General features: G+C 44.6%; 1 protein-coding gene across 2 annotated transcripts; it reads right to left on the bottom strand.

The window, feature by feature from the left end:
* Nucleotides 1-25,287: 25,287 nt before the first annotated feature.
* Nucleotides 25,288-66,427, bottom strand: LOC147618035 (4-hydroxy-tetrahydrodipicolinate synthase, chloroplastic-like). 2 transcript variants are annotated; one of them, XM_086775273.1, is made up of 4 exons: nucleotides 66,141-66,427; nucleotides 46,288-46,362; nucleotides 46,095-46,178; nucleotides 25,288-26,425 (listed from the first exon to the last, which is right to left on the bottom strand). In XM_086775273.1, the coding sequence occupies exons 2-4, from the start codon at nucleotides 46,344-46,346 to the stop codon at nucleotides 25,495-25,497; spliced, it is 1,074 nt and encodes a 357-aa protein (XP_086631399.1). In that variant the 5' UTR covers nucleotides 46,347-46,362; nucleotides 66,141-66,427; the 3' UTR covers nucleotides 25,288-25,494. The 2 variants fall into 2 exon arrangements, with proteins under 2 accessions (XP_086631399.1, XP_086631398.1); XM_086775272.1 differs by having other exon boundaries at nucleotides 25,288-26,422; nucleotides 66,141-66,278.
* Nucleotides 66,428-72,089: the final 5,662 nt, after the last annotated feature.

Below are 72,089 nucleotides of genomic sequence, written 5' to 3'. Positions count from 1 at the left end.
AGGTGTATTCACCACCTCCATCTGTTCTCAAACATTTAATCCAATAGCCATATTGCTTTTCTGCAAAAGCTTTGAAATCCATGAACTTTTCCAACACTTCACTCTTTTCTCTCAGAAAGTATATCCATGTCATCCTGCTGAAATCATCTATGAATGTAACATAGTATAAACTGCCTTTGATAGATGGGTTTTGTGCAGGACCCCATACATCACTGTGTACTATCTCAAGTGGCCTGTTACTCATATTTCCTTCTCTAGGAAACCTCAACCTTGCCTGCTTCCCAATCTGACAGGCTTCACAAACATGCATATGTCCATCATATTTGAACCTAGGCAATCCATTGACAATGCCTCTTGTTTGCATGTTCTTTAATCTCTGTATATTGACATGTCCAATCCTCTTATGCCACATATCAATGTCCTGTACCACATTCCTACTCTTTGAGAACATGGCTGATTTTAGCTCAGGAATTCCAGCATCCAGCTTAAACAATCTGCCTTCTTTCTTGCCTTTAGCAATCACTCTACATCCATGTTTGAAATCTTCAACGAAGCATCCATGCTCGTTGAAACGAACCTGTAATCCCTGTTCCACCATTTGACCAACTGAGGCCAAGCTCTTTGTGATAGAAGGCACGTATAACACATCTGACATAGACTTTGTCTGACCATTGTGCATAACCAATGGTACACTTCCAACATGTGTAATGACATGCTGGGTATCATCACCTGTTTCCACATAGCCTTTTACATCCATAGGCTTCATATGCTCAAACCATTCACCATGACATGTCATATGGTTTGATGCTCCTGAGTCCATATACCATGTATCATCATTCTCAGCATTTGTTGTCATAGAACCCACAACATGCTTCATGGTGGCAAACAAATGATTTGCAGTTCCATCATTGCTACTTGATGCATAGTTACCGCCATGTTGTGCATAGTTTCCACCATAATGACCACCACGTTGTGCTCTTCCCCCTCTCAAATCATTCTGTTTGCAGAAACAATCTCTCGCCATATGTCCAAATTTGCCACAATAATGGCATTCCACATCTTGCATAGAATTTTGTTGGCCTTGCCAACGTCCTCGACCACGGGGGTTACCTCTGCCTCGTTGAGGTGCATATCCACGACCATCTCGAGCACCATATGAAGGCTGAAAATTCTGCTGTGGAGGCCTGTCCTGCCATCCACGACCATTACGACCACGTCCACGTGATGCGAATCTCCCCCTACCTCTAAAGCCTCTCTGCGAGTAGAAAGCCTGATTTCTGCCACCACCATCATGGCTAGTAGGTGCATCCAGAAATGAATCACTGAGCTTGATTTCCTCAACCAACAAGAGTGAAACCAACTCATCGAAGTCGGGTAGACCTGTACTCCTCACTGAGATAGATGTATCAAAGGATTTGTATTCCTTGCCAAGACCACGCAAGGTAATATCCACCAAATCATCATCAGGCATGGGGGCATTTATTGTGGCCAATGCATCTGCAAACTTCTTGATTTCTTGCACATAATCATGTATGCTCCTTTTATTCCTTTTGACATTATGTATCTGCTGTCGCAATTGAGACTTGCGAGCACTCGTATCTATATCAAACATCTTGACCAAAGTATCCCATGCATCTTTGGGATTCTCAGCATCCTGTATGTGTATGAGCATAGCATCAGAAATGCATATAGACAAATAATGCAGCACTTTGAATGCTCTCTCTGACCATTGCTTATGAGCAATAAGCTACTGCTGCTGTGTAGGTTGTCGAGGTAGCTTAGGCTCATGCTCAGCACCTGTAATGAGATTCCAAAATCCTTTCCCTTTCAAGAAACTCTTTATCCTGTACTTCCATGCCTGGAAGTTCTTCCTATCTAGCTTTTCACCAACAATCTGAACTGGATTGTCCGACATGTTTGCTCAATGCATACACCTTCTGCACACTTCAAATCTATAAATGAGCCTTCCTCAGCTCAACCACACTCCAATGAATGTTCCAGATACTCCAAGGTAGCCAACAAACTCCAAATTTGATGTAGAAAATCAACCTGTAATCATCCAAGATGAACTGACTCACTCAGTGCGGGATACCCTGAATTGACACGCCTTCCAAGGCTCCAAATCGCAATGTAATGGTGCAATCAAGTATGGGCAACTTGCATTGACACCTAATCAACCTCAATGTTGAGTATCAACACCATCTGACATGTGTACATATCAATTTTTGAAAACCCCTTTCTCTGTTTTTGAAAAAACTAGAAAAAACAGAAAAACCAGTAGAAAATTTACTCTAATTCCTTCAATATTTGTCCAAATTGAGCAACCAGGCATTCATTAGCTTAGCATTAGTGTCCATCAACTCCATGTAAGAGGAATTTATCCAATTGTAAAAGACCAAAGATTAATTGCTCGATTAAAATGCTCTGTTTCTCTGCAACAACAAGTGGACATGTTGAAAGAACGGTAGAGGGAGAGGAGACACACACACAGGAGCAAACCCTAATGTATATTGCAAATCCTAACCATAGAGGGAAGCCATATCCACTCTCACACAAGGCATAATGCACTAATCCATAATCCACACCACACACAATGAGTTCTGTCCACACTCAACTAACCCTAGCTAATGTCCACACACTATGACCAGCTGGACACGCGGTCATTTATGTCTCACACATGTTCCTACCTAATCTACCAGCACATAGCATAGCTGGCTCACACTGACATCGAGCTTGAATCTCAACAAGGAGGTCGTGGACGTGGTCAAGGAGGTGGCCGAATAGGTAATCAGAATTATGGCCAGTAGCAGTAGCAGCAACAACAACAGTCCCAAAATTCACAACAACAACAACAACAATAACACGCAGGTGGAAGAGGCCAATTTAGAGGCAGGGGGAGTCAAAGAGGTTGTGGAAATTGGCAAAGGCAGTATAATGACACACGTGGATGCTATTATTATGGGGTAAGCCTGGACATGTGCAGGCAGAGTGTTATAAGAAGCAGGCTGACATGCAAAATGGAAAATTACAGCAAAACAACTATGCATCCTCCAGCAGAAACAATGAGGATAATGAAAGATTGTTTGTTATGCAGCATGTCATGAATGCCATGTCTGAAAATCTAAAGCATCACATAAAGATGATGTATGGTACATTGATTCAGGTGCTTCAAACCACATGACAAGTCATGGGGAGTGGTTCAAGGAGATGAAAAACCTTGAAAGACAAGGTTTTGTGGAAACAGGGGAGATGACACTGCTCATCCGATTGCCCATGTTGGAGATGTGCCATTGTCTATGCAGGATGGCAGAGTGAAGTACCTTGCAGATGTACTTCATGTTCCAAACATAACAAAGAATCTGGTTTTAGTTGGCCAGATGATTGAGTAGGGTTTGCAGGTTCGGTTTAACCCTGATGGCGGTTGTTATGTTGAAGACTTCAAAGACAAGTGCAGATTGGTTGCAAAAGCCAATAGAGTGGGCAAAATGTTTACATTGAATGTAAACATGCATGAAGTGAGTGCTGCGATGTTTGCAAATGGTTCATGAATTGTTGCAGACACAGACATTTGGCATAAAAACATTGGACATGTGAATGTGCAAAGAATGAAGTCTATGCAGACTAAAGGAATGATAAAGGCTGCCAAAGTTTAAAGTTGAAGGTATGCAGAGAATATGTGAAGCATGCCAATTTGGAAAGCAAACAAAGCATGTATTTCCATGTAACAGATATGTGAGCAGAAATGCACTAGATGTTGTGCATTCAGATGTATGGGGTCCTACAAAGACCATGTCTATGGGAGGCTGCAGGTATTATGTGACATTTATTGATGTACACAAGGAAAGTGTGGGTATACTTCATGAAGGAGAAGAGTAAGGTGTTCACTCATTTTCAGAATTTCAGAGTTATGGTTGAAAAGCAAACAGGGAAATATGTAAAGTGCCTAAGGTCAGATGGAGGGGGAGAGTACTTCTCCAATGAGTTCTCTGAATTTTTGAAGAAGAATGGTATTCAGAGACAATTTACATGCAGATACACTCCGCAGTAAAATGGAGTTGCTGAGCGAAAAAACAGGCACATTGCTAAGATTGCGCGAGCATTGATAGAAGAGAAGAATATGCCGCATAGCTATTGGACTAAGGCTATTTCTACAGCAGTTTACATCATGAACAGGACTCCAACTGCACCCATACATGATGTAACTCCAGAGGAGAGGTTTACTGACATAAAACCTAATTTGACTCATCTAAAAGTCTTTGGATGCATTGCATATGTGCATGTGCCAGATGAGTTGAGAACTAAGCTCGATCCAAAAGCTAAAAATGTGTGTTTATTGGATATTCTCTTGAGCAAAAGGGATACAGGTGTTATAACCCTGCTACACGTGAGTTAAGGGTAAGCAAGGAAGTTGTTTTTAATGAGATGTGCTGCTGAAAAAGAAGCTGTTTGGGCTTATGTGAGTGGAAGTGTGGTTGCACAGAATGCAAGTCAGCCTCACAGTCTTTGAGTGGACCAGGAAAGTCCTTGTCTAGTGGTTCAGTTGATAGACCATGGAGTGGCAGGCTGCGTTATAATACCAGTCATGCAAATGTGATTAGTACATCACATAAAGGAAAAGAGAAAGTGGTTGAGCCCCTTGGTATGCCTGACATTTCTGCAAGGCATTCTCATGTTGATGGAGAGTCTAGTGGCTCATAGATGAGCCTTGATGAGGAGCTTGGGATCCCAGCTATGAGAACACCTGGTGTAAAGAAGCCATGAATGCAAAGCTGCGAAGATCTGGAAGAGTGAAGAATCATGTGTAGAGGTTTACCTATGATGGTTATGTGGCACATCACTATGCATACATGGCAAAGGTTGTGCAGGTTGTAGAGCCCACATGCATTGATGAGGCTATTGGAAATGTGTGTTGGGAGAAAGCTATGGATGAGGAGATGGATGCACTATATGGAAATGAGACTTGGGATTTAGTGCAATTGCCTGAAGGCAAGAAAGCCATTGGATGCAAGTGGGTGTATAAAGTAAAACATAACAGTGATGGAAGCATAAACAGGTATAAGGCTAGATTGGTAGCCAAAGGATATGCGCAGATATATGGCATTGATTATGAGGAAACTTTCACCCCATTTGCCAAGATGGCAACAGTGAGAGTTGTGATAGCAGTGGCTGCGTCAAAGCAATGGTCTTTACATCAGATGGATGTAAAGAATGCATTCTTGCATTGGGATTTGCAAGAAGAGGTGTATATGTTGCAGCCACCTGGTTATGAGGATGTGAGTCACCCCGAGCATGTTTGCAGGTTGAAGAAAGGTATGTGAGGTCTACTTTGCATTGTGGACTTTTTTATGAAACTGGGACAGAGATATGTGTACATAGGTACATAAATGCTGATTGGGTTGGTAGTATCTCAGATAGAAGATCTACTAGTGGATTCATGTTTTCTTTGGGGAGTGCTGCTGTGACTTGGAGCAATAAGAAGCAACCTACGGTTGCTCTATCCAGTACAGAGGCCGAGTACAGAGGAGCTGCTATGGCAACAGGTGAGGTAGCTTGGTTGAGAAAGCTACTTGTAGATTTGGGTCTATCAGTGGATAGACAAGTTGTCATTTTCTATGACAACGTTAGCAGTATACAGTTGGCCAGGAACCCAGTTTTTCATGCTCGTACGAAGCATATAGAGGTCCACTACCATTTTGTCAGAGAGAAGGTCTTGGCAGGAGACCTTGACCTTGTTTATGTCTGCACACACAGGATGAGGTAGCTGACATCTTCACCAAAGCATTGGGTACAGAGAAGCTCCGCAGATTCAAGGCTTCGCTTGGTACACATGAGATGGAGTTGAGCTCAAGGGGGAGTGTTGAGATATCGAGCTCATCTAGTGACGCGGTGGACACTGATGACCCGCCTGGGGGATACGCCCCACACTTACACCACTAGCATGGTTGGTGAGATCATGGGTGATATGTGGCCAGTGGGATGATAGGCTGTGTGACAGCCATTCTAGAGACTGGCATAGTTATAGCGCCAGCTCATTTAGTTGGGTTTGTTGAAATATACAAGTGAATAGGGTGTGTGTGGGAACAAGCTCTTGGATAGAGGCTGTAAAAGAGGAGATGTAATTGTGAAAGAACCTGTGAAAAGGTTAGAAGAATCTACTGGGAGAGAATAATGGGTAGCATGAGGGAATTTAGGAGTGTGGAGATATTCTGGGAGATAATCAGGGAAAAGAGAAGAGGTGGAGAGAATCAGGCAAGAGGTGGAGATATTCTGGGAGTGAATCATGGAGAAATCAATGGGATTTGATGCTTGATGTAAACTCTATAAATTGAGGCATAGCCCTAATGAGAATTTGCTGGTTTTTGAGTATCCATGCCTACATTAATCTATTTGCTAATTATTCACTAATTACGTCTTAATCATTTGCTAATCACTTTGTTAATCATGTTGATTCTAGTGTTTGATCCACCATAGCTCATCATTATGCTCAAATTTCAACATGGTATCACGGCCATGCCTAGAGTCAATTAGATTTATGAGCCCATTAGTTAATTAATTAGGATTAGTATCAAAAAATCAAATTTTTAGTGAGTTTTCACTTCTCCCCTTCACCCCTAGCCAGTGGAGGACATCTAGCACCTTGCACACATAGAGTTAGGGCATGAGCTTTTAACACTAGCTAGCTAACATCTATGGCTTCAAGCCTATGCAAAAAACGCAGCAAACCGCCATCAATATGCGTCGATTTTCGCTGATTGTTGGGCGCCGTTTTTCTGAGGGATTTTTGCCATTACTGCTTCATCAAATCAAATCCTTCTAATTCCTCTTAGCCCAAGGGGTAATCAAGCATACTCTACAAGCTGGTGAAGACAGAAATCAATTTCATCAAGTCTACAGTGAGATCCAAGCTCTTCATCAAATCTGCAGGTGACTTTGGTAAAACAGAGATTAAGCTTTCATTATTTGGTCAAATCTTGTGTTTCTTGGCTTAATCCTCTACTAGACTCATTGCTATTGATGCCTTTGAAAGAATTTGAGCTCATTTGAAGTGGAAGGCACCAGATCTGGACTCCCCGCATACTCTATTTTTTGCACACAAAACAGAGCATTAATTTACTAATCAGTGATTAATCAGTGCTAATCACTATATTTTGGTGCAATTGAGGGTTCAAATTAACCATTAGGTATCTGATACAGATCCCTATAACTTCAGATTGCAAATCGGAGTTGGTTTGATACTCCAACCATCCCGTACAAATTGGGTACCCTTGATTTAATGTAATTTCTGGTAAAATTGTGCTGATAAAATTGTGAAAATCATCATTTTGCATTTAACCCTTGGTTAATGCCTGTAAATCTCACTCAAATTCAAGATTATTCACAGCCAGAGTTGCATTTGGAATGTGCATGAGAATGAATGCTATACGCATTATGTATTGGGCACATTTTATCAGTGTAAAAATGGGAACAGACACTGCCCTTGTCCAGATTAAGGCAAGAGGTAAGACCTCCCGCATAAATTTGGGTTTGCATTGCATAATGATACAAAATAAACATAAAAAGCCCAAAGGAACTGTCAGCAAAACATTGAAACATGTTGCTCACATGGAGCAAAATGACCTGACGGACAATCTCATGGCCCCAGCCATGAAAGAAGAAGAATATCTCTTCCCAAGAAGAGGATCCACACCAAGAAGATCTGAAGGAAGACATGGACACGAAAAGAGAAGCTGCCACAAGAAGAGAAGCTGCCCCGAGAAGACTGAAAGAAGAGAGGGACGCGTGGAGAGAAGCTGCCACAACAAGAAGACTGAAGAGAAGAGAAGATGTGAGGCTCCAAAGAGTGAGGAGCCATGTGAAAATCTCTGAGAGAGAGAGAGAGAGAGAGACCCCACAACCCAATGTAACCTGCCCCAATAAAGTAAAACCACCTCTGAGCCACCGATGATGTAGGCCACGTGGTAGATGTATGTGTGAGCACTTTAGTCAAGGTCACGGGCACTTATAGTAGCCTTGGACACATAGAGAGAGAGAGTGTCAAGGACTATGGAGTTTAGGGACTTGAGGCACTGGTCGCGGACTGTCAAGTAAGAAAGAAACTTGATACAGGGTCCAGGTGTGCTGAGATAACTTGAGGGGAGGAGTAGACACTGGTCACTCGCGGACTACCAAGTAAGGGGAGGCAAACTTGGTATAGGGTCTAGGTGTACTAGGATTATTCACTTGAGGGGAGGTGTTGAAATATACAAGTGAATAGGGTGTGTGTGGGAACAAGCTCTTGGATAGAGGCTGTAAAAGAGGAGATGTAATTGTGAAAGAACCTGTGAAAAGGTTAGAAGAATCTACTGGGAGAGAATAATGGGTAGCATGAGGGAATTTAGGAGTGTGGAGATATTCTGGGAGATAATCAGGGAAAAGAGAAGAGGTGGAGAGAATCAGGCAAGAGGTGGAGATATTCTGGGAGTGAATCATGGAGAAATCAATGGGATTTGATGCTTGATGTAAACTCTATAAATTGAGGCATAGCCCTAATGAGAATTTGCTGGTTTTTGAGTATCCATGCCTACATTAATCTATTTGCTAATTATTCACTAATTACATCTTAATCATTTATTAATCACTTTGTTAATCATGTTGATTCTAGTGTTTGATCCACCATAGCTCATCATTATGCTCAAATTTCAACAGGGTTCACACTTGTATGTATTTGGTTGAGTACCTTTTCATATGTGTATACTCTTATCTTTGTATATGGTGTGTTGAGTGAAGAAGAAGAAGATTTTGGTTCACACTATAGAGAACCCTTGTATGTATATGGTGTGTTGAGTGAAGAGTGTTGAGTGAAGAAGAAGAAGATTTTGGTTCACACTATAGAGAACCCTTGTATGTATTTGGTTGAGTACCTTTTCATATGTGTGTACTCTTATCTTTGTAGATGGTGTGTTGAGTGTTGAGTGAAGAAGAAGAAGATTTTTCAGCCTCTCACCTTGTGTGTTCTCTATTAGGGTTTTGTGAGTGTGTGTGTGCAAGAGCTCAAGCTCTCTTCCCCCCTGCATCTTTTCACTCTCAGCAGCTGCATACATCGGAGCATTGGCAGCTACAGGGACTCTCACAGGAGTTCCTGGAGGATTTTTGGACCAGGCTCTGGGCTAGTCGACAGGCACGCAGAATCTCTAGGCCATCAGATTCATTAGGGACCAGTTCCTTCACCGGATTTCTCATCCGCCTGCTGGACACAGGAGAGGGATCTACGATGGGAGCTCCTCATCAGCAACCTCACCATCTGGTTCACCTGGAGGGCCCGGTGTTTCAGGGCCTTTGAGGGGAGACTGGAGCCACCAGCAAGCAGATATTATTCGGGGGATTTGGCAGGAGTTGATCCACATCCTGTAAGGATAGTATGACCGCATTTGATGGGGCGATCTTGCGGCGCCAGGCCTTTCACACCACTTGGCATAGCGGCCCCTTCTATACTTATTGTATGATATAGCCTCTCAGTTATTTGTACTGATATTTGTACTTTTTTGCACCTAGGAAGAGTCTCCCTAGCTGCCTTGATTAGATCTCTGCTCTGCCTTCTTATGAGCAGGAGAGTTTTTGTAGCCCAGCGCGTCGGGCGTTTTTTTATAACTAATAAAAGGATCTTTTCTTGAAAAAAAAAACTTGTATCTATTAATGCAAGAGTAGCTACTTTGAAAGAAGCCAAGGTTTTAGTAGCCAATTCATCAGCCTTTTGATTATCCTTCCTATTAACATGCACAAATTTACAAAACTCAAAAGCTTCTTTTAACTCCATTGCCCTTTTATGGAGATTAGGACTCCTTTCCTTATATTCTCCTTTCATTTGTCGGATGACCAATTGCGAATCCCCTTTAACCTCTACCTCTTTAATTCCATCTTTTATGCAATCTTCTAATCCCCAAATTAATGCATTGTACTCAGCCACATTATTTGATATAGCCTTTGGAAATTCCCTACCCTTGGCCCATACCTCTTTCCTTCTGGATCAAATAAAACTATCCCCCCAGCCCTACATTGCCTAGAAGGGCTAAAGGCTCCATCAAAATGCATAGTGAAAGTAGTTGGTGGTGTCTCCAAATCTTCATATACTTCTTCCTTTGTTCCTATTCCTTCTTCCTCTTCCTTCCTTGTAAGCAAATCTGCAAGAGAGGCCCTAGTGGTGTTTTTTGTAATAAAAGTGAAAGAGAATTCTTGAAGCTCACAAATCCACTTTGCAAACTTCCCTCCTGCAGGATTGGGTTTGCGGACTAAGAATTGTAAAGAAGGTTGAGAGGTGAGGAAGAAAAAAGGGTGAGGTAACAAGTATGACCTGAACTTCTTTACTACAAAAACAAGAGACAAATCACCTTTCTCCATTCACCATACCTCTCCTCGGCATTAGTGAGTTGTCGGCTTGCATAATACACTGGTTGCATATGCCCTTGCTCTCCCTTTTGCAAGAGTATAGCACCCACTGAATGTGATGAGACACTTGGGTTCACATAAAAGTCCTCCCCCCACCTAGGAGGCTACACAATTGGACTTTGACTCATGCATTCCTTGAGCAAACAAAAAGATTGAATTTGATCGGGCCCCCATTGGAAAGAAACATTCTTCTTTGTCAACAGATTTATAGGATACATCTTCTCAGAGAACATGTCAACAAAGCGTTGGTAACACTTTGTTTTACCCAAAATCCTCCTTACCTCCCTTACATTGGTAGGTGGTGGGAGGGCCACAATTGCTTACACCTTCTCAGGATCCATCTCTATGCCTTCTTCTGACATAGAATACATCTTCTCAGAGAACATGTCCAAAGAGAACCACCTTCCTTTGTGCCAACAAGCAGCATTTTCCAGGATTAAGACACCCTTTTGCATCATCAATACTTTGCAAGGCCAACCTCAACTTTTGCATCAATACTTTGCAAGGCCGACCTCAAATTTTCGAAGTGATTCACGCGGCTTGAATAAATGCAAAAGTCATCCAAAAAGACCCTTTCCATCATGAGGACCGTGACTTGGCGAAGGCCAGCTGCCTGTGAGGTCGTCATCCTTCTATCCCAATCAATGTTGCACCTGTTGTGTCCCATCCAAGCCCTTCTAAAGAGTATTTCCTCATGCATTTTTCCTACATGCATCACATAAGTCAATATTAGGTAATTTGGAAAAAATCTCACATTTTGGGAATCAATTACTCCATATAGTTTTGGACATATCTTAAACATACTAACTCCAAATTTGTTGGAGATCATAGATTTAGATTCTACTCTTCAAGATCTTTCCAATGATATGTCACATGAGGGGGTTTTGACAAACTTTTGGACAAGTTCACCATGCTCCCATTTTTCAAATGGGAATGGGATTTTTCCCAAATTATCTAATATGGTGTTACATAGAACTTCCCTTCCAAGGGATTATTTCCAATGTGGAACAAAAGTGTGAGTGTGCCTAAGCAGTGAACTTCATAAGATGCCACTATTGTGATTGTGGACAGGAGTATCTTTCAGCGAAGGTTCCCCAAGAGAATGCCATGTTTTGTGAGACATCAAATTGTAATTAGCCCCTGTATCTATGAGAGCTAATTTTTTAGTAAAGCTTGTTGGGGTGGTCATTCATAACCACAACCAAGCAAGCTTCACCTCTCATTCTTCCTCTTTGAGGTCGACCACTTGGGCCATGTTGATCATGATTTGTTTTTGCCGAAGCTTGGCTTGCCTCACTTTAGCTTCTTGTTGGCCAGCATGTTTCATATCTTCAAGGTCCTTTTTTTGTTGTTTCTTGTCATGAATAGCCCTTAGGGTGGCTTCAGTGAGTAGGCCATAGTAGCATTTTAATTTGCTACCGTTGAAATAGCCTGCCATTTCAACACTGTCAAGTGTCTCTATGCATACAATGCCTTGTGAGGTTATTTGAGTGACTAGGAAGGGTCCTAAGCCTCTGAGCTTGTGTTTCTCTTTGTGCGTCTTTATGCTGAATAGGAGGACCATGTCGCCCTCGTTCATTTGTTTGTCTTTTAGCTTATCATTGAACTATTGTTTACACCTTAGCTTTTTGACAATCATGCTATATACGGCTAGAAGGCATGTTTCGAGATTTTCAAGCTCGAAAAGGCGATAGCCTAAGACGTTCCCTGTGAGCTTTTCTACAGATGTGTAAGCTGGGGACCAAGAACTTCCATTGGCATGACCACTTCAGTACCATAAGTCAAAGTGAATGGGGTGAAGTTCTATAGGCCCAAAGTGCTGTCGATAACTTTTGTTCCCAATCGTCTCGGTAGCTAGCCTCCATAGTTTTAGTTAGAATGGTACACAAGACCTTGTTTGTGCTTTTAGCTTGGCCATTTGCTTGGGGGTAATAGGGGGAGGACTTTCTACGAGTGACAAGCTCTTATAAGAGGAATTGGATTACTTTGTTAATAAAATGCATTCCATTTTCACTCACAAGCTCTAGGGGGCAACCCAAGCGTATGATGACTAACTTATATAGAAATTTTGCAGTTGATCGCACATCAACAGGTAAGCTGAGCAACCCACTTAGTGCAATAGTCCGTGTGGCAGCAGTTATATATCTGGCTTGAGTGTATCTTGCTATAGACTGATGAGCCTAATGAAATAAATGCCCCACTTTTCAAATGGTTTCAAGGACACTATAGGATTCAGGGGCATGCTATCCTTAAAGTAGGGAATTGCCGCACATTGGCATTCATCGCATCGCTTGACATATTTTGTTGTTGCATCCTCCATTAAGGTGGGCCACCATAACCTAGCCATGAGGACCTTGCGCAAAGTGATATCTGCGGCAAAGTTCCCACTAGCTTGTTTAAGAAGGAAGACATTCATGGACACAACGTCTAAGAATCTTGTCTTTCCCCTACCTACAGAGTTGTCCTCCAATGAGGTGGTAGGGGGCTACTTGTTTGATTAGGCGACGGGCACGGTCTTTATTTAGGAGGGGGTCCACTAGTAAGTCGTTGGCTAGAAAGTGTGCTACCTCCTCAGCCCACGTAGGAATTAAGCATAGTTGGAATAGGGCAGCATTTGGTAAATCATCTTCTACTCCCACAGACGGCTCGCCTTTGGGGATCCTTGACATGTGGTTTGCCAAAACATGCTAAGAGCCTTTCCTCACTCTAATGATGAAGTCAAACTCAAGCAATATAAGAAGCCACCTAGTGATCCTTTCTATCGTACACAGGAAGGCATGTTTACCAAGTATAGAAGAGCTTGATGGTCTACAAAGAAGATGAATTTGGTAAATCATCTTCTACTCCCACAGGCGGCTCGCCTTTGGGGATCCTTGACATGTGGTTTGCCAAAAAATACTAAGAGCCTTTCCTCACTCTAATGATGAAGTCAAACTCAAGCAATATAAGAAGCCACCTAGTGATCCTTCCTATCGTACACAGGAAGGCATGTTTACCATGTATAGAAGAGCTTGATGGTCTACAAAGAAGATGAATTTGGTCTACAAAGAAGAGCTTGATGGTCTACAAAGAAGATGAATTTGGTCACCCAAAGATAATGATGAAACTTCTTATTAACGATGACTGTGGCCAACACACACAACCCTTCTCTTTTGGTTATGTATAATTTCTCTTAACCTCGTTGAGTTGGCGGCGGCTGGCAAAGCTAATGTGGGGAAATCCATCTTGTGTTCACCCGGTTGGTGGGCCAGCATATATCCAATAGCAAAAGTGCAGCCATCGATGTGGACATGAAAGATAATGTCCCAATTGGGGGACCTAAGAGTAGGAGCACTAGCCAAGGCTTTCTTGAGGGTCGTATAAGCATGTTGGCCTTCCTCTATCCACTCAAAAATGATCAAGAGTCCATAAAGAGGTCTAGCTATATCAGCATACATAAAAATGAATCGCCGATAGTAGCCAACATGTCCCATGAATCGCTAGACTCCCTTAAAGTTGGTGGGTGGAGACATGAGCTGCACTTTGCTATCATCTGTGGTGGGGAGATTCCCTGTCTAGAGACAATGTTTCCTGGGATTACTCCATGCCTAACCCAAAATTAACATTCGAGTGGGTTCAATGAGATGTGATACAACCTACATCTTTTTAACACCTTACGTAAACAATCAAGGTGTGCCTTCCAAGAGGAGTTGACACAAAGGTCATCCATAAGGACCTCCAGGAATTTCCAAAGATATTCTTTGTAGGCAGTGCACATTAGACGCTGGAAGGTACCAGGGGCATTGGTCAGCCTGAAGGCATGACATGGCATGCGTAAGTGCCCTATTCGACGAAGGCTGTTTTGTGCTTATCCTTGGGGTCAATCAACACCTGGTTATAGCCTGGTTGTAGCCAGAGAATCCATCAAAGAAGCTGTAGGATTCCTTTCCTACTACTCGTTCTAGCATTCCTACTACTCGTTTAGCACATGATGTTTAGTGAAGGGTAAGGGACAATGATCCCTTATGGTGGCGACATTGACGTTTTTGAGGTATACGCACACTCTTACCTTCATGTTCTTTTTGGGCACTATCAAAATGGGTGATACCCATTCCATATTCTCTATTTCATAGATGAATCCAGCGTCAATCAGTCTTTCAATCTCTTCTCGGACCATTTTGGAATATTTCGGGTTCATAGGATAAGCCCTTTGGTTGACCAGGCTCCATCAACCATCGGGATGGTGTGCTTGACTACTTCGAGAGGTACACCTTTCATATTTTTGTACTTCTAGGCAAAGAAATCCTTGAATTCTGTAAGCAGAGTGATGAGCTCAGTCTCTTCCTTTATAAAGAGGTCTTCTCCAATATATATTGGCCTCGAGTCTTCGCCCTGGCCTGCCAGGTTAATTTCTTTTACCTTGACTGGACCATCATATGAGTTCCCTGGTTGTTCATTATGGGACCTTTGGGCCAAGTCATATTGCATGAATCTGTCGGCCATTTAAAAGGTCTTGAAGTGTTTAGGCATATGTTTGGTCTCTTCTGCCCTAGCGCTTTCTTCTTCTACTAGCCTTTTGGCTTCTTTTTGCGCCAACACTAGCTTCTTATTGTGCATGCTCTGCATGTAGAGCGGCAAAGCTTTTCCAGTTCAGGTTTGAGATCAACGGGTTCCATTGGCTTTGGGGTGGTCATGTGGACTAGAAGGGGTGGTCATGTGGACTAGAAGGGAGCTATTAGCAAACTCCTTTTGCCATATTTTGTTGAATTGGTCATGTACTTCAACTGCGCCAACATACTTTGGCCAGTGGGTGTCTAAATCATCTGGGGAAGACATATCATTCTAGCCCAGGGAATCCATCGGGCTTGTGAATCCTATGGGAGCATGTTTCCCTTGATGGTTCCGCTTTAATGGCCTGTTCAAGTTCCTAGGCGACGACAACGTTAGGTAGGTATGCTGAGCTAAGCATGTATAGAGATGTGATCTCCTAACCGTGTACCATAGCAAACCTTGTTCTCGTGCATCTAGGAAGTATGCCCAGGGTGGCAAGGATATGCATCCAATTCTCAGAGTCTTCTAACTCCAGAAGAGGTGCACATTCCTCACTATCCTTCTCATCATCTAGTGTCTTGTGGCACGTTTGACACAGATGGATTGTTGTGGATCTAGTTGTTGTTACTAAGTCCTTTGTGAAGGGTCTGCCACTCATTGGGTGTACCTTCCACGTGCGTAAGTTGATCTTTACTATTTAATCTTTCCTTATACTCAGTAGGTTAATGCTGGTGCTGGGATTAGCTTCATGAGCCTTCCCCGTTGTTTTAGTTCTCAGCGAGGACAATCTTTATACATATGGTCAATTCCACACCCAACGCATAAGGGGGTTAAGGTGGGAGCCTACAGAGGTACTTGCCATCCCTTTCTTGATAGGGCACTCAACCACTCTGTGAGGTCCTATGCAATGATAACATTGCATAGGTGGTCATTTTGCCATTGTATTCATGTCTTGGGCGTCCCGTGGCATTGGGGTAGCTAAGTACACTAGGTACATTTGGTTGCCCTCCATCACATAGTGGCTTATAATTTGAGAGGGCGGACTCGTTGGCTCAAGAATTTCATTGTTAAGAACTTTGGGAATTTCCCCCTCTTCCCCTTCTTCGAAGATTTCCATCAAGGTGGTTAGCTGACAAACTAGTGTGATTCGCTAGCAATGGGGGTTGATGTGGGAGAACCAGGGGTCGTAAGGGCATTTCAGGTACCCTAAGAATTCCTCTCTAGGCCCCTTCTTGGCTTGGTTGAGGTGCATTTTGTAGAGCAGGTGTTGGCAAAGCCAGCAATTTCCTTGGGTTTGGAGCAGGCAAGGCCTGAGGTAGAGCACGGGCTTGAGTAGCCTTTTTGCTGATAGCAATTTGTAACTTTGTGATTGCCCCATCTTTGGCAATATATGCAAGAGGGTGGGATGGGGTCACAAATGTGGACACTCTGTGCTAGTATGGTTAGCTCGACAAATCGGACACCATGGAGCTTTGAGATCTTCACCGAGCGCGAGAGAAGCAAGTGTTTAAACTTTGCCCTTGACATTCATGCAAATCTTTGATTTTTTGTTCTTCTTTCATCAAGTTTGCACCATAACTTAATCAATAAATTATTCTTAATTAGTTAGGTTTCTTTAAGCATTGTAGGCATCAATAGATAGCTTGAGACTAGCTCTAGCTCTCTATTAAATTGAAAATCTAAAAAATTAGTGGGAAGATACCTAATATTGTAAGAATCTACGAGGAAAACACGATGAAAATCACATTCTATAGGGTTTTCTGAGAAGCGAACGGCTGTTCCTTTCATAGGCCACGGTCGTGGCACTTGTGCCACATCCATTCCATTCTCTCTAGCCAAATCTATGAAAATCTCCAACCTTGAATGTGGTAGTTTGCATTAAAAATAGAATAATTGCATTAAGTGGGCATAAAGTGCATTCAACCAAGTAGGTACAACTACACTATCAGGGAATATTGTAGGTGGCACAGTCAGACTTGTAGCCCTATATTCCCTGAAAAATCTTTGAAATCTGAGAGTGCCAGGGCCGTTCCATTTGTGCCACGCCCCTTCCAAAGCATTCATTTGATTTTCCACGTCCGTGTGCCAGTTTTGCCACGCTTGTGTCATTCCCTTTTGCCCCAGCTCCAGTAAGTGTACAACCGTACCACTTGTGCCGCCACGCCCATACCAATTGTCCTATCTGAAGCGTACACCCGTGGCAAACTTGCCACACCCATACCAATCACCTGTCATGCTCGTACCTTCTCCAATCCAAAAGCACACGCTTGTTCTTTCTTGAAGCCGCGCCCATGTCCTTGAGGAAGTGTACACCCATGCCATCTGCTCCCTAAGAAGTGTACACCCGTTCCCTTCAGAAGCGTATGCCCGTACCATCCCAAAGCGTACGACCATACCATTTCAAAAAAGGGGACTTTTCACACAGGGGGGTTCTACACAGTAGTTCCACATTGAACCATACACCTACGCTCGGGTAAATTGGTGTGAAACAACCCTCTTTTTTATATGAAGTAAACTATCTCAAAGCTCCCTCACTCTCATAAGGTTAAACCCATGGTCAATACCATATGGAGCCAAACGGCACTTGTCTTTGACAGCTAGTAAGAGCGAAAACCATCCCAGCACGGGACAAGAAACTCCTGACCTCGAGACAAGAGAACCCGAATCTCAGTATATGGACATACCACCTATCCCAAAGCAAGATCCTACCTCTCCCACATATTCACAGAGAAGCCTTGCTTTGAGGCTCCGCAACTTTATCCTAGGAAACACATAGTCGGAAGAGCCGCAACCCAGGGCGAGAGGTATGGAACATCAACAAGAAAGTGAGCCCACGTCGTCTATAGATCCTAGAGTGAAAATAGGGCAATACAAAACCTAGGGCTAGGTCCATCTTCCCAAGGACTGGAATCATCATACCAGAGAGAGGGCCTACTTGGCCTAGTCTCATCAGCCCAATCCACCTGTATATCAATAGTACTACCCACCACAAGGAGTATACCCCAGGTACCACATGGACCACAAGGGGAACAACCGAATCCACCCATAAGACAAGGGACTCCAATGGTTTAATATCCTCCTGGCTAGATTAGAGCGGAACAAACCCATAAACATCTCAAAGTTGATCACCCATAGACAAGGGAAACAACCGAATCCACCCATAAGACAAGGGACTCCAATGGTTTAATATCCTCCTGGCTAGATTAGAGCGGAACAAACCCATAAACATCTCAAAGTTGATCACTAGATTTGATGGGACTAGAGACCCCCCATCCACCACATTTGGAGATGTTCAACCAAATCTATGAAGCCTTTGGCCACGTGGAAGATCAAGTTAAGGTGAGTGCCTTTGGTCTCACCCTCGAGAACGGTAAAGCAGGCCAATGGTTTAGGTCCTTGTTGAAAGCTAAGGACAAGGCCACCTTTGAAGCCTTGAAAGAGGCCTTCAAGGTAGGATATTCTAGAGTCTGGTGGAGCAGCTGCACAATGTCAGACAAAGGGATGGTGAAACCATCCGAGATCAACAGAGTCAGATATCTCCACTCCCACTGCAGTGCTAGAGACAAGTTCTCTAATGAGAGATTAATAGGGAGATTTCTAGAAGGTTTGGATGACGTGCCCTTACACAATTCATTATATTTGGTCCATACCTCCTTTGAGCAATGTTGTAGGAGTGCTATGGACTTTGAGGACAACTTCAAGAGAATACATTCCCGAGAACTTCATGAGGGTATACCAGATGCCTCATTCAAGACTACTAGTACAAAGTTTGATGGAAAGAGCAAAGAGTCCACATCTAGACAGCAGGTTCAACAGTTGGCCACTGTAAATGACCCAACATTGGAGAACCAACCAAGGTCAGGATTGGGTCTCGGCCAGCCCCATCTATATCCAAACGGTTGACCTCCATTGCTCCATGGAATCACCATTAACAAACAAAAACAAGCCCATACGCAAGCAAACAATCGATGGATTCGCATTCCAACCGAGCCAAATAAGGACTCTAGCAAATGAACTAAGTGGAGGACCCTAAGCTAAATGCAATCCCCAGCAGCGGTGCCAAAGATGTTAATCCTAACATACTACCTTGCACACGAGAGAGAGAGAGAGAGAGAGAGAGAGAGAGAGAGAGAGAGAGAGAGAGAGAGAGAGAGAGAGAGGAAGAAGAAGAAGAAGAAGAAGAAGAGAAACAACATGCAAGGGTTGAGTTCGGAGAGGTGCACTTAGCCAACCCTAATGAGGATTGAATCCTCGATGTGAAGCCACTAGGGGCTCACTCCACCTCTACTTGTGTCACCAAGTAGAGATTCAATAGCTAAGTAGAGAGCAAGAAGGAGGGAGCTATGGAAAGCTCAACCTTCACTCCATGCCGCCATATGCATGCAAGAGGGACTTGGTAGAGAGAAAAGAGAGGGGAGAGAAGGAGAGAAGCTAGAGCATCACCATCCCTACAAGCACACACCAACAATCAAGCATGCAAGCACCACAATCAAGCATACATCCACAAGCTCATGAGAGAGAAAGAGAGAGAGAGAGAGAGAGAAAGGCAAAACTCAAATGAGACTACTAGGATTGTCCCTTTTCATATTTCATAAAATGTCATATATACAAGAGCTCATAGTTTACAATGGCCGGCCACCCATTTACAATTGGGGGCCCAAAACTAGTCTTCCTAGCTCTATGTACAACTCTTTCCTTGACCGGCATCACACAAGCTGTAAGCTTGGTTATCTCATGTCTCTTTTACATTAAGCGCTTTTGGTGGTTACAAAAGATGAGTTACAAATGAGCGTAGCCACGCTTGAAAAGTAATGTTAACTAGAGTGATTAACAGCAGGGGGAACCTCTTCCACTACTTCCAACATTGTTACCTCAACAATAGTGCACCTCAATACATTGCTAGAGAAGAAAGAGCATATGTAATCATTGCTCTTGGTTTAGGTGTGACGATTATCTTCATCACATCTATGATCGAGCCTCTTGCTGAAGCATAGGCTAAACTAAATGTACTCTTTGGAGCTAGAGCTAAAAACTCTAGCTATCTTAAGAAACATTTTGCCTAGACCCTATTCACTTGATCTACTAGTAGACCCTAAACATAGTTGTCAGGCAAGCACTCTGAATTATCAAGGGGTGTTCATGTATTAAAACATGAATAAGAAAATAGAATCCACCCCTCCCCTCCCCAACCTAGCCACTCCAATAATCATCCAATGGGCCCATATACAAAGGCATAAATTTATAGCACGTTCAAGTTTGCTAGTACACTGAACTTTTGAGGTGCTATAAAGCTTGAATGTATTGGAAAACTTTTCACAAAAGCTCCTTACATAATGTTACACAATGTTCAAGAAACTTTTAATAAGACATCAATCTTTTTTTTAACATTCAACTTTTAAAAAAATGTGTAATTTTAAATAGGTATTTTTTAAATACTTTCATCCCATTTTAGCCATATCTTGAAAATTTTGAAGAGATGTTCTCCTTGTGAAAATTTCAAAATTTGAGTAGCCTCTAGGTTAGAGTGAGCCTCAAACTATGGTTACATGGATCTTTTATTGTGGATGTGTGTGTGCTTAGACACTAAACATAGTGATTAGTTAAACATGCACACCTCTTAGAGGGTGTCTTGTGTGTTGATTCATAAATAAGACTACATAATCATCAGCTTATGGTGGAGCCTGGCTATAAGTACAAGAATACAAGAAGCATGTTCAAATTTTTCCAAAGCATATTCAGTTGGTTAGGTGTTAATGTAGTGGGTGGTGTGGCCATGTCAATAATTACGTCGTCAAATCCCTTTTCACAAGTCCCTTTCATGACACACCATGCTTGGGAATTTTTTTAATAGAGCCTTACATCAATCCTTTTTTCATTTACTTGAAGAGAAAATTATAATCTTGAACCATTTATACTTCTAATCAATTTTAAGTTTATCTTTGAAATTTTGCAGAGATATTTTAAGATTTTGACTATGCTTTAGATTGCTTATTCTCGAATCATGATGACATGGACCATGACTATTAGTCATGCTTGAAGTAGTCCATCTAAAACCATGCTGATGTGGACCGTCATGCTTGTCATGGTCATACATGTAATACAATGGTTAGTTGGGTTGTGAGATTTAGTACATGAAAGCCCTTTATATCACATGCATTCAAGAAATCCTTTATAAACCACTTATTTGTGAATTTTGGCATTCAAAATACACCCCTTGTGTAAATTTAAAGTAGTAAAATTGTCCTCTTTTTTTACTTAACTTGAAAAAAAAATCATCTTTCAAATTAGAAACCCCCTTATGTCTGTAATTTCTTGGGGGTAAACCCATCAAAACAATCACCTTTTCTAATAAACTCATGTGTGCTATCTTACATACTCCTTAGTGGACCCTAAGGGTGTCTAATGTACTAATTCATAAACAAGTCAATAGCTATAACTAGCTATAAAGGCATCAATATGGGGCGTAGGTTCAAAAATCTAATAGTGTAGTTAGCATGTAAAGTGTCAACCCCATAGGCAGGCTTAAGTGTTCCAGATATCCTTTCACAAAATCCTTCTATGACATCATGTAGTGTGTGAGAAAGCCTTACATCAATTGTTTCTGAGAAACTATTTTTATCATGTAGTGTCCAAGAAACTATTTTCATCATGTAGTGTGTGAGAAACTATTTTCATTGTGCCTTACATCAATTCTTTTCACATTTGGTTGAAAGGAAAACTGTGATTTGAATAAGCCTTGTCTTTGAGTTTTTTTTCACATTTTAACCTGTTATGACCATCTTGAAAATTTGCGAAAATATTTTTTCTATGAATTTTTAAATTTTGAGCAGGTTCGAGGTAAGAGTGAAATTCTATTTTATTGAACCGTGGTTATATAGACCTTTGTACTTGTCATGCTCATTGTGAATGTGTGCACCCCAACATTGAACATAGGGAAGATGTTTGTGTATAAATAAATCCCCCCTTCCCCTAGCCAAATGTAAGTGACCTTGCCAAACACCTTTTTACAAAATCCTTTATGTGATGTCATAGGATGTTTTTTAAACTTAGCATGGTGCTTACATCCTATATGTGATGTCACACAATGTTTTTTAATCTCAGTATCAAATAAATCCTTAGTTAACAACAAGGACATTATAATTTTGAACAAGCCTTGTCTTCATCATTTGTCTTCATCATGTAGTATGTGAGAAACTATTTTCATTGTGCCTTACAGCAATCCTTTCACATTTGGTTGAAAGGAAAACTATGATTTGGAATAAGCTTTGTCTTTGAGTTTTTTTCACACTTTTATCCTAGTATGACTACACCTTGGACATTTGCGGAGATACTTTTTCTATGAATTTTCAAATTTCGAGCAGGTTCTAGGTAACAGTGAAATTTTATTTGCTTGAACCATGGTTATATGGGCCATTGTAGTTACTTTTTGTCATGCTCATTGTGAATGTGTGCACCCAAACATTGAACATAGGGAAGATGTTCGTGTATAAATAAATCCCTCCTTCCCCTAGCCAAATGTAAGCGACATGGTCAAACACCTTTTTTACAAAATTCTTTATGTAATGTCATAGGATGTTTTTTAAACTTAGCACAGTGCTTACATCCTATATGTGATGTCACACAATGTTTTTTAAACTCAGTATCAAAACAATTCTTAATGAACGAGGACATTGTAATTTTGAACAAGTGTTAACCCATTCCAATAGGGTTAACAAGAGCTACCACCATTATCTTACATCAAGGAGTCAAGGTAGATACACCAAAAGGTCTACATTCAAGATATGAAGCAATGGTGTCTAAATCTACAACTTAGATGGGCACCTGTAATGGTTCGATGGAATACTTAAGGCGATTCCCGCTTCAAGGGCCTATGGTAGCATGTAGGATGAAGTCCCAAGTGATGTACTTCATGGATATATTATGAGAGTAGTCATTGTAATAACATTAGGCCTCTTATAAGTCTAAAGTGCCCAATCGGCCACAGTTTAAGTGAGAGTGAATACTTATGGCCATGTATATAAGTGAATTTCTCTTATAATACAACATACTCTCCCATTGTGCAATTGAGTCTTGATCTTTCTAATCTTCTTGCTAATATCTCTCCCTAATGCATGCTAGTGAGTGTGTGTGAGTGAAGTGAGGTGAGAGGAGAGACAAGTACCCATAGTGCAACGTTGTGGTGTGACAATGCTCGCAGGAGGTGCAGTGGAATTGCTTCTCAAGGAGTTCTAGAGCTTGGAGACCTCAAGGGTTACGAGCTCAAACATTGAGAATATCCTCACGATAGTTGCGGCTCACCAGTTAATCTCTTACCTGGATGTAGTTCAAGGAGGGTTAGGGTGAGCCATAACATTTTTTGGCACCGCTGCCCCGCCGGGGAGCCATTCCTTGGCTTTTTCCATCATTTTTTCTATAATATATGCATTACCAATTGCCCATTGTCTTGATTAATGGTTTCCCATGAAAAAGATGTGGATTTGATGGTGATTTGTGTGTGATTTGGTGTAGAATAGCTCTCTTTTTTGTTTTTGTAAAGAATGCTTTTTGCTTAATTTGTTGTTTTGTTGTTTTTAATGTTGTTTTTAATGTTCCTAGGGCTTGCACATAGAGTGTATTAGGTTTAGTTTGCATCCATTGCATCAAACAATGCTTAATCCTTCTAAAATTTTCTCAAAACTATTAAAAAACTCTTGAAATCGACTAATTTCTCTTAATTGATTGGTTTTTGTCATTGAGGGTGATTAATCCACTTCAAGAGACAAAAAAATAGAAAATATGTTATTTGGGATCCAAATTGATCATGTAAATAGTCGAAATTAGTATTTTTGAGTGTTTTCAGAAATTCATTACTTTACACATTAGTTAATGCACATAGCTTAAAAACTCCTTGCTCTATCCAATGATGTGCTCAATTGTGTGAATTAATTAATGATTAGGGATTAATTAGAGTCCTTGATTAGTCTAAAAGAAGGAAAGATTAGTGAAAAGATTAATTTTTAATTAATTCTTAATCACTTTTTTACATAACTCATTAGAGCTAATGAGCATTCAATGAGTAGATGCCCATGAGTTGTCAAATTGTCCATTTTGGGGGTCATTTATGAAGAGTATAAGGAGGTGTCATAAAAAGGTTGACTTTTTTTAATTCCCACTTACCTTTTTCGAAAAATGCCCATATCTCTTTAATTTAAAATTCAAAAAATGTCCCCTCCAAACAAGAAAATTTAAATTTTCCACTAGCCTCTACAAAAGAAAATAAAAAAATAAAAAAAAAGGCTCATGCGCGTGAACCATTTTCTGTACTCACGTCTTAGGGATACATGCATTGAAAAAATCAAAAAATGGTTCACGCGTGAACCATTTTCTACACTCACGCCTTAAGGACTCATGTCCGAGGGATCCGCACGCAAAAAAAAAAATATTCGAAAAATGATTCACGCTTGAACCATTTTCTACACTCTCATGCCTTAAGGTCTCACGTCTTAGGAGTCCGTGCCCAAAAAAAATCAAAAATCGATTCACATCCTAAGAAGCTCACGATGCTTATGTCCCATTATTGTACTACTCACTCTTGGAGTTTTGGCTTAACTAGACATGCCATGTGCAAAAACCTTCTGTCTAATCTTCTTTGTAGCCCTCTCTATCTTTTGCACAAGACTTTTGCAAGAACCTCTCGCCTAGCATTGATAAAGTTTTAATTTCATGTTAATGTTTGCGTGGCATATAACATTCCATTGAGTTTGCAAGGATCATGCCCAAGGTGCCATGTTATAGATGATGGTAGAAACACATCAACAAAATTGTCTTGTTCAAGCACATCACAACGTGTCTCAGAACACGCTTGAGAAAGGAAATTAATGCATATTTGAATTGATTGATTCTATGAACCTGACCCTCCGTGTGCCCAAAAGAAAAAAGAAAAAAAAAAAGAGGGAGAGGAAGAAGAATAAGAAGAACAAGAACAAGAACAAAGAAAGAGAAGACGATGAGCATTTTGCAAGTTGTAAACCTTCTACCAAATTCAACAGCTTTACCTATTTAGAGTACTGTGTTGTACCTCTCATCAATCATGTCTTATCATATCTTAAGTCTTTCTTTCATACTCGATTCCTAATGCCAACTTTCTTGTTTGCTTTACTTGAAAGGCAGTATCTTTTCTCACAGCAGGCTCCTGATAGCATCTTGTAAGATTTTCAAGACTCGAGCTGCATGGATGAAACATAGAAACACTCTCGATTCATGTACAAATTCAATGGCGAGCATATCTACGTAGATCAAACCATGTTTGAAATCAAGAAAGGTATGGTGAGACATAATTGTGGAAGGAAGATGAAAGTGATCAAGAGAGTGCAAGCTATAAAGGAAGGGTCTACAATTAAGAGGAATTCTTAAGAACGGCTATTTATCTACCATCCATAAATATTGAAAGATTGCTTCGTAACAAGCAATTAGAGTTAATTAGCCAAATGTAGTTAATTTATGGCCACAAGTGACCACACTGGATTAGCAATCACAAGATGGAGCAAACTTCTAGAACTCCTCTTAGTAGCGCTCCAGAACAAGAAAGTCATCATCTTCTAAGACTTGCACCTCTTTGTCACCTATGAAGTGCTCTCTACCTATGTCAGCAACTATCTGCACAAATTGACGTCTCCTCTCGATTTCCACGGGTACATACGGCAGGCGGAAAACAGGCTGGATTACACCGAGCTGTGCAAGTGCAGTATTCAGACCAATAGGATTAGGTTCCACAAACAGCCAATTTATCAGAGGTAGGAGCTTCTCATTCAATCTTGCATCTCTTTCTTTCACAATTAGATCATGCATCAAGCTTGGGACAAGGTTGCTTGCAACAGAGATAACTCCTCTGGCCCCAAAGTCCCACCTTGCATCATGGCATTGATCATCATTTCCACTCCAAACAGCAATACCCTGTTGGCTGTAGCTCTTCACACGATCATTTCCAACGCATTCTTTCACGCCAGCAAAGTTCACACTATCCATTATCTTTTCAATAACGGTTGGAGTAATATCTTGGCCTGTTCGTGTAGGGACGTTGTATACAATGGTTGGTCCCATGGACAAGACACTCTTGAAATGTACAGCCAGACCTTTGTCAGATGTCTTTCCATAGTATGGATTGATCTGGAGGGCCCCATCCATCCCCACTGTAAAACCTTGCTCTGTAGCATGGATTGCTTCCCTGGTCGAATTGCTTCCAGTGTTACCGATGACCTTAATTTCTCTTCCAAAACAGATGACTGTATGGGCAATTAGCATGATGTGTTCGTCCCAACTCATCAACTGGCCTTCCCCTGTAGTACCCCCAACTATCACTCCTTCCGCACCATTCTCTATTTGAAACTGTACAAGCTTGTCATAGGCCTCCAAGTCAAATCGACCATCTGGTACATACGGTGTCTTTATAGCAGTGATCAATCTTAGTTTCTTGATTTCCTCTAGTGCTTTGCTGCTGTGTCAAAAGAGGGAAAAAGTTGAGAACACTTCACAGAAATTAAGAAAGACTCAACGAAACTCTTCTACATCAATTATCAAAAGACTTCACACTAGTTTAGTAGCACATGAACATTAAACATTAGAAAATCAGCATATTCAGCCGGTACAAAATGGTACAAATGTGGTACAACAGGTAACACAAACCGATACAGCAAGTTCACAATCCCTAAAACAGCCAGTACAGCAGGTACAGAAACCCTAAAACAACTGGTACAGAATGTACAGAGATGTGCTGCTGCGGTACATACAGGTACAAATGTGGTGTATGGAGGCAGAAGCTGCTGCATGAAAACAGTACCCAAGGGAACACTCACATGTGGACAATGTCCAAAAAGTCCACCATAAATAATAAGTGAATGTGGAATCCATTACTCATGAGATGCCCACATTATAAATTGTCATGTCCATTAAGTGAATGTGAACATCTTTAAAATACCCTCTGCTCAAACAATAAAATGTCCAGCCTCTTTAATAAACTGACTACCCACATTATAAACGTGTGAATGCCCAACAAATACACGTCCATAAGCCTTTGTTCATATGTGCAAAGCCCCAAATGTCCACTGAGGCCCAAAATCTCCCTTTGCAACCTTTATCATGAGAAAATTCACGAGTTTTTTGTACATCTTCATAGTATAAGTACGAAAGAAATGGTAACGATTTGGATTTTCACCTTAACAAAACAAAACCATGAAATTGCTTGGTTGCCAAGAGATAAAAGTGTCCTTGACACTTTTCTGTCTTATTACCAAACTCGTGTTAAGAGCACAACTAGCATCCACATGCATTTGGTTCTCTCATAGAATCTTTTTACGCTTTCCATGTTTTATGACTTCCAATTCATACGTAAATCACATGTTCTGTTGTAATTGTCACCAACCAGGACATTTCCCAACATGAAAGGGGTCTAATGGATTCCAAGATGCCCAAATATTCAAGCATGTACAACCAAAGAAACATGTGGGCACCTCAGTTTTTTAAGTGGTTCACACTCATTTATAATTGGGTGGACTTTTTATAAGTTGGGCACCCCATGAGTAAAGGATTTTACACCCAAATGGCCTGTCACTTAATATTTGGGCACGGAGATGTGCAAGCCAACAAGGGGTCATGGCATGAGCTTTCTACAAGTGGTCAACTTCATCTCCACGCCTGCCCAACACTTGTCTATGGTCGGTGGGCATGGCTAAGGCTCTAATTGTCACCATTTGACCACCAAATGGTTTTCTCCAGTCTCATGCCGGTTTATGAGGGCCACACAACCTTCGTGCTGCCCGTATTGAGGCCAGTGTGTGGATTCGAGCACCCGAGATCCCAGTTTCTGTGCCCATTTGTGGGCAGTGTGTGGATTTGAGCACCTGGGATCCCAGTTTCCGTGCCCATTTGTGGCCAGTGTGTGGATTCGAGTGTTTGGAATCCCAGTTCCACACTTTCTGATGTGCCGGACTCATACCCGGAAATGTCAGGAATGTACATGTTCCATGACCGGGAGCTTTGTTCATAACAAAGTGCACATGCACACATGTTTGCATTTTGCATGAACTGTTTTCGCAGATCCTAAGAAAGGCCTCCCGACGCTTCCTCATGCGGTCTTAGCCGCCCTGAAGCTGCCCCCACTGACCTCTGAGGGTATGATTGATATGGAGCCAAATGCTCCAAATAGACTCGCGGGGTGAGGGTGCCTTCGATGGTTTCATTGCATCAAGCTCTCCATATATGCCACGCGGCTATACTCTTGCAAATCTCCCATCTCTGGCTAAAACCTGGGGTCCAACAACCAGTAGGCGGAGCTGGAACTAGCACAATGGAAATACAAAAGTGAGAGACCTGAAGCGCTGGTCCCCCACCTTCCTCCTCATACAACATGATCATCGCAACCTCAATGGCCCAAGCAATAGTGCCCCACGTAACAATACTGGCGGGAGCCTAATCCATAGAGAAAATGCATAGGATCCTCAGCCACACCTGTTGAGCCTTTGGGCAATCCCAAAGAAAGTGATGCTGAGACTCTTGGGGATGGCCACACCTCTGACATAATGCTCGTCTACCCCCAATGGCCAACCAAGTGACAACAGCTAAGCTCCTCTGTGCCAGCTGCCACATGAAAAGGGTGATCTTCCGCGGTCGAAAGCTGCCCCACTGCCGTTTCCAGAAATCTTCGAGAAAATGCGGTAGGAGGCCCTAGGACTGCCAATGTGCTGTTCTTGCTGGAGTGTCCTCCACCTTTGACATCTCAATGTTGCGGCCCAACCAAGTAGTGTAGGCAAAGAAGGGGGTACCAAGCGAATCCTCTCTGTCCTCTGGATCCTGCCATGTCCACTTTCCCAGGTCCCACTGGAAACTCAAAATAGGCCGGCCCTCCCACATCCATGACCGCCATAGTCTCTTTCTGGCCACCTTGGCTGGTGAAGGGTCGATGTGCCACTCATGTGTGAAAACTAATCACCCTCACCCTCAGCAAGGTGCATCCCTTGAGGTCCTCTAAGGGGTCTCGGATCTCTCCAGTCTGCCATGAAGCCCAATAGAGAAGGTGAGTAAAGCGGAGTACTCGTCCAACGCCATGAACTGCCAAGGGTATACCATGCCTAGTGAACACTCCAAGCCACTATAGAGGAGAAGGATCCGGTATCGGGGCCAGCCACTCCAGAGGGATGGAAGAGTCAATGTCGAGGCTAGTCGGTCTCTGCCCCAGATCCCAATAAGGCCTCTCTCCTGAGCCTCTGGGGATAAATGTCTAAATGTAAGCCAATCTCCAAGTGACCTAGGGGCCCGTACCCCAAGGCTCCCCTTGATACGTGTGGGCTCCCACGTAACTATTTGTATCGCCTTGTGTTTAAAAAAGGTTCTGTAATTTCCTCGTTAACCCTGTTTTGAGTCCCAAGGGGGGTAGTTCTAGAGGCTGCAGAATCTTGTGTGTGGTCAAGCTCCATTTGCAGGCTTGGCTGTGATCTGGTGTATCATACCAAGTATGGCCATTGTGATCTTTTGCATCACATGGTGACAGTGAGCCCAAATCACCATAAGTATGAAGGCTATTCCTCATAACTCCACCCTCGGTCCGAAGGGGGGTTTATTGGGTATTTCGCAGTCTCTTGTATCCTTAATGTCCAACCGGTGTACTTGCCAGTATGTGTGTAACCATCTATATGTGTTTGTATAGGTGTGAACACCTCATATATGTGTAAGTGTGCCTACATATGTGTGAACACCCTCTTATCTGTATAAGGTAAGTGTGTGCCATGTGTCATGTCCCCATATGTGAGTGTGATTTGTGTGAGTCAAAAGATAAGGTTTGCAGCCTATAAAAAAGCATGTACTTGGTGTACTTCTTATCAAATCAATCGAATCAATCTATCATTGAGTCTTGCAATCATGCCTCTCTAGAGCATTGAGTTTCTCTAACTCTCTCTCTTTCTTCTCTCTCTTTTACTACCTGTACACTTCCACCATGGCTCTCTTTAAGCCACCATAGCCTTTGCCTATGCCTAACCCTAATGACTCCTCCAATGTTCATCATCGTGGATCCAAAGTGGGTGTAGAGGATACGTGGGTGTGAGTGCGGAGAGGGAGCTATCCATCGATGTGTGGTAGGGGTCCATAAAGGATGTCTACAAGCAGCGAGGGGTGAGGAGGGCAGCTAGATTTGAAGGGCTGAGAAGAAGTGGGACCAAGTACCAGCGAGGGGGTGAGGCTGTCTAGCTCTCCGAAGTGCGGTGGCACAAGGCAAGGTAATTCTAGCCGAGGGGCAAGATGGTGGGTCCCTAATCGCTACTGTGGTGGCCTCATCCGTCTAATGTCCTCCTCCTATGGGTGGAAAGAACTGGTGATGGTAGCCTGAGATGGGTGCCAAGGTCGAGGATCTCTCAATAGTAACTCTCTGTATCGTCGGATCTCCAACAGGAAGAGTCCAAGACAACACCGATCTAGATACTCCATAACCCGACATAATAGTCCAAACCCCTCTCTAAATAGGCAGTGGAATCTCCCTGTCATGTGCACAGTGTGTATCTACCGTGTGCTACACGCACACAAGACTAGCTTCGAGGTTTGGGGAAGCTTGGAGCTAGGCAGGCTGATTGGCGAGCTGAGTTAGGGATAGACTAACGGGCGGCACCCAAGTATGGACGGGCGGGCGTCCAAGTGTGGCGCTCGATGACCGGCCAAGAGCCTATAAAAGGGTGGCCAAGGTTAGTCATTAGTCATATAGAGTCTCGCGTGTCTTTGTGAGAGCTCTATGGTCAGGAGCCTGGATCTAGTGCAGACGTGCACCTGCTTCATGCAGCCGAGGCCGACAGTAGTCTCGAGGCCCGCAAGGGTAGCTTCGTGGCGGTATGGGATGTCACGAGGTAGAGATTGGTCGGTATGTCCATCTAGTTAACATGATGAAGAACAGCAGCACACAACTTCATCCGGGCTCCCTATGGCTGTACACACAGTCAAGTCTGCTATGGCAGCAAAAACGTAACTCCAACAAGGCGCCAACAGCAGCAAACCAAGAAAGAACTCGCATGAATTGTAGTAGGACAGCACATGCACAGCTCCACATGCGTTTGCAGCAACACGAGATGAATAGGAATCGATTCTTCGCGTTAAAGAGCAAAAACACACACCAAGACAGCTCAAAGCCAAAGCTCTGATACCATGTCAGAAAATTCACAGTCAATGGGAGAGAAGAGGAGAGAGAGATACACTTGATTACATGAACACACACAAGCTTGCATAAGAGAGAGAGAGAGAGAGCACGAGGGAACTTGCTTTGCACTAAATTGTATTCACACTAACCTTAGACTTAATTAAGAGACTGTTCATGTCACCAATTGGCCGACCATTTGGTCCATTCCCACATTTTTGCGTCTCGTTCACTTGAGGCCAGGCCAGTGTCTCATGTGAAGAGGCCAGTATTTTGCTGACATGGACGGGAGCCAGACTGGTGCCACCCGTGTGTTAGCAGGATGGTGTCGTATGGACGGGAGCCAGATCAGTGCCACCCGTGTATGACCTGGACTGTGTTCGATCCATGGGACTGTCACGCCATGGAAGGGCCAGTATTCGTGCCGTGTTTTACCTATGGGACTGTCACACCTAGGGAAACTCGTGCCTGGAACTGCGTCTTACCTATGGGACTGTCACTCCATAGGAAGACCAGGTTTTTATGTAATAAATGTCGTGCCAGTTTTGTGCCGACAGATATTTTGTACATGTTCCATGAACGGGAGATATGTCCATGTTACTTTTGCACATGCACACATATTTTGCATGCTTGAAACTGTTTTCGCATGACCTGTATTTGTGTGTTTGCCTGTCTGACGTGTTACTTACTGAGCGGGGACGCCTGCCAGTGAGTCGTGAAGACTGCTCTGTATTCTGATGAGTTTCAGTGCATGTGAACAGGTGGTAAGTATATGGTACATGTTGTTTTAATGTGTTATATTCTAACCCTTTGATTTATAAGGTTAGGGGTTCACATTCATTTAAAAGTGGGCACCCCCTTTGGGCACCCACTTTGGGGCCAAGGTGGGGAGCCTCACTTTTAAGTGAGTGTGGGGGTGGGCATGGTCACCAACCCCCACTAGTCCCCTTCATGCATGCGTGGGAATTACTAAGGTTAACTTCACCTTTATTTTAATTAAAAAGAGGCTTCCTTCAAGCGTGGTACTTCATCGCTTCTCCCTGGCGTTGAGTTTTCACCAACCTACGCTTCCTTTCTTGCAAGCGATTGTGGCCCCTGCACTATTGGCTGCGCCTGACTCTCTACAGCCGGCTGCCACCACCTGAAGGCTACCTGCCTTTGTGCTCCAACTGGCTGCAACTACCCCTCTCTACAGGCGACTGAAACTGGCTGCTGCAGGCGGCTGCCTTCACCCTTCCCTACTGGCTGGCTGCAACCCTTACCTACAGGCGGCTGGCTGCAATCCTCTCCCACAGGCGTCTACTTCTCTCCACTGGTGGCTGGCTGCAACTACCCTACAGGCGACTCTCTCTCTCTGCTGCCGGCTGCGCTTGCTCCTCTACAGGCTGGCTGCCACTGTTATTGTACCTCCTTACTGCTACGACTGCCTTCCCTACAGGCTGCCACCCTCTACACGGCTGTACCACAGCAGGGGACTTTCTCATTACAGGTTGGCTGCAACTACCCTACAGGCGGCTGTGCCCTTTTTGGTGGTACTTATCGTGGTGAATCTTCACGAGGCTACTCTTTCTCCAACAAAGGTGGTTTCAAAGAAAACACAAACACTACAAGTTTTGGTCTTCTATCAACCATCTACAAGTAAGTGATTTTCAGATTTGAGTAAAGCATTTAATATTTAAATCTGGTAAAAGATTCGTCCTGCTCGGCCTACACCCGTTCGGTGCCGGGTTGTCCAAGCTATATGGGCGAACCTCGGTCCAAAGGTGCCGAGATCGGGAGAGCCAGGCGTTAGTACGAGAGCGCCTGTCTGTGCGTGGTCTCGGAACACCAGTGTGGTGCTCTCCGCGGAGTCCAGTGAAAGCACAGGACCGTAGTGATTGGACCACACTAGTGGTCGTTCTGCTCCGAGTTTTTCTACATCAAAATTCGAGTTATTTGTTTAATACTGTTTTCATATGTACATGGACATCATCTGGTTCTCAGAACCCATGGAGCATTGTATTCTTTAAATACTCCCAATAAATATATCATATATTGAGGGGGGGGTCGGCCCGTTCCGGCCCCAGTGCTGGTGTCCATCTTTCCATTTCTGTTCATTTAATTTTCAAGTTGTTTTAAGTTGTCCATTTCATATTTGTGGTTTTAAAGTTGTGCTATTAAACGTGTAGGTGTCCAACTGAGTCTTTCCCACTTGACGGGATCGGTTTCATTGGTATCAGAGCACGGTTGTTTCCCTCTTCCTAGTGGGGAAACGAACCTGTGTATTGGACATCCCGCTTATAGCAAACTTTGAACACAATGGACAGCCAAGGCAACCCTTTGGAAGTACCAAATTCGAGGGGTCTCTCTAGTGCTTCTCGTGGGTCTGATGCCCTGCGAGGTAGACACAAGCCTCTTGAAAGGGTTCTGGATAGTGAATCCAAAGGTCAACTGTCTCCAGGAAAGACAGTTATGCTTGAACAAGACCCTGATGCTATGAGGGCTGAAATGGAACATATGAGAAAACTTTTGCAGGCTCAAGAGCAAGAATTGAAGTTTCTGCATGAAGATCCTCATCTGCAAAGTGCTATTGAAGCCAGGAAGGCAGATGCTATGGTTGATGTAACCTTTGAATCAATGGCTCGTGAAGTGGGCAAGAAACCAAGGGAGTTGGCACTTGCCTATCTCCTTCGCAAAGGTGATATCAAAGAGGGGGATGACGGAGAGCTAAAATTCAGAAATCCACCTCGTTTAAAGCATGGAGATCCTGCATCCCAGAGGCTGAAATCTTTTATGCAAAAGGAAGAGGTGACTGTCACCTCTCGTCATGCATCCTCTCCACAAGGCACTAAGCCTGACAGAAATATGTATGCCAGTGCTCATGGAGGGCACGAAAGTCACATGCATGCAAGATATGTATCTCATGGTGACAGGTCTGCTTCCAGAAAAATTTTGCCTTCTGAGTTGTCTCATGGAGAGACCATGCCATATGCAGGTAAGTCACATGCATCTGAGCTTCGAGTTCGTGGAGCACATGCCACCGTGCCCCATGAAGCTTCTATGACGGCCCATGGAGCCCATGCAGACAGGGCTACCCCGTTGGATAAGGGGAAAAGAAAAAGAGAGGACCATGAGCCTCATGCCAGGAAGCTCAAGGAGTTCAAAGCAGGTGATAAATCTGTCAAATTTGATGTCTTTCATGGTGAACATGATGCTTCTAAGGTGTTAGCGTTTGTGGCACAGTTCGACATTGCCTTTAGTGATGAGGATTTCACAGAAAAGTCGAAGGTGCGCCATGCTAGCATGTTTCTGAAAGGCACTGCTGCTCATTGGTGGATCACCGAAAAGATCACCAAGGATCCCCTCTCTACTTGGAAGGAATTCAAAGATAGGTTTTATGCTCAGTTCCTGCCACCCAATGCAGAGCAAACTCTCACTCAAAAGTGGGACAGGCTGGAACAAAAAGATAATGAGAGTGTGCAACAGTATGTGAACAAATTTTGGAAAGTGTTGCTGGAAGTGACTCCCTTCATGCTAATCTCTGAGGAGGAAAGAAAGAGGAAGTTTCGTTCTGGATTGCAACCTGCTTATAGATCGGGTATTGAATTGCACCCAAAACATACGTTGCAACAACTCACAGCTTCTGCCCTTGCTACAGAGCAATTGGTGCTCAAGATCAAGCAAGATCAAGGAGGTTCCAAGGCGAAGGACAAGGCTGTCCCAAATCAGCAAAAGGGTGGACAGCCACCTAAAAAGAACTTCCGGGAGCCTTACAAGGGTGGTAAAGCTGAAAATAAAGAACAGGGCCCAAGAAAGAACAAATTTGGCTTAACCCCGGAGCAAAGAGAGCAATATGCTAAGGATGGAAAATGCTTTTCTTGTGGTAGCAAAGACCACATGTTCCGGCAATGCCCAGATCGCAAACCAAAGCACGAGGACAAGCATACCAAAGCAAATGTTCATGCAGTTCCTGATGTGCAAGGTATTACAGGTCATGATGCTAAGGAGAGAATGGTTTGCAAGGCATGGGGGCAAGTTAAGGATCAGCCCGCACTCTTCATGTTTGATGACTGTGCAACTGACAATTTCATCTCTATGCAAATGGCAGCTGCATTGGGTATTGAGGTTGAAAACATGGGACCTCAGATTGAAGCCGAAGCTGCATTCATTGGTAAAGAGGTGCAGGTTACCCCTTTGATTGGGAAGTTGCGTATTCATATACAGGGCTACCTTGACAATGAGCATTTCTTAGTTGCTCCTTTGAATGGATGTGATGTATTGTTGGGCAAGCCGTGGCATCATAGGCTTGAGCCCCGCAAAGACTACAAGTCCAATATGATTTCTTTTATGCATAAAGGCCGCATGCACTTTATTGATGCTGGCAAAGAAGGGGATTCCATCCCAGTTGTATCACACATCCAAATTAATAAAGCAATGAAAAAGAGTCTTTCAGCGTACTTGATTTTTGTGCGTGATAGTCTTGTGCCAAATCATCAAAGTGTGGATGCTATGTCTAATGATAGGCTGAATTTTCTTAATGCATTCAAAGACTGTTTTGCTGATTCATTGCCAGGTGAACTACCTCCCCAAAGGCCCGAAGATCATTGTATAGATCTTGTGCCAGGTAGTTCTCCACCTAACAAACCCGCATACCGAGTGAGTGCTGCACAACAAGAAGAAATTATGAAGCAGGTTAACGAGCTTTTAGAGAAAGGTTTGGTTCAGCCCAGTTCCTCACCTTACTGCTCTCCTGTGCTTCTTGTTCAAAAGAAGGACGGATCATTCCGTATGTGTGTAGACTATAGAGCTTTGAACAAGCTTACCATCAAGAACAGATTTCCTATTCCACGTATTGATGATATCTTGGATAAGCTTGATGGCTCAGCTTGCTTTAGCAGACTTGATTTGAAGAGTGGTTATCACCAGATACGTGTGGTACCGCAAGATGTCCATAAGACTGCATTCAGGACAGCCTTCGGATTATATGAATTCTTGGTAATGCCTTTTGGTCTCACCAATGCTCCTGCTACTTTTAATCGTATGATGGATAGGATATTCCGATCCCATCGCAAGTTTACAGGAGTCTTCTTTGATGATATCTTGGTTTTCTCCAAGAATGAGCAGGAACATAGAACTCATTTGGTCACAGTGTTCGAAGAGTTGCGGAAGCATAAACTCTTCGTCAATGCCAAGAAAAGTGAGTTTTTCCTTTCAGAGATTCATTATTTGGGTCATATTGTATCCAAGCATGGAGTTACAATGGATCCTGCAAAGATACAGACTATTCGGAATTGGCCCGAATTGCAAAACGTACATCAAGTGCGTAGTTTTCTGGGATTATGTTCGTACTACAGGCGTTTCATAAGGCACTTTGCTATGATTGCAACTCCTCTACATGATCTCACGAAGAAGAAAACTGTTTTCAAATGGACTTCAAAGGAACAGGATGCTTTCTTGCAGCTCAAGCATGCGATCATATGTGGTCCAGTATTGATTGTTCCTGACTTGCATAAGTCATTCGTGGTTGAATGTGATGCTTGTGGTGATTGCATTGGAGCTGTCCTAAATCAAGAAGGGCATGCAGTTGCATACGAGAGCCGTCGTTTGCATGATGCTGAGCTTCATATGGATATCTATGAGAAAGAGCTCTTGGCTGTAATTCACGCCTTAAAGATTTGGAAACATTACCTTCTTGGGGCTGAATTTGTGGTCAAGACAGATCATCAAAGCTTGAGATACTTTTTATCTCAAACCAAGCTTTCAGAGAAGCAAATGAGAATGGCGAATTTTCTTTCCATGTTTCATTTTCAGATTGTGCATACTCCAGGAAAGAAAAATGTAGTGGCCGATGCACTATCTAGGAGGCCTTATATTGCTGCAGTCTCAGTGGCCTCTCATGGAGATCTATCTGCTATGAGAGATTTGTATCATTTGGATGCTGATTTTTGCCATATATGGACTGATTTGATGGCTGGTCATTCACATGCCTCTTATGTTATCAATGAGGGTTATCTCATGAAGGATAATTGCCTATGTGTGGTGAAGGATTTGCGTCCAAAGGTTATGGACGAATGTCATGCTCCACCTTATGCTGGTCATAGAGGTATTATGCCTACTACTCGCATGATTCAGAGATATTTCTTTTGGCCAAGCATGCGTAAAGACATTGAGGCTTATGTGCGTGAATGTATTACTTGTCAAAAGGTAAAATTCGACAGGCAAAAGCCTCCAGGTTTGCTTCAGCCATTGCCTATTCCCTCGCAACCTTGGGAAAGTATCACGATGGATTTTATTATGGATTTGCCTAGATCCCAGCATGGGAATGATGCTATTTGGACTATTGTGGACAGGTTTAGCAAGCAAGCTCACTTCTTGCCCGTCAAGAAAACCATTAAAGCTGATCACATGGTAAAGCTTTTTCTTGCTAATATTTTCAAGCATCATGGTATACCTAAGTCCATTGTTGGGGATAGAGATCCCAGGACTACAAGCCTATTTTGGAGGGCTTTGTTTGATAATATGGGTACTAAGCTTGAGTTTTCATCAGCTTATCATCCCCAAACGGATGGCCAAAGTGAAGCTGCGAATTCAGCTGTGTTGGATTTATTGAAGTGTTATGTGGCAGATCAAAAGAGTGCATGGGAGAAGTATCTTCCACTTGTTGAGTTTGCTTACAACAATACAATCCATGCTTCCACAGGAAAGGCTCCATTTGAGGTTGTTTATGGCAGAGTGGTCTTGCCACCCATCCTTCGTACCAAGGATGAGATTTTTGCTGCTGATGAATATGTTCGTGACTTGGATGTTGCCTTTGGTCAGGTGCGGACAGCCATTGCAAGATCTCAGGATAAGCATAAAAAGGCTGCTGACAAGCATAGAAGGGACATGGAAGTCAAAGAAGGTGATTGGGTATTGCTGAAATTTGAGAAGGCTAGGCTTCGAAAGAGGCCAGGACGAGAAGGATCATATCCTAAGCTTTCTCCTCGCTATTATGGACCTTTCAAGGTGATTCACAAGATCAATGAAGTGTCCTACAGGCTTGCTCTACCTAGTCATTGGAAGATTCACAATGCTTTTCATGTGAGTCTATTTCGGAAATATGTGGAGCCAGATCCTGATGAGCCTGTCACAGAAGATCCGCCAGAAATTGAAGAGCTTGAGGAGATCCTCCAGCCAGAACAGATTGTTTTTCACAAGGAGAGAAAGCTACCTGCAGGAAAGCTTTCCAGGAGATACCTTGTGAAGTTTAAGAATTATTTGCCTATTGATGCCAAGTGGGTAAATGAGGATTATTTTGCAGATTATCCGCAATTGTTGCAGGCATATCTTGAGGCTTTTAAGTTGAGGTCAACTCTTTAGAAGCCCGGGGGGATGTCACCAATTGGCCGACCATTTGGTCCATTCCCACATTTTTGCGTCTCGTTCACTTGAGGCCAGGCCAGTGTCTCATGTGAAGAGGCCAGTATTTTGCTGACATGGACGGGAGCCAGACTGGTGCCACCCGTGTGTTAGCAGGATGGTGTCGTATGGACGGGAGCCAGATCAGTGCCACCCGTGTATGACCTGGACTGTGTTCGATCCATGGGACTGTCACGCCATGGAAGGGCCAGTATTCGTGCCGTGTTTTACCTATGGGACTGTCACACCTAGGGAAACTCGTGCCTGGAACTGCGTCTTACCTATGGGACTGTCACTCCATAGGAAGACCAGGTTTTTATGTAATAAATGTCGTGCCAGTTTTGTGCCGACAGATATTTTGTACATGTTCCATGAACGGGAGATATGTCCATGTTACTTTTGCACATGCACACATATTTTGCATGCTTGAAACTGTTTTCGCATGACCTGTATTTGTGTGTTTGCCTGTCTGACGTGTTACTTACTGAGCGGGGACGCCTGCCAGTGAGTCGTGAAGACTGCTCTGTATTCTGATGAGTTTCAGTGCATGTGAACAGGTGGTAAGTATATGGTACATGTTGTTTTAATGTGTTATATTCTAACCCTTTGATTTATAAGGTTAGGGGTTCACATTCATTTAAAAGTGGGCACCCCCTTTGGGCACCCACTTTGGGGCCAAGGTGGGGAGCCTCACTTTTAAGTGAGTGTGGGGGTGGGCATGGTCACCAACCCCCACTAGTCCCCTTCATGCATGCGTGGGAATTACTAAGGTTAACTTCACCTTTATTTTAATTAAAAAGAGGCTTCCTTCAAGCGTGGTACTTCATCGCTTCTCCCTGGCGTTGAGTTTTCACCAACCTACGCTTCCTTTCTTGCAAGCGATTGTGGCCCCTGCACTATTGGCTGCGCCTGACTCTCTACAGCCGGCTGCCACCACCTGAAGGCTACCTGCCTTTGTGCTCCAACTGGCTGCAACTACCCCTCTCTACAGGCGACTGAAACTGGCTGCTGCAGGCGGCTGCCTTCACCCTTCCCTACTGGCTGGCTGCAACCCTTACCTACAGGCGGCTGGCTGCAATCCTCTCCCACAGGCGTCTACTTCTCTCCACTGGTGGCTGGCTGCAACTACCCTACAGGCGACTCTCTCTCTCTGCTGCCGGCTGCGCTTGCTCCTCTACAGGCTGGCTGCCACTGTTATTGTACCTCCTTACTGCTACGACTGCCTTCCCTACAGGCTGCCACCCTCTACACGGCTGTACCACAGCAGGGGACTTTCTCATTACAGGTTGGCTGCAACTACCCTACAGGCGGCTGTGCCCTTTTTGGTGGTACTTATCGTGGTGAATCTTCACGAGGCTACTCTTTCTCCAACAAAGGTGGTTTCAAAGAAAACACAAACACTACAAGTTTTGGTCTTCTATCAACCATCTACAAGTAAGTGATTTTCAGATTTGAGTAAAGCATTTAATATTTAAATCTGGTAAAAGATTCGTCCTGCTCGGCCTACACCCGTTCGGTGCCGGGTTGTCCAAGCTATATGGGCGAACCTCGGTCCAAAGGTGCCGAGATCGGGAGAGCCAGGCGTTAGTACGAGAGCGCCTGTCTGTGCGTGGTCTCGGAACACCAGTGTGGTGCTCTCCGCGGAGTCCAGTGAAAGCACAGGACCGTAGTGATTGGACCACACTAGTGGTCGTTCTGCTCCGAGTTTTTCTACATCAAAATTCGAGTTATTTGTTTAATACTGTTTTCATATGTACATGGACATCATCTGGTTCTCAGAACCCATGGAGCATTGTATTCTTTAAATACTCCCAATAAATATATCATATATTGAGGGGGGGGTCGGCCCGTTCCGGCCCCAGTGCTGGTGTCCATCTTTCCATTTCTGTTCATTTAATTTTCAAGTTGTTTTAAGTTGTCCATTTCATATTTGTGGTTTTAAAGTTGTGCTATTAAACGTGTAGGTGTCCAACTGAGTCTTTCCCACTTGACGGGATCGGTTTCAGTTCACATGGCCATAGATGTAACACTTGTTAGACATCATCACCCCCTTGCTGTTAGCTCCTCTTTGGTGTCCTATTTGAGCCCCTGGGGCTGACCATGTTACCTTGAGGGGCTAGTCACCCCTCACACCTTTTCCCACCTTTTTCCCCATTTTATGGAGTAGTGGGCCTTTAGGTTCAGTCGTGTAGTGTTGGTCGGCTGCCCCTGTTTGTGCATATATATAGCCGGGCCTTCCCCCCCTCACACACACTATATTCGCCTCTTGCATGCCTTGTGCCTCTGCATTTTGGCTTGCTGCAGTCCCTCAAATACGAGGTGATCTTCCCCCTCCTGCTCGAGACTTGTGCCTCTACTTATGAAAGAGTCTTCTGCTATCAATGATGCTTTTGAGGACTTGTTACCATTGTAGTTTATATTCCTGCTTCCCTTCCTCATTGTGAAGAGTCTACCTCTGCCTCTCTTTGTGATGCTTCTGAGGATGCCCCTATTAGCAGTCATCTCCTCTCTCTGTATATTTACACCAGGGCCTCTGTTGTGGGTGTGCCCGCCCGGATTAGGTGTTTTCTCATTTTTCCCCACTCTCCATATTTTTCCCTATTTTTTACCAGATGTGGGAGGCTGTTTTTTGGCTCTTGGCTAATCCTTATGGTGGCCGACTGAGTCTAAATAGTCTGCTATAGCTGGCCGACTTGGTGCAGATGCTGGCCGACTCCACACGTGTGAGGGCCGACTCTCTGGGGCTGGCCGACTGGAGCTGGTGCTGGTCGTGGGCCTTCAGCATGCTGTCGGCTGTCTTTTGAGCAGGCCGACACCCCCCACACTTTGTATCAGTTATTTGGATTTTTCTTGTGTATATATAGAGCCAAGTTACACGCCTCTCTCTCTCCTTCTCCATTGCTGTATTTTTCTGCACTGCACTTGCTCTTGTGTTCTCAGATTTTGTCATCATCTCCGCTGCATATTCTGACATGGTATCAGAGCTCTAGGCTTTTGATAAATCTTGGGAACTGTGTGAGCAAGAGGGGGGCTGTTTTGGTGCTGATTGGTGGACTGTTCGGGAAGAGGAGAAGCAAGAGGAAGGCGGGCTGATTTGCTGGACAGCCACTTGCAGGTTTAAGAAGTTCTTTTTTCCCACCCACCCACCCTTTTCAGTTACATCCCCGCAATGGCAGATTTACTTGAGATGGCTGAGAAGCATGTGAAGATCCCGACACTCCCCACGTTCCCAGTGGACCGTCAGTTGGACGGGAACAACTACGGCATATGGAAGGTAATGATGAAATCTGTTCTGGAGTCCTACGACCTTGCTGATTTCATTGTTGTTGGGGTTCCACAGCCGGAGGTAGAGGAAGGGGAGTTACCCTCGATTCGGAAGGAATGCGAGGCACAAGCACAGTTATGGGATCGTGTCAATGCCAGGGCATCTTCCTCAACTGCACACCACAGGTAATCAATCATATCAAGCATATGACGCTGGCCAGAGGTATATGGCAGCATTTGGCTTCTCTCTATAACAAGGTATCACCCATGAAGAGGATCTCCTTGGAAGTACAGATGCAGGTGATGAATCCGGCAAAGCCCTTGACGATGCGGGAGCACATCAACAAGCTGCACGCTCTTCAACAGGAAATTCTCCAGGCTGGGAAAGAGATATCATCGGAGGATATGGCCATTACGTTGCTGTCGCATTTGCCCTCTCAGTACTCAGCATTCTACTCTTCTTTGATTACCAGTGGGGCAGGCTCAGCACCATCACATGGGAGGAGCTTGTGCCCATGGTCTTGGACCAGGAGGAAAGATTCACAAACCCTCCACAGGGCAGAGGTTCGGAGGCCTTAACTGGCCAACGGTCGAAAGGCCGTATCAAGGGCAAAGGGAAGGCTTCACCGGAGAAGTCTTCTGAGAAGAAATCCAACTCAGACCGCGAGAAACTGAAGGCAGAGAGGACTTGTAATGATTGTGGCGAGAAAGGCCGCTATTGGAGGCAATGTCCCAAGCGGAGCACCAAGAAGGGTGCCGAATCCTCAGCAGCAACCGTGAAGACTCCAGCTTTTGTGCACATGGAGGTTATGGACACCGGTGTTTCATTTTCCTCGTGCAGGGAGGTGGTTGGAGGACTCTCCGCGACTACGGATACTCGGGAGTGGATTCTAGACAGTGGTGCTTCCATGCACATGACTCCTTCCCGTTCGGCTTTACAGGATCTTTACAAGTACTCTGGTCACATTCTTACTGGGGATACATCCACTATCCCAGTTCACAATGAGGGCAGGTTGGAGATAGTTCCCGATGGCAGAGGGGGGAAGCATTCCTCCCAGGTGTTGTATGTTCCTTCACTTGGTTTTCATCTGTTCGTCAGTGCATCAGGTTTGCAAGACTGGCGTACGGGTGGAGTTTGATGAGCATTTTATTGCTCTCCAGGACAAGGCAATAGGCTAGGTAGTTTGGGAGCATTCTCTCTCCCAGGTCCTCAGTTTTGTGATGAGTGGCAGTCTGGTAATGGCCACTTAAGTGTGGATACGTTGCAGGTGCAGACTTTCCCGGACCAGATGGTGGATGGCTTGTCACTTGATGGCATTGGCAGGAACTTTCCAGTACAGATGTTGGTAGTTCTTGTGTTCGTCAATCAGAGGAAACTTTACAGGTAACCTATGCTCTGATGTCTCGCAGTTTTCGGCACAAAGAATCTCCTATAGATCAGGAAGTTCTTTCCACGGGGACTTATTGGAAAGCCAGGCAAGTGACAGTTGATTACTTGCAGAAGGAGGTGGATGTTGCACATTCTCCAAGCTTTGTGGTTCCAGATTCAGAGGGGGTGGTTTACAGGTTTACGAAGGCCTTGAGTGGTCTTCACCAGGTTTACAAGACTTGGCATCCCAACGTAACAGTTGTTGATCCTTGTGAGCAGTATGATGCCTCCTTGACTCGGAAGCGGAATGGTTCATTGATTTGGTTGATGCATACCAGATTGAACGAGAACTTCCTGATGAGGCTGTTGAGCTCATGTTTGCAAAGGACTCTTTGGGAGGTAGGATTGCGTATCTTGTGGTTTCTGTAGCATGCGAAGAATCTTGGACTCTTTTACACAGGAGGGGAATTGATGGATGGAGTCAAACTCCACGGATGGAGTGACTCAGATTGGGGAGGAGATCTAGACACGAGGAGATCTACATCAGGCTACAGTTTTACCCTCGGCTCAGCAGCAGTTTCTTGGAGCAATAAGAGGCAGCCAACTATTGCTTTATCATCGACAGAGGCAGAGTACCGAACTGTTTGTGGTGCTGCTTGTGAGGTGGTGAGGTTGCAGAGGTTACTTGGCAGGACTGGGCTTCCACTGGTGGAACCCACAGTCATCCAGAGGCATTTTGTTCGTGAAAAGATCGTTGCTGATGACATCTTGCTAGAGTTCTGTTCGACAGAGGACAGTGCGGTGGACCTCTTCACGAAGTCTCTATCTCAGGCTTTGCTCTGGCGGCACTCCAGCTCCCTGGGGTTGGTTTCACATCCAGTAGCTGAGAGGGGGTGTTAGCAGTCATCTCCTGTCTGTATATTTACACCAGGGCCTCTGTTGTGGGTGTGCCCGCCCGAATTAGGTGTTTTCTCATTTTTCCCCACTCTCCATATTTTTCCCTATTTTTTATCAGATGTGGGAGGTTGTTTTTTGGCTCTTGGCTAATCCTTACGGTGGCTGATTGAGTTTGTTGCCCCCAGATAGTCTACTGTAGCTGGCCGACTTGGTGCAGATGCTGGCCGACTCCACATGTGTGAGGGCCAACTCTCTGGGGCTGGCCGACTGGAGCTAGTGCTGGTCGTGGGCCTTAAGCATGCTGTCGGCTGTCTTTTGAGCATGCCGACTGGCTGATGGGGCCATATAAAATGGCCCCATGGCCCCCCACACTTTGTATCAGTTATTCGGGATTTTCTTGTGTATATAGAGCAGTGTTACATGCCTCTCTCTCTCCTTCTCCATTGCTATATTTTTCTGCACAGCACCGCCCCCTCCAAGTAGAGAGGACTCAACAAAATCATCCTGATCTAATATATCATCTCCCTGCAAAGAAGCATGAGCTGATACATCCCTCTACCCAGAAACATCATCTATCTGAGGTACAAGATCCGAGGAGGTCTTCCCATCAATCGCACCAGGGGGGCGGGCGTGAGAGACAGCTCGCCACACCTAGCGGACTGTAGGACGAGAAGGATCCAAGGGAGGTGGCGCCTGAGAAGCACGCTTTGCGAGGCCTCCTGCGACCCCGAGCCCAAGGGCAATCTCGAGCAAAGTGACCCTGTTGGTGACAAACCCGGCACTGATCAAGTTTACCTGCAATCTCCATACGTTGCTTCAAAAGACCACTAGGGGCCGGAAGCAAAACATAGTCCTCAAAGAGCTCACAATCACGGGCAAGAACCAAGACCCTGGGGACAGCATCTGCCAAGGCAATGACCACCTGGGCAGAAGATGTCGGCAAAAAGCGTGGAGGGGGGGCACTTGAAGAACCAGCCCAAAGGCGGACCCAATGGCCTCTAGCATAGGCCAATATGCCCGAGGAAGACCTGGGAATCTAAGAGTAGTCGAGAAACGGTTCCAGTCTTCCTCAAGAGGGTCAAAATAGTTGGAGTAGGGAAGAAAAAAAACCTTCCTTGGGCCCAATGGCAAAGGGCTGCCCTTCAAAACCTCTGAGGCTACGTCCTCAAAATCAAAATCCACTTGGAAGAAACCTCTACCAAGCAACCGGACATCTCGAAAGTGTAGAGCGAGGTCGGAAGGCAGAGCCGCCAGGACCCAATCCCGAGCTTGGAGGAAGGAAGGGTGAGATCCAAAGATGCTGGCGCAATGAGGGTCGTTTTGGAGTCTTTCTCGATTTCGGTGAAGAGGACTGCAAGCTCGGCTTCGGAAAAAACTATGGTTCGCCCGGCCGAGGGAGAATGATTAGCCATGATGCTAATCGAAGAAGAAGGCCGACTTGAACCCGGATGAGGAGCAATCTGAACCAAGGGGAAGAGGCAGGCAAGGAGGCGAAGGAAAGGAAGGGAGGGTGGAAACGAGAAGCAAGGGGAGGGGAGCTGAACACACAGGCGAAGGGAAGGGCTGCGCAAAGGGATGAGGCGGAGGAATGAGGGGAGGAAGAGGCAGGGGCGACCAGCGAGGAAGGATGAGAGGCGGAGGAAATGAGCACTGTGCAGAGAGATGAGGCGGAGGAATGATGGCGGGCAGAGGCAGGGGCGAACAGTGGAGGAGGACAGATGGGAGGCGGAGGAAGGCTGGGGCGACACTGGCACAGAGGCGGAGGGGCGCAGGCAGGGTTCGGGGAGCTTACACAGTCATTCGCACATGAAAAAAAGTTTTCATAGTCAATGTATCTGACTACAAGGCCTTAGTGTTAGTGTAGCTATTGGTGCCACCAGTATGTGCAAGTCTTTAAAAGACTAGATGCTATTAAAACTCGCAAGCATCATCCTTACAAGGGTTTGTGCTGTGGCAAAGCATCTTGCGTGACAAAATACATCTCTCTCCGTAAACCATTAAACCTCATCTTCATTCAAGGTCATGTAGATTATGAACATTAAAGCAATAGCTGTGATTCATAAGACTTAACATGCAAAAGTAAGAGACCTGTTCTTCATTGCTCGACTTCCCATATGAAGAGGAGCAGCTTGCAACATTGCACCTTTTTGAGGTAAACATTCTTGCTTTTCTCTGCATCATAAATTTAAAATTTGAGGATATCAAAAGCAAAGAGAAGAGCCTCGCTATCCTTTGACTACCCCACCTATTTCAAGCACCAGCAGAGTTTATAAAAACTTACAAACTGTCAGCATGGTAAACTGCACGCGTCAAACACCCCCATCCCGCAAATGCCATCATATTTCAGATAACAAACCTACATGAGACACAGAAGTCATAACTTTGATTAAGGATGTGTGCCTTCATCAATGACAGCCCAAAGATGAAATAACTGCTATAGATGCATGTAAAATAAGAAAAAATAATATCCTTTCCAAGACATCTAACTATACATTATACTTGAAAGGAGCTCTAGGATTTTATAAACAAAGCTTGATTTGATAGCCATGCAGGCGGCAAATGGAAAGAAGAATTGCCATTCATGAGCCACACACTATGCTGATAGATCAGGACATTGGGCACCTGGATGTCAGCCTGACAACTGCATGCTCGCCACATTAAGAGAAGATGGGGCTCTTCTAGCGAAGGGGCTGGCTTGCTTCGGCACCCAACATGTCCACATTGCACAAAAGGGACCTAGTATGCTACACATAATGTCAACCCAACTAGCAAGGCTAACACCCACTACCAAGAGGAGTCGGCCAGGCCCCTTACTCCTGAACTTGTGTCCATTCTTCTACAGCCGTCAATGCAGTAACCAACTTTTAATTCAGCATTCAGCAAAGTTCAATCCATTTTTTTATCTTAATCCTATGTAATCCTTTTTGTAGTATTGTTGACAGGCAACCAGCAGCAGAGGCAAGATTGGCTAGGGGACATGGATCTGCATGCTTAAAGAGGCAGTGACTTCAGGCACATTTCCAGCAGGTTCAAACAAAACCCCTTCTCTTTGACTCATTGGCCCAACCACCAGTCATGTATGGTGCACTCTTTTGGGCCATTCGCCTCACAGCACTGGATTGAAGCTCGATAGCATAATTGCAAGACATGATCAGCCACATTAAAAGCCCTATCTGACTTAGTGCAAGTCAATAACAGAGATAAAGAAAGCATTGAAAGACTTTGAAAAGTTCGCATGCACACATAAGTACCTAATCTACTATAACCATGTTAATTTCTCTCAGAAAAAATAAGCCTACCAAACTATGGCTAAATGATGAAAATGAAAAGAAATGCTAGAAAGAATCAATGAAACCCAGCCCAAGTCTCCTATGCCATGATGTCATGTGCACAGTGGGTATCTACCGTGTGCTATACGCATGCAAGACTAGTTTCGAGGCTTGGGGAAGCTTGGAACTAGGCAAGCTGATTGACGAGCTGAGTTAGGGATATACTAACGGGCGGGCACCCAAGTATGGACGGGCGGGCGGCCAAGTGTGGACGCCCGATGTGACCGGCCAAGAGCCTATAAAAGGGTGGCCAAGGTTAGTTATTGTGATATGGAGAGTCTCGCGAGTTTGTGAGAGCTCTATGGTCTTGGAGCTTGGATCTAGTGCAGACGTGCACCTGCTTTATGCAGCCGAGGCCGGCAGCAGTCTCGAGGCCCGCGAGGGCAGCTTCGTGGCGGTATGGGACGTCGCGAGGAGGAGATTGGTCGGTACGTCAACCTAGTTAGCTCAGCTCGTGGCTCGGTGGGGACAGCCAAGACTGTGGGCTCGCCCACGGCTGTCATGGTTGGGAGGTGAGTCAGGCCTGCACCCCCTTGCTTGTTGTTTGTTCGTTGTTTGCACGATTCGAGTTCGAACCAAGATCGATCACGAGGGGATCCGTGGGGATTTGACAGTGGTATTAGAGCATACCTCGTGAACGAGCAAGTCGGTAGGTAGAGAAGAAGAGGTCGAAGAACGGTATGTGTTAAAAAGCTTGCTGTTTTTTCTATGCATACTGCAGTTTTCAGATTTTGTATGTGTTTTTCCTTCATCAAAGAACCCCATGTTGATGGGAGATGGTACGTTGAATAGGGTTGATTGCTTTTGCAAAGAAGAGGCCTTGTGTGTAGTCGCATAACTTGCAGGGAGAGGGGAAAAAAAAAAGGGAAAAAAGCATGATGCTTTTCGTAGCTTTTTGGCGCATGAGAGAGAGAGCGAGCGCAGAATTGCTTGAATCGTTGCTGGCGGGTGTGCGTTTTGGGCCGCAAGAAAACCTGTAGGTAGGCGCCTAAGGCCATGTAGGCCTACGCAGCCTAGCGCAGGCAGCCAGGCGCCTAGGCCAGGCCTACGCAGCCTAGCGCAAGCAGCCCAGGCCAGGCAGGCCAGGCGGGCCAGCGCTCATGCCAGGCAGCCGGCGCCCAGTCCATGTCCAGCAGGTTGGCACCCAGACCACGCCCAGCAGTCTGGCGAAGCGCATGCTGGCGGACAGCGCTCGAGCGAAGGTGCAGCCGACTACGTCAGCAGTCCACGATGGCAACCGGCTGCTAATCCAGGCGCCGGTAGCTCACCGACGACAGGTGAATTCAGGAGAGAAAAAAAAAACAAAAGTAAAGCTTACGTTTTTTTTACAAGCTTTCGTTTTTTTTTTTTTAAGTTTAAATTTTTTATAAAAATTTAAAAGTCATCTCTCCTCCAAGGTCTTTAAGGTTTCCAAGGTTTTTATTTTTTTTTAAGACAAGAGAATATATATATCCATATATATATATATTAAAATATATATATATTTATTTATTTATTCACGAAAAAAAAACACAAAAGTTAAAGCAAAAGCTGAGCCTAGCTTTTCGAGTTTTTTTTGGCTTTTGGGAAACCTTTATAAACCCCTCTAGTGGGCTTCTTGCCACACATCTCTCGAGTTCTCAAGTTTTCAAGCTCTCAAGCTCTCAAGTTCGCCCGCACTTTTGTTGTGCAAAGATCGAATTTTCTCTCCGCGTACCCTCTTCATGATGTCGACCCAAGAATCAGAGTTGGAGCCCCTCGTGGAACGCGAAGGCTTGCCGGCTACGGAAGGCACTGATGCCGATCTTTTTGACGAGTTTGTGTCAAAATCAGATTTCCAAGAGTTCAAAGTAGCTCTCGAAGCTTCTTCGACGGAACGTCAGGCACAAATCGCAGCCCAGATGCAGGCTTTGCAGAACTCCATCGCTCTATTGACCACTACCCTCTCTACTTTCTCGGGAATGGATACCTTGGCTTCTGCTTTAGGCCCCAATATTACTCCGGAACCGTTCGGGGGCGAGCAAAAGTAGCGAACCAAGGAGATCGTGGACACGTGGCTACACAAGTGGCAAGTTCACTTTCAGTTTCATCCATATGATGATGGAAAGAAGATACAGTTAGCAGCAGGTTTCCTGTCCGGCAAAGCTTTGCTTTGGTGGAAGGAACTAAACCCTAAGCCAACGACTTGGGCACAATTCGAAGACATTTTCAAGAAAGAATTCCTCAAGAAAGAGGATGATTATGATGTTGTTGCCCGGTTTTCAGCTTTGACCATGACCTCGCAGCACCTCACTTATGAGGTCTACCTCCAGAAATTTCGTGACTTGCAGATGAAAGCTACAAAGATGGATCCCATTACTCTGTTGGGGTTTTTCGTAGCTGGTTTACCCGACTCGTACCGATTACAGGTTAAAAATAACAAATGTAAAACTTTGGACGAGGCCATTCATTCAGCTCGTATCTATGATGATACGATGGTCTCTTCCAAGTCGAAACCCGTTACCGAGCAGGGGAACAAGCATAAAAGAAAGGTCTCCGCACCTATGGCTAACACGAATGAAGGCAAGTCTTCGGACCAACCTTCGAAGAATACAAGTTCGACACCAGCGAAGAAGAAACGACTCCTTCGGGCTTTGAAGCTCAAGAAAGAAGGACGTTGTTTTATCTGCGAAGAAAAAGGACACATGCGTAACGAGTGCCCAAAGCAAAAGGGTACCAAGTCAAACGCAGGACCCAAGCCAAAGGCAGCTAACCAGTTGTCTTTGATAGGTACGTCAATTACTGTACTTTCTCGCCCTAGTACTTGTTCTGATTGTCTGTTCAATTCTAAGGTATTTGGCATGCATGATCTTCTCCGAGTTTATGGAGAAGTGAATGGCCATAAAATTCACATTCTGTTAGACCCTAGCAGTTCGCATAACTTTGTTAACTACAAACTTGTGCAGAAATTGAGTCTTGATACGACACTCAGCGACCATACCTATGAGGTACGTCTACTTGCGGACAGACAAGTTTGGGATCGCAAGGTGGAGATGCTTCCAATCCAGATTCAGGACTACAAAGATACTCTGGAATGCTATGTTATGCATCTGGAAAATGTAGACTTGTTATTAGGGATTGAGTGGTTTAAGACTCTTGATGTCCAGATAGATTGGTCTAGTCATATTTTTTCTTTTCAGCATAGGGACACCAAGTATAGTATTTTAGGTGATTGTATTCATCCCTCTCAGGGACCTCTTGTAAATACAATTGATTTTGAAAATATAATGAATTCTTCTTTGTATACCGCTTTCCATTGTGTCTTGATTCCACTTTCTTCTTTTCTCATCCCTTCCATGGATGTGAATGAATTAAGTGTATTTGAAAGCAAAGAATTACAGAAGATACTTGATTCGTTTCAAGATGTATTTCCTAAGGAACTGCCATCGGGTTTACCACCTGAACGGGCAGTAGATCATCGTATTGATTTGATCCCTGGTGCTCATCCTGTCAGTATTCCACCTTATAGGATGAGCCAAGCTGAGGAAGATGAGTTGGCTAAACAACTCGAAGATTATTTGAGGATGGGCCAGATCCGTCCAAGTAAATCACCTTGGGGTGCACCTGTGTTGCTTAGGAGAAAGAAGGACAATACTTGGAGAATGTGTATAGATTACAAAAGATTGAACAAGCTGACAATTAAGAACCGTTATCCTCTCCCTAGATCAGATGACCTAATTGACCGGTTAGCAGGAGCGAAATATTTCACAAAGATAGATTTACGTACTGGCTATCACCAGATACGTATTCATGAAAGGCATGTCGAAAGAACCGCCTTTCGGACTAGGTATGGCCATTACGAGTTTCTCGTATTACCTTTTGGGGTAACCAATGCTCCAGCCACTTTCCAGCAAATGATGAACGATCTTTTTCGTGAACATTTGGGGAACTTTGTGGTGGTGTTCCTGAATGATATTTTGATTTATAGCCTTACTCTTGAGGATCATGTCAGACACCTCATGATTGTCTTATCTATTTTGAGACAGAATCGACTATATGCTAAATTGAGTAAATGTGAGTTCTTTATGACCGACATCATTTACTTGGGACACAAGATCACTAGAGATGGATTGAGCATTGACTATGACCGAGTTCAGAAGGTTTTGGACTGGCCTATACCGCGAACAGTGAAACAACTTCGTTCTTTTCTCGGTTTTGTTGTCTTTCTTCGGAAATCTGTACGAGAGTACTCTCAGCTCACACTACCGATGACCGACTTATTGAAAGGTCGTGGACGTAAGTCCAATCAGCCTATCACTTGGAATCACGATTTGGATATGGCCTTCAGACTTTTGAAAGATAAAGTCAAGAAAGCACCTATCTTAGCATTGTCTGATCCTAGTCGGCCTTATGTTCTTGAAACTGATGCCAGTGACTATGCTATCGGGGCTGCTTTATTTCAAGATGGTAGACCGGTTGCTTTTGAAAGTAAAAAGCTAGACGACACTCAATCTCGTTGGCCAACCCTTGAGAAGGAGCTTTATGCTGTGATTCATGCTCTCAAGGTTTGGAGACATTATTTATATGGCTCCAAGTTTGTGGTATTGACTGATCATCAGTCAATCAAGTATGTGTGTGATGCGGATGATTTGAGAGGCAGGAAAGCTCGTTGGACAGAGTTAATGCAAGATTTTGATTTTGAGATCCGTTATCGGAAAGGGTCCATGAATAATATTGCAGATGCGCTTAGTCGGATTAGAGAGGTGAATACTTTGTCGTTCACCGAGATTTCTACTGACTTATTTCAGTCATTGAGAGGGCTTTGCAGGACTGATAGTTATTTTGGTCCATTTTGGCAGAAGATCCAGGACGGGAGCTCATTGATTGACCAAGACTCGGTGACTGAGCAGTCTACTATTCAGGCTGCAGGAGGTCAGTGGATGATTCGGAATGGTTTACTATTCCGTAATGACAAAATTTGTGTACCACAGATCCCGGACATTAGGTCCAAGATTCTGAGGGAGTGTCACGACGCCCCTTCTGCTGGACACCCTGGGGTACACAGGACACTATCTTTAGTGAAACATACTTTTTATTGGCCAAAGATGAAAGGGTATGTAGAAGATTATGTTCTCAAGTGTCAGATTTGTCAAGCAAATAAAGCTGAACGCTTTAGACAGGCTGGGTTGTTGCATCCTTTGCAAATCCTAGGTAATAAATGGGAAAGTATTTCCATGGATTTTATTACCGGATTGCCAAGAACACATCAAGGCCACGATTCTATTTGGGTTGTGGTAGATCGCTTGACAAAAATGGCTAGATTTTTACCGACCCGGAAGACTATTACAGCTACGCAATTAGCTCGGCAGTTTATCGAGCAATTGTTTAGACTGTACGGGTTACCCGCAGGACATAGTCAGTGATAGGGACTCTAAGTCTACGAGTGACTTTTGGAAACTTGTTTTTGAGAAGTTGGAAACAACTTTGAATTTGAGTTCCTCTGATCATCCTCAATCTGATGGCCAGACTGAAAGAGTGAATCAGATTTTGGAGGATATGCTTCGAGCATATGTATCCAAAAGACAGAGTTCATGGGAGGATTATTTTCCTATGTTAGAATTTGCATCTAACAGTACTAAGCATACGAGTACAGGGTTTAGTCCTTTCATGCTTATGTACGGTTTTCAACCTAGATCACCTGTTACAGTAGGATTCTCGGGACTTCAGCATGATGCAGCACGTAATTTTTTGCAAGATATGCAGGAAATGTTACAAGTTGCGAAGGAATCTATTAGAAGTGCTCAAGACCGAGACAGGTTTTATTCTAATAGACATCGTTCACCCAGAGAGTTCTCTGAAGGAACGATGGTGTATTTGCGAGTTCCGAAAGATTCCGAGACTTTACGGACAGGTAGATCTCCGAAATTATCCCCTAGATACTGTGGACCATTTCGTGTTACACGACGGATTGATTCAGTTACATATGAATTGGATTTGCCTTCTCATGTGAAAGTTCATCCTGTATTTCATGTCAGTAGACTTAAGGAAGTACTGGGTGGAGCAGATCAGTTAGTTACTCCTCAAGAAATTATAGATGTCTAGGACATGACATTTGTTCCGCACGAACCTGAAAAGATTCTTGGATTTCGTGAACGAAGATTGCGTCATACGCTTATCACGGAATACAAGATCAAGTGGAAGGATCGTGTTGAGGAGGACGCTACATGGGAGACATTGACTTCTCTTCAGAGAGATTACCTTGGCTTTTTAGTGAGCTCAGGAGTGAGCTCTCAGAGGAAGGGGAGTATGTCATGTGCACAGTGGGTATCTACCGTGTGCTATACGCATGCAAGACTAGGTTCGAGGCTTGGGGAAGCTTGGAACTAGGCAGGCTGATTGACGAGCTGAGTTAGGGATATACTAACGGGCGGGCACCCAAGTATGGACGGGCGGGCGGCCAAGTGTGGACGCCCGATGACCGGCCAAGAGCCTATAAAAGGGTGGCCAAGGTTAGTTATTGTGATATGGAGAGTCTCGCAAGTTTGTGAGAGCTCTATGGTCTTGGAGCCTGGATCTAGTGCAGACGTGCACCTGCTTTATGCAGCCGAGGCCGGCAGCAGTCTCGAGGCCCGCGAGGGCAGCTTCGTGGCGGTATGGGACGTCGCGAGGAGGAGATTGGTCAGTACGTCAACCTAGTTAGCTCAGCTCGTGGCTCGGTGGGGACAGCCAAGACTGTACGGCTGTCATGGTTGGGAGGTGAGTCAGGCCTGCACCCCCTTGCTTGTTGTTTGTTCGTTGTTTACAGGATTCGAGTTCGAACCAAGATCGATCACGAGGGGATCCGTGGGGATTTGACACATGAGGATGTCCATTGGTTAGTTGAGGGTATCCTATCATCTTCCGATAGAGTCAGGGAGGGCACAAGGTATTCCACGGGAGGAGCGCATTTGCAAATTATGTACATCTGGGAAGATAGAGGCAGAGCAGCATTACCTACTCAAAATATTAGATATGAGGGAGGTTCTGTAAGACCAGCGGGGCGTGCCGTGACAGATTCCACCACGTATCCAAGAGAGAGAAATATAGAGAGAGGAAGAGATAAATGGGTTAGGGAACTTTGCACAATACACACACACTGAGCGGGGAACAGGCCCCGCCCCCTTTCAAGTATTTATTCCGGAACAATCCACGGGCTCGCAATCCAAGATCAATACAACCAATGAATACAAAATCAAACAAATATGTCGATGTAGAAATCCGGGTCGAAGTCGATGTCGAGGCACAAGATCTCTGATGCCAAGCACACCACAAGGGTGACTCACAAGAATCTCTCACCGGGCTAGAGTTCAAATCCAATGAATTCAAGTCCAATGATTCCAAGTGCAAGTCCAAGTCCAAGTCCAGATCCACGTCCAAATCCAAATCCAAAGTCCAAGTCCAAAGAATTCCCTAGCTTGTACACCAGGTGCTCACGGGATGATATCATTAGTAGACTCAATGCCCAAACCGAAGCAAAAGCAAACCTCAAATAGAGGTCCCACGAAGAAATATACATATATCAAATCAGGTCCTCAGCTGGTAACCTGTAGATGGCTCAAAGCAGCAGATGGCGGTAGTGTAGAAAAGCATTGCTGACTGCTTTGCTAGGCATTGAATGGACGAATCAGGTGACACTGCTGAGGAAGCATAGGTGGTACAGGCGCTAAAGAGGTGGCGCAAGTGGCTCGGACCACACCGACAGCTGTTGACAGCAGTGGCGCAAGCGGCTGGTACTAGCTGGCTGGCTGCGCTTCTGACTGCACTACTGGCTGCGCTGCTGTAGGCAGCTAAAACAAGTAGCACAGAGGCTGGTGGTAGGTGGCTATGACAGGCGCAGCGCTGGTTAGCTGTGCTTGGTTGGCTGCAGCGCTGGAAGCGTAGCACAACAACAAGGTGTAGGCGTTCAACAAAATGGTAGTGCACAGCAGGAGGTACGACGACGACACTGAACAGCAGGTGGCGGCTTTAGCACAGGTAGCGGCTCCCGTACAATGGTGCAAACAGCAGGTCCGTACAATACAGTGGGGAGAGGGTGGCGACGAAGATGAAAGTCCTCTTCCACTTGATGATGGTGAGGATAATCTCCAAGTTTCAATGAATGAGGAGAAGGGAGAGGTTCATGCTTATTTTATACTTGAAGGGATCTTGCTTTTTGCCAAAAAGAAGCTATCGTGCTTTTGCTTTGCCTTTTCACTTAGCTTTTCTCTTTTTCACTTTATACAATAAAATATTACTCAAATATGACCAGCTTTTCAAAGTTCTTTTATGCTTTGCTTTTCAGGCTTCAGGGCCTTGCTTTTTGGCCCTACAGCTGAGGACGAGGTTGCTTTACCAATTGTGGCTAGAGGTGCAAGCTGGCAAGACCCTTGCATTCTTCATCTTCTTCTCTCCATCATAAGGCTCAAGCATTCCCAAATCGGTGAACATCTTTGGCACCACCGCTATCAGAGAAGCACCCTAGCTTAGGACCCCCTTACTATACTTTGAAATTGGAGTATTGACATAACCTGATTAGAATGCAAATCCATCAGTTGGTATTTTTGACTCGTGTTTTGTTATTTGTTTTGTTGTTTACTTGATTACCTTGGTGCAATGGAGCATGGACCAACCCTTCAAGCTCAAGTTGCACATATGCGAGTAAGTATTCTCTTCCATTTTCTTTACTTCAAGCTATTTCTTCTTGCATTTTCTTAATTTTTAAGATTTGGTTCATTTTAGGCATTATCTCACCATTAAACCTTGTAAAAACACCATTAGGTTGCATTACACATGTTATTAGGTAGATTAGGAGTGTATTAATCATCCTATCAAATCAAAAACCCAAAAATACATCATTAAGAAAGAATCACGCAGGTAAAACCTAGATTTTTTGGCCAAAACTATGAAAACTGCTCTCTGGTTTGCCTGCGTACATGCTCGACAGAGCCTAAGAATACACATTCACAAGTAGGAATGCATGCATGTTCCTACGCCTAACATCATGCATGCATGCATGCATGTTACATGCAAAGTTACTTACATGCATGCATGTCACATGCAAAGTTATCTACATGCATGCATGCAACATGCAAAGCTACCTTCATGCATGCATGTCACATGCAAGCCTACCTACCTGCATGCATGCTACATGCAAGCCCATGCAACCATACAAGTAATACAAGCTCATGCAACCTCACCTTGTTGCATGTAATCTCATCCGCTAGCATGTAAAGCTATCTCCCCCATCCAAGTCTATAAAAGAGGACCTACCAACTATGAGAAATTTTCTCATTCCATTTTGCTCACATCTACTTGATGCCTAGAGCTGGGCACCCTACTCCAGCCCTCTCCTGGCACTCCTCTCAATTAGGCGCCCTTTTTTCAGCCCCCTTCTGGCGCCTTAATAGCTGTGCAGCCTGATTTCAGCCCCCTCCTGGCATAGCTACTGCTGTACGACCTATTTTCTGCCCCCTCCTGGCATAGTTACTGCTGTATGACCTGTTTTCAGACCTTTTTAGGCAGCCCAAAGCTGTGTGGCAGCATTAGAGCTGTACAACCAGCAATTCCAGCCATTTATCTACACGTTTGCTACTGCATTGCACATGGATGAAACCATCGCCCATGTCTTGATCTTGTAGTGATGTGGGGACCAGGCAACATTGTTTCAGCATTAGGCTCAACAAGGCTAAACACTGATCAATCCTAGATGAAGGTGCACAGGTCCAAGGTACAGGAAAGTGCACAAGTACAAGGCCCAAGGAAAGGAACACAAGACATGGAAGAATTCCTAGGAGGTTGGTTGGTGGTGTTCCACAAGGCCCAAGGGAATGGCAATCCTATGAGTCGGATGCCACTTGGGGCACACTAGGAAAGGCTTTCAAGCATCAGTTCCAGGGGAGGATGATCCTCCAAGGGGTGGAGTGAAAGTGCCATACTCAAATACTCGGGAAAGAAGACAAGAGACTTGTGTTCAGGGACAGGGCAGGAATGGAACGGGGACTGGATGGAACAGATGCACAGATCTTCATCAGAGTCAAAGTGGATTTGGAGAGTTTGTGTACTGGATAACGTTGAGATTAGGAGGAATATCTTAATCGAATTTCACAACGCTCCTACAACAGGGCATTGGCGGATACAAAATACTTATGATTTGGTAAACAAATGTTTTATTGGCCTAAGATGAAGGTGGATGTCCAAGATTATGTAGTGAAATGTCATCAGTGTCAAGTGAACAGAGCTAAACGCTTTAGGACTGAAGGGTTGTTACATCCTTTGGAGATTCCTTTTAACAAATGGGAAAGTATTTCCATGGACTTTATTGTGAAATTACCATAGACCAACAAAGGGCATGATACTATCTAGGTAGTTTTAGACAGGCTAACGAAGACGGCAATATTTCTACCCGCAAGGACAATAATAGCTTGTTGAGCAGCTTTTCAGATTGTATGGTCTGCCTTGTGACATAGTAAGTGACAAGGACTAAGTTTTTTGTACATTTCTGGTAGCTAGTTTTCCAAAAACTGAAGGCTACGCTGAGTATGAGTTTGATCATCCTCAATCTGATGGGCAAATAGAGAGTGTGAGTCAAGTTTTGGAGGATATGCTTTATGCATACGCCTCTAGACGACCATTTGATCACCCCTGTGTGTCACAAGATGGAAGTATGCTTACACTAATTGTAGGTCATGAGGCTTCATGACGTGCCTATTTAAAGGCCTCCCTCCCCACTGTTGTAACTATCCATTTTCCAGCTCATATTGTCAATACCTATCTGCTGGTGAGTATAAGCCCATGTTGACACATGCGGAAGCTTCTGTGGCCAGATCATTACTCAACGGAAACACAGCACTCCCACTCGATGCTTGATGCACAAAGAACTGGATAAAAACGCAAGAGAGAAAGCAGTTACCTAACCTACTCAAAATCTTATTTATATACTTGTCTGTTACAATGCCATGATGGAAGCTGAGCTTCCCTTGAAAAGGTACTTGCACTTCTACCTAATGACCCAAGTCCCAAGTGGGAACTTGAATGAATAACTAAAAGATCTGGTCCTCTTTATATAGGCCCTTATAAATCTGCCCAACTGGACCAACTCTGGCCGACTGGACCAAATCTGGCCGACCAGCATTTAATGCTGCCGACCAGCACAATCCTGGCATTTTCCTCCTGTCATGCTGCTGCTGGCTGCCTACCGACTGCTGGCTGCACTAATGAAAGCTCCACGCTGCCCTTCACAGCCTTGTGAGGCTGCCGCCTGGTCCACGCCTTCTCATCCACTGTTGCTGGTCACTGGCTACAGCCCTCTTGGTCCCACTCAGCCCTAAAAGGTGTCTGACTCTGTCCCACTGTCCAGATCCGAAGAAGCATGTCCACGTGGCATGCACATGACATCCCCCCTTGCTAAACTTGATGACGGGGATCCAACCTGCCTCTTTGGATGACTGTCATCATCCCTCATTCCCTGCCGTGTCTCCTCACTGTCATCCTTGGATGTCTGGCAACTTGACTTGACCTGGAAAACATTGCTATCCTCCGCGACTGCTCCGCTTGAAGAACTTGCATCCTGATCCACTCAGTCCCCCTGCCTTCATGCCCTGTCCCTTGAACACAGGGTCTTGGGTCCTTCCCTGAGGCTGATCACTGGCATCTTCGCTCCACCCTAGGATGACTACCATCCCTTGGAACCAGTATTCCTATGGACTCACCGGTATGCCCTTTGGCATCCACCCACGGACTGCCTTTTCCCTATGGCTTTGCTGAACACCGACCATCCTCCTTGATACTTTGGAGAGGTATCGAGGTGCATGATGTGAGCAGGCCTCCCTCGTCACGAGACTTCAACTGCAAAGCAGTCTTGATGTGGACAATGCATGACTTCCCAGGCTATGGCAAGTGTTCAGGTAAGCATTGCACTTCTAATTATGAGTAGGCAAAGCCTTAGCTGTGTTCCTTGCCCCGGACTGTGCACCTTCTCTTGGGACTGCTCTTGGAGCACTGTAAATCCTGCTAAGTGCTGGCGTTTTGATACCAATGACACATGCGGAAGCTTTTGTGGCCAGATCATTACTCAACGGAAACACAACACTCCCACTGGATGCTTGATGCACAAAGAACTGGATAAAAACGCAAGAGAGAAAGCAGTTACCTAACCTACTCAAAATCTTATTTATATACTTGTCTGTTACAATGCCATAATGGAAGTTGAGCTTCCCTTGAAAAGGTACTTGCACTTCTACCTAATGACCCAAGTCCCAAGTGGGAACTTGAATGAATAACTAAAAGATCTGGCCCTCTTTATATAGGCCCTTATAAATCTGCCCGACTGGACCAAATCTGGCTGACCAGCATTTAATGCTGCCGACCAGCACAATCCTGGCGTTTTCCTCCTGTCGGCGGGCTGCTGCCGGCTGCACTAATGAAAGTTCCACGCTGCCCTTCACAGCCTTGTGAGGCTGCCGCCTGGTCCACGCCTTCTCATCCACTGTTGCTGGTCACTGGCTACAGCCCTCTTCGTCCCACTCAGCCCTAAAAAGGTGTCTGACTCTGTCCTACTGCCTGTCCAGATCCGAAGAAGCATGTCCACGTGGCATGCAAGTGACACATGTAAACCCTTAGCTATAATACAACTTGATCTTGTCTGACATCTCTCTCTTTGCTATCTCTCCCTCTGCTCTGTTTTGCTTCCGCATTGTGTAATTCTAGCATGGTATCATCGCTCTAGATCCCAGCTGCCTCATCTGCGATCTTTCCCCTCCTTCCTCCTGCGTTTTTTGCAGCAAACAGTGGCTACGTTTTTTGACAACCAGGTGGCTGCATTTTCTCCTGCTCGCCCTCCTTCCTCAGCGTTTTTCTCTTGCCGTGCTCCTGCCACCTCGGTTTTCACCTGCTAGGTGCAAAGGTGCTGTGCTGGGTGCTGCGTTTTTGCTTCCTCAAGCTTCTGCAGCAGTGTCACGAGGAGTGTGGGCTATTTTACAGTAGTGGAGGGCAGTTCTTTTGTGTGTGCTGCATCCTGACAAGTAGCTCCGACGGTTCTTCCGCTACCCTCCCTTCCCATTGGGCGCTTCCGGTAAGTTTTGTGGGCTTGTTTTGCTGCTGTCCAGCCTCTATCTGCCTCAGTTTTCTGAGGGGGGCTGATCAGTCCTCATGGTTCGTGTTGTTGGAGTGTTGGAGATTGGTACTGGAGTGGTGAGATTCAATGAATTCAAAGGTGTGCTTGCAGAAGGTGGACTATTGCTATGGATATGGGTCCCCCCTTACAAACAAGGAGGACACGCCAATGCTTATTGGAAGCTGATTTTGCGGGTCTCGCCGTCCTCATCTCACAAGGTAAGGTTAGGGCGTCACTTAATGGTCAGGATCAAGCACTTGCTACAATGCAAAAGAAAGTTCGGAGCCGGTGCTACTCTTGTGGGAAGAAAGGTCACTTGGCAATGAAAGAACGCGGAACAATAGAGCATCCCGCGAGTGGAAGCATAGCCCGTGGACAAAGGCCAGCAGCAACTCGCCGGTTCCCCCCCCCCCCCCCCCCAAAAAAAAAAAAAACCCACCCCACCCGAAGATCCCGTGAAACCACCATAAAGGTGAGGGATGGTGGGAGACCAATGTGCATTTAGCCCTATATAGAGGGGTCAAGTTCACCCCAACCCCTCTATTATATAGAGTAGTCAAGTTCACCACCATAAACGTGGGGGATGATGGGAGACCAATGGGCATTTAGCCCTATATAGAGGGGTCAAGTTCACCCCAACCCACTGTGGGATATTACACAACCACATGGTAGCATGAGGAGCAGGAGGGCAAGAGTTCATTCCAACACCCCCTGGAAACGAAGCCCGATGTCGAGCAGGAGCTCACAAGGCTCTAATACCATGAAAGAACGCGGAACAACAGAGCATCACACAAGCGGAAGCAAAATGGATAGAGGTGAACAACCGGCCGGGTCCCACCCCCACCCGAAGATCCTATGAAACCACCATAAAGGTGGGGGATTAGGGAGACCAATGGGCATTTAGCCCTATATAGAGGGGTCAAGTTCACCCCAACCCACTATGTGGGATATTACACTCCCCCATGGCAATGTGAGGAGCAGAATCGCAAGGGTTCATTCTAACACACAAAGGATTGTTTGTCCGAGAAGAAGGACAAAGCCAAGGTGGAGGACCATAGTCACAAGGGACAGTAGCTTGGGACACCGGGACACGTCAGAAACGGGGACGGAAGGGGACAGTCGGAAGAAGGGGATGGTCGGATGCCCCCGGAGGCGTCCCTCACAAGGGATGGGGGACGGGGACGGCTGCTAGCCAGGGAACGTTGTGGGGGACGGAACTGTGGGGGGACGGCAGGGAGCCGTTGCACCCTGCAACAGCCGTTTTTTTGCCCGTTTTCTGGCCGTTTCTGGCTGTTTGGGGACGCCTTGGCCTTTGAGGCTTGAGCCTTGGCCTTTGAGGCTTGGCCTTGGCCCTTGAAGCTAGGGCCTTGGCCCTCGCCTTTCTCTTGCCTTGGCCTTTGAGGCTTGGCCCTTTCCTCTCTCTCTTGCCTATCTAATATCTATATAAGAACAAGGCTACAAGCACACACACACACCTTCAAGAGCAATTCCCTCTCTCTAGTCTCTTGAGTCTTGAGTCTTTGGCACTTTGCAAGTTTGCTCATTGCTCAAGCCTCAAGCTTGAAGCGGCAAGCACCACTCTATGAGTGTATCTACTCTCTCTAGTCTCTCTCCCTCAAGCTTCTAACTTCCAAGTTCCAAGCCTCTCACACAAGGGCCAAGGCTCTACTATCTAGACTCTCTCTCTCTCTCTCTCTCACCTCTCCCTCAAGCCTCTTGAGTCTTCCAACTTCCAAGCCTCTAGGCTCTCACACAAGCACTCTAGAGTCTAGTCTCTAGTCTCTCTCCCTCAAGGCCCATTTTGACTAGTAGCATTAGCTTCCCACTCTCCCTAGTTGCTGCTTCTGGATGCTCCCTACTGATGTATTGTAGGGCTAGATACTTACCTTCAGTTCTTTCTTTTCTTTTCCAGACAGTGTATTAGATGTCACATGGTTGTAACTTTGGTCTCATAGGTCACTTTGGCCTTTTGAAGACGTTAATATAACATTTCATTTCTCTCTCCCTCTCTGAAGGCTCAAGGCTCAAGCCATCTGCAACCATGGCATCCTCCTTACGTGCCGGGACTTCCTGTAGAAGGACGACGGGATGGACATGGTGGGAGGAGATTAACTACACCCCATCTGCTCATGGAGGCAGTTCTCAGCCATGGGCATGCAAGCTTTGCCCGTATCGGCAAACGGGTGGCGCCGACAAAGTGCGAGCCCATCTCTTGCATGAGAGTGGGCATGAGGTGTGGTTTTGCACGAATGTCACGCCTGAAAAGAGACGAGAACTTCTTGACAAGCTTGCAGTCTACGAGGCGGTCGAAGCGGCAAGGACACCACGAGTGGCCGTGGATCCCACAACGATGGGAAGAGGAACTCAAACCTCTACGATGGAGTCATGTGGTGGATCGGGATCATGCACGCCATCACCTTCACCATCGAGTTGGAATGTTGCTCCATCCATGACGCCGGCACCCTCCATCTCCACGGCCTCTCAACCCTTGCATGGCCCAAGGCGACAATCTACACTTGGGGAGAATTGGAACCCCAAGTTGAAGGACGAGGTGGATATGGTGGTGGCCCGCTTCTTCTTCCACGACCACATTGCCTTTCAAGCGGCTAGGTAAGTGCAATCGATCATTGCCAATTCATCATTCATGTTTTCATCATCCTAGTCCCCTTCTCATTAGTAAATTGCTTTCTTGAATAGGTCGGAATACTTCAAGGTCATGGTTAAGAAGATTGGGGAGTATGGCTCAACCTATATGCCCCCCTCATCCGAGAGCTTGCGCACTACATTGCTCAAGAAGGAGAAGCCTATTGTAGAGCAAGCGGCCGACAACACAAAGCAGCAATGGGAGAGGAACGGGACTCTCCCTCATTGTGGATGGATGGAGCAACACCCGCAAGAGGAGTATTCATGGCGTGGTTGCATATTCCCGCGGAGAGATGTACTTCATCTCATCTCATGATGCATCCGGGATCGGGAAGACCGCGGATGTGCTTGCGATGGAGTGGGCTACCACCATGGAGATCATTGGCCCCGAGCATGTAGTGGGCTTTGTTGCGGCTGGGGAGCCTTCCAATAGGGCGACGGGAGCTATCCTCCAAGGTATGTATGGATATGTCATGGTGTCCTTTTGTATGGCTCATTGCCTAAACAACCTCCTCAAGGACATAGGGGCATTGCCATGGATCAGCCCGCTCATTGAGGACGCCAACACCATGGTCTCCCTTGTCCTCAACCACCAAAGACTTCGGCATGAATTCAACAAGAGGTCCTCTCTCTCTCTCCTCAAATATTCCGACACCCGATTTGCCTATGACTTCCTCATGTTGGGCCGGTTGAAGGATTGTAGTGGTGCTTTGAGGGGGCTTTTCCTTAGTGACGAGTTTGTCAACATGCAAGAGTCCCGTACAAACACTGGCCAAGAGTGTAGGTTACGGGCGGATGACGCCTCTTGGTGGGAGCATGTGAAGACCACAGATGCTATGGTGAGGCCCATTGTCCACCTATTGAGGATTGTAGACGCTATGCAACCATGCATAGGCAAGGTCTACGAGGCCATGGATCACATGATAGAGAAGTTGAAAGACTTTGTGCCTGATGAAGACAAATACGAGGAGATCCATGCCTTGTGTCTAGGAAGGTGGAATTCCTACTACTCTCCATTGCATGCAGCAGCTTATGTGGTGGACCCAAAATTCCAAGGCAACAAGCAAGGGAGCGACCAGGAGATGAGCGCTGGATGGAGGATCATCTTGGACCGTCTTGTGCCTAATGCATCGGTTAGGCGCAAGATCAAGGACCAACTTTCCATGTACAAGTCATTTCATGGCTCCTATGGTTGTCATGATGCATAGATCGAGGTGACACCTTCAACTTAAGCATGAGAGTGTGAAAAGCCTCGTCGAGCCTCTCGTTCCAAGTGATAGAGCTATTGGATTTTTGTCCCCGTCCTCTAAGGAGGTTCGTTAAAGGAACAATCAGTTTTGAATAAACCCTCGTTGACTTCTTAAGAAAGATGATGAATAGCCTGAAGGTGCTCGCTCATAGTCCGAGGAATTGGCCAATCCAGCACCTTCTAGATCCACTCAAGTTCAATGCGGGAGAGGGAAAGGGAGAGACAGACCAGACTGCCCTCCATCTCACGGAAAAGACAACTGCCACCCTTACCAGGAGGTAGCTGAATATCATGGATTGCAAATGGATCGTCTCCCTCCAATTCAGTACAACCTAGACTCCCCACACCTCGACCTCTCATGACATGAGATCAACCGGATCATCTGGTTGGATCTACTCGGCCCCAGACTTGTGTGACATCATCAAAGATAGGGACGAAACGTGAGTTTTACACAGAGCATTTTTTGAGACTCACTGGGAATGAATTCTTTGATATCCCAAGGTACAGGCAGATCCACATGTCACATGACATTGCGATTGGTCAGCTCAGAGTGTCCTCCCACCCCTATGGTGCATATTTTGCATCTCCACTCCTCTCGTGGGATGTTCTCGGCTCTCCCAGTCTCTACTTGGAGGCGGAGGTAGAGGATGAGACCCACTATACATTCATATGCCCAGCGTATTATGAGTTACGGGAAAGATTTCACTGCCTCTTGCAGGACAGGTTCGGGCCACTGTCATGGGTGATGCAGTATGAGGACCAGAAATGTCTCAGGATATACCTGATAGAGGACCATAGCAGTTCAATCAGGGCCTCACTTCACACTCATTCACATTTTCCAATGAAGGTGACCTTCATGAGGCTTTCAAGAGAAGCAACTTCTCTTAAACTGTCTGGATAAATCAACCACATCAATCTTACTTCATAGAGCTCCATACCGACGTAGTTCAAGCCTCGATATATCTTTTAAGGGGGAGCCGTTATATGGTAGTATTTCAATCAGTCACAAACTACCTGTGCTACACATCCAGGAAGTGTCACCATCGTACTGATAGAAGGCTTGTTCCAGGTGCCTGAGAGGCATCCACCCCCAGGGTCAAGCTCAGCACAAAAGATCCATCATCTTCAGCCACAAATACAGGCACACAGACAGTTGAGTGACCTAGTGAGCGCATTAAAGTGTCAGCGTGGGTTCCAAAGATGGGCAAGCATACCATTTTGACCAGCCAAACAGTTTCCTGGTCAGGCCAGCAGTTGGGAGCTTAGGCAGCCTGTAAACGGCCACACCACTACCGTTTTTCATCATTCAACTTCCAGCCCCCCCGGCATTCAGATGAGTGCACTAGTCCCAGAAAAAAAAAACCAGGCATAGTATCAGATATAAAATGGGATCAAAATTTCAATATTCCTTTCATTCACACTGTTCCCAAATTTGTACCACTGCTCCAAAGAAGACTTGATCAGGACTTGCTCTAACGCCTCTGCCTTTGAGAAAAGCAGATGGTGGCCAACTTTAATCTATGGTGGGAACAACTCCAATGAAAATTCATAGGTTTCCTAATAGCAACACAGCAGTCAAGGAAATGATCACAACATCTGAGAAGCTTCTGGAGTGTGCAGCATCTTGGAAAATCACAAAATGTGGTTCGCATAAAGGGCATGCCTTGTACCAGGCATCACATGGACAAGATCTCAGTGAAGGTACAGATTACAGATGCCTAGGTATAGACAGTATCTTGAACTCTTTGCTCAACGAAGAAAAGGGACCTTCATTTTTCCTGAAAACGAAACGAACACGTGCGAAAAGAAAGCAGTGGAGATCACACCTCAAATTGCTGTTCAGGATCATATGGCGCGTGCAGGTTGCTCGTGTGTCCCTTCAGTCGCCAGGGAGGGGATAGCCGGATGCCCTCAATTTGAAGAAGCTTGCGCGGACCAGAAATCCACCTATGCGTTCACCGTCGGCGGGCGGACAACTCTGGGTTGGTGCACGGTTCTTGAGCAAAACCCCGGCACATAAGGTTGCAATTGAAGTTCTAACAATTTTGAAAAATTTGTAAAAATTTAAGGTCTGCGAGGGGAGTTTTAATTTTCGGGATCTCAACGCTTTTCCAACGTGTTTTCAGGGGTTTGGCAATATTTATACAAATGGCACTAGATTTTCAAGGCTATCAACAAAGGTCCACGATGGATAGGGAATGGACAAGGGAGACTCCCCATCCACAAGCATGGGCGAGGCAAATCTCCCAAAATTTGAGGATCTTGATACTTTTTCTACATGTTTTTCAAGGTTTTGCATGATGTGTAAAGGCACTCAATATAGTTATACAGTTACTTCCTTTAGAAACCACCTCACCACCTCTTTCACCAAAACGTAGGTTGTTCATTGGTGGTGGTAAGTCCATGGTTGCAAAGTGACCCCACCCATCAACTTCTTGCATAAGTTCATTGGGGGGGAAGGAGCTTAATATAGTAAAAATTCATATGTTTGATCTTGAAAGGGGAGGGGGTTTATGGCCAGGCTATGTAAAGGGCCTTCTTAATTGGATAAAAGGATGAAGACAAAGCTGTTATGGCTCACCCACCTAACCCTCCTTGAAGCACATCCACCAATAAGAGATTACCTTTGGTGAACCATAATTGTTATGAGGATCTTTCCAATGGCCGAGCTCGTAACCCTTGAGGTCTCCAAGCTCTACAACTCCTGTAATTCCACCGCACCTCCCGCGAGCATTGTCACACCGCCATGTTGCACTACCCGTACTTGTCCCTCCTCTCACCTCACACTCACTAGCATGCATTAGGGAGAGAGATTAGCAAGAGCAAGACTCAATTGTACAATGGAAGAGTGTTGTATTATGAGAGAAATTCACTTATATAAATGGAAGAGTGTTGTATTATATAAATGGCTATAAGTGTTCACTTATATACATGGCCATAAGTGTTCACACTCACTTAAATTGTGTGGCTAGCCGGGCACTTTAGGCTAATAAAGGCCTAATGCTATTACAATGACTACTCTCATAATATATCCATGAAGTACATCACTTGGGACTTCATCCTACATGCTACCACATGCTCTTGAAGCAGGAATCGCCTTAAGTATTCCATCGAGCGTCCGTCTAAGTTGTAGATTTGGACACCATTGCTTCATATCTTGAACGTATGACCTTTTGGTGTATCTGCCTTGACTCCTTGATGTAAGATAATGGCGGTAGCTTTTGTTAACCCTAGGAATGGGTTAACATTTCCTCCTTCCTAATGGGCGATCGTGTCCTCGTGATCGCGTTGAATACCTTTGTGTGGGGAGAATCGACAAGCTTGTAGATAGTTAGTTATGTAGAGTGACGTTCAATGGTCTTTGTTACTCCGGAAGGAATAAGAAGAGCTAGTTAGTGAGAATGAAAATATTAGTAGTTTATTGGGAATTCCTAATGGGTTCGGGGGGATGGGGTTTTTTGTGAATGATTGCATTTTTATATTTGTGTGAGCATGTTTTTTTTTTTTTGCTCACTTTGTTTTTGGCAATCATAAGCTTGTTTACATGTGATTTTTGTTTAGTAGGTAATCTAAGAGATGTTAATGATGGGGGGGAAGAGAAGAAGGATCCGGAGGAACATAGACAAAATCATCAGAATGAGATTGTGTTTCTTAGTTCCTCATTTGATTCATTGAAGCGACATTCATAATTTTAAAGAAATTGGCCTGCGATGATGTCCCTTTGTGTGGTAGGATTCTTATCAAATGTTGTTGAGTAGGACTTGTTCCTACATGCTTCTTCCAATGTGCTTTTTATGTTTTTATGTATATTTGCGTGCTCTTATGAAGCAGATATATATGAAGTATAAGAATTGAGTCATATAGACTCTTATTAAACTGCTCTGTGTTGAAGTAGCCACTGGTTGGCGAGAATTGAAAGAACTACGTCAACTTGTGAGACTTATATAGATATCTTCACTAAGGATTGAAGATCGTTGATTTGTAAAGATGGTAGCGTCACTTGGAGAGATTTATAATTTGAAGGAAAACTCTAGGCGATGAGTTGTACCATTGACCAGGTTTTCACCCACCATGGCCCCCCTATCTAGAGATGTACTTGGAAAGTTGTTAATGGTGAGGCTTTGGTGCAAATGTCCTCCAATGCATGAGTATGGATATGTACTCATGGAGCAACTACATAGCCAAAAGAATAGTAAGCTATAAGCTTAACAAAATATAATGGCTATTGAAGATCCTTGGGAGTTGCTTGTGATATTCTACCACTTCTAAGTAGACCATATGTGTGACTCCCTTGTATTTGTGTTTTTTTTTTGGCTACCACCTTGCGAGCAACCGGTTCTTGTGGCTAGTCTCCTTTTTGAGAGAATAGGTTTTATGTCTGCCACGTAGCTTTTGCACTTACACTTCACATCCAGAGGGGTGAAAAGAGCATTGTGAGTTTGTCTTTGATGCGCTCATAAAGTCTCTGTTTGCAGACGTGGGAATTGATTCTTAAATTTTTAACTAAAATGTTGTCGAGGTGGTAGGTAAGACTGTTGGTTGGTTACCATTGGGGTTGCTTGAACATAAGCTCTTGTGTAGGTGTTGAATGCATGAGTGGTTGAGTGACTTGCTTGGTGTTTCTTGGGCCTCCATTCTTATCAAACTTTAGGTGAAGCTGTTGGGGTTGAAGTCGATGGTGAGGCTTTCTTCACGTTGTTCGATTTTGGCAACCATATGATGGTATTACCTTCATAATATCCTTGTTGTTGAAGCACGTGCTCAGGCATCCATCTTTGATGAACATTATAAATTGGTGGCTGATGCCTTTGGTGCTGAGGTTTGTTTCTGCTTAGGTGACTTTTTGATGCGCTTGGAAATCCAAGCGTTGGTATTACTTTGGTAGTACCCTTATGCTTGCAGTAATCTTTTGGATACCCACACTTGCTGAGATGTTAGAGTTCGCTGAGGAACTTGCATAGGCTTTTGTGAGATGGACAGTGCTATGGAGTACTTTTCTTTTTCCTTGGCCTCTGAGTGCTACGTTGAGGAAGAGTCTTTGACTATCGAGGCACCCAAATTTGATTGGCACCTTCATAGTAGCCTTGAGCGACAAGTAGCTGCTTCTCCACCCACATTTTGATACCATTAAGATACCTTGATTTTTGTTGTCTTGGTGGATTTTTCTTTTTGATTAAATTGGAAGGTTGTGAGCTCTCCTTCACATTAGTTGCGCTGAGGCTGCAGGTTTGAGACTCATGGGTATTTTTGACCATGATGAGGCTAGATTCTCTTGTGGAGTGGTTGTCTCGATGATGAGGCTTTTGAGCATGCGGTTGTCTCCTTTGGTGAGGTTTGTCGATGAAGACGCATAGGCTGCGGGGCTTTTCCTTTGAGTTCCTTGTTAGATGGTTGCGCGTGGGGAACTTCTTCCAGGAATAGAAGTGGATTGCAAGGTTGTGGCATTGGACTTTGTTGGTGAGGATGAAATTGAAAGAGTAAATACAATATTGGAGTCCGTCGTTTGACGCAGATGGAAGGTCATTGTGTAAAGGGGTTTTCGTGGAAGAGACTTGTAACTTTTTGCGTTCAGCATCATAGGAATCCATTGGGTTGGATCCTCTTCCTTGCAGTATGCTATTGTCAACGTTGTATTGTTGACCATCATGATGACCCTATCGTCTCGCTGGGGCAAAGCACAGTGGTGCTTGGGTAGTAATAGTCTCTTTACATCCCAAAATCAAATATGCTTCCAACACATACGCAACCACAAAAAACTTACAAGTAAGGGGGTTAGTTTCAATATACATTTTATGTTCAAAGTACCCCAAACATGGCATGTTCAAGTCTTGTGTAAAGGGAATTCTTTCAGGATGAGCCGTGAGTGTTGGTTGACCTAACAAATCCCATAACTTGAGGGTCATGAGATTGTGTTCTTGTTGTGAAACCACTAGGATTATGGGGAGACACACCGTCTAGCTAAATACCAACTGGTTCATCTCTTCAATCAAATTACCATAACCAAAAAATTAATAAATAATCATAAAAGCATAGCATAGCATAAAAACACAAGAGAGAATCATTGGGTGAAATCTATCCCTCCTCAAGAAGTGTCGAGTTCCTTCCACTTCTTGAGTATGCTTTAGTAATAAAATTAGCCCATAAGCAAAAAATAGATGCATGCTCATGCATGGGCTTGCTCTTTACAAAGATGCGGGTTGCTTTTAACACAAGCTTAGGTAAAGTGTTCCTATCTAACCACTAAAGGATAATTACAAAAAGAACCCCAAGGGCTAATTCACATGCAAATAAATAAGTCCACGCCCAATATAACAAAAGTGAGTGGCTCAATAGGTCCACGCCCGAATACATCAAAATGGGGTGGCCAACCAATAACAATACAAAATCTCGTAGAGTAGACACTACGCAAAAATATCAAAATGAGAACCATCACGATAATAGCTAACACTATATCGCCGCCATCACATCCCAGTCAATCTGGCTTACGAGCACAAGGCCCGTCAATCTCACCAACCTACAAGGTTATCCATTCAAACATACTACAAGTTAGCAATACATGCTACAAGTCCATGACAACACATAAGTAATAAATCCAACACTTAGTTCCAGCTATGCCTAATTTCATATATCCTACACATGGAATATTCGAAATCACCCAAGTGCCATGCTTCAAACAGAGTGGTAATTAGATGTCCCCAATCAACCACAGAAGGATGGACGAACAAACCGTGACATCCCTCTTGCCCGGGATAGCAACTATCCTCAGTTGCATCATATCACAACTGACCCGTGTTTGAAAGTAAGATTGGATGATGTCGGGATAAGCGCGGAAAAATCGCTCAGGCATCCATTTAGCATTTTTGCGAGGATGATTTTTTGAAGGTCAAAAGATATCTATTATATACAGTACTTGTGTGAGTAGTAGTGGTCTCATGGTCAATAATAGCCTCAGGTTGAAGTTCTTCTACTTGGTCAACAAGATATCTATTATATACAGTACTTGTGCGAGTAGTAGTGGTCTCATGGTCAATAATAGCATCAGGTTGAAGTTCTTCTACTTGGTCAACAAGACTAGGTGCTTGCTCATATATAAGATATGTAGGAATTGGTCCCCTATAAGGTCTCAAAAGACTAATATGAAAAGAATTATGAATTCTCCAATGAGAAGGAAGCGAAAGCCTATATGCTAGGTCATTAATCTTATGAGTAATTTGAAAAGGACCATAAAAACGAGGAGCTAACTTAACAACAGGGTTAGTATCAACACTTTTAAGACATCTCTTTTCAATACGAAGCAAAACATATTAACCTTCTTGAAAAACCATGTGCTTCCTTTTCTTATTAGCTTGTTTAGTGTATTTCTCTTGTGCTTCCTTTTCTTATTAGCTTGTTTAGTGTATTTCTCTTGTGCATTAGAAATAGCTTTACGAACATGATCATGAATGGAAGTAAAATCAATGGTGAATTGATCTGCAGCTTCAATAGTGTGTGACAAATGAGCAATAGGAGTAGGTAAAACTTTTCCATACACAATTGCAAAAGGTGCTTTTCCAGTGGATGAATGCGGTGTGTTGTTATATGCAAATTGTAAAATATGGATATACTTATCCCATTGTTTAGGTTGTGATGAAACATATGCACGAAGTAAATCCAATATTGTGCTATTTGTTACTTTTGTTTGACCATTAGATTCAGGATGAAATGCAATGGAAAAATCTAATTTAGTGCCTAGATTATCAAACAATGTAGTCCAGAAATCACTAACAAAACTTAGA

Source organism: Cibotium barometz, chromosome 35, assembly GCF_041138505.1.
Source record: "Cibotium barometz isolate CiBa-2024 chromosome 35, ASM4113850v1, whole genome shotgun sequence".
Classification (NCBI taxonomy): Eukaryota; Viridiplantae; Streptophyta; class Polypodiopsida; order Cyatheales; family Cibotiaceae; genus Cibotium; species Cibotium barometz.
This window is presented reverse-complemented; position numbering and strand designations above follow the sequence as displayed.

What these genes read in the sequence shown, in the direction of transcription:
- LOC147618035 (XM_086775273.1), bottom strand. Translation starts at nt 46,346, where the DNA reads ATGATGGCATTTGCGGGATGGGGGTGTTTGACGCGTGCAGTTTACCAT. An exon ending in GTTTACCATGCTGACAGTTT is followed by an intron (nt 46,179 to 46,287) that starts GTAAGTTTTTAT and finishes TTTATGATGCAG; the next exon opens with AGAAAAGCAAGAATGTTTAC. An exon ending in AGTCGAGCAATGAAGAACAG is followed by an intron (nt 26,426 to 46,094) that starts GTCTCTTACTTT and finishes CTTTTGACACAG; the next exon opens with CAGCAAAGCACTAGAGGAAA.